Below are 72,089 nucleotides of genomic sequence, written 5' to 3' on the forward strand. Positions count from 1 at the left end.
AGGTACAAGAACATAGAATCAAGGTTTATAAGTGTCGTAGAACACTTAAACGATGATTGGATGTTATGTACAAGTCATCAGCATGTAGGACTGACCTCGTGCTGACGTCAGCACGAGGGAGATCGATTGGTTGCTTAATCGGGCCTAATACATAATTAAGGCCGAAGCCCACACAACCCAATAATCTTTTAGTATAATTACAAGACCTAATCTACGGAATTAGGTTAATCTTTTGAAATCTTAGTAAATCGTGAGTATTGTTTGGTAAAACTAAGAATTAAGGTTAATTGTTCCTTCGTGTGATATCCTACACGAACCACAAGCCTTGTGCATCTCCTTGGGTTGGTTAATTGCTCATTAATCGACAAAAGGCAATAGCAATCTAGTTATCTCAAGAGGATTCCGCACTCTTGACATAACGAATCACGTCTTATTACGATCCACGCAACAATAGGGCACCTTATAAGTGGTATCAGAGCCCTAAGGTTGATTACCAGAAGGTTTAAGATCATTTGATTTGCTATTGATTGCAAATTCGTTCGAAATTCGTGTTTTTCCTTTAGTTCGTGTGTAACTTCGCGCGACCTCGTGCTTACGTCAGCACGAGGTGATCCTTGCTTAGTGCCTACGTCAGCACTAACCTGACTTCATGTCAACTTCGCGACACGTCTGCACGAACTAATCTTCGTGCTCATGAGCATGACCTCATGTCTCTTCGTGTCACGTGCTTCTCGCGTGACTTCGTGTTCTTCGTGTCACGTACTCCTCGTGTGACTTCGTGCCACACGATTTACGTTGTTATTTCATTTGATTTGTCACCAAAAGATTCGAAATGACTACCATACCAGCTGCTGCAAATTCACCAAATGCCCTACTCATCAGCCAGATGATCATGCACGATCATGAGGTTGGTCGGGGTAATACACCTCCAAAGCTTTTTCGTATGGAAAATTATTCGATGTGGAAGAGACGTTTTGAAGACTATATTCGTCTCACTGACATTGAAATGTGGCTTGTGATAACTCAAGGTTTTGATTGGCCTTCGTATGAGAAGAATGGAGTGATCGGTAGGTATACTTATGCTGATATGCCGATTGAAGAACGTAAAAGATACGCAATTGAGGGAAAGGCCTTGTCCGTTCTTACTATGGCCTTGCCTCAAGATAGTGTACATTTGTTCAAAAAGTACACTACTTCAAAGGACTTATGGGACGCTCTTGAAAGATATTGTGAAGACATTGGGTGTTAGGCGTGATTAACATGAAGACAAGTACATACTATTATCTTGATTCCCTAAAGACTAGCGACGTCAATCTTTAGTTGAAGCAAATAGTGGATGCATAAGTATTACAAATTATAGAATTGTTAGTGTAAGTATGATGTAATACTAACTGGGTTAATTCTTTTTAGGGCAATTGCATTGTATGATGTGGAATCTGGAAGAAATAAGAGGACTAAACTTAACTGGGTTAAATCTAAGGTAATTAGTTATTTGTTGAATATTATCTTGTGCTGCTGTTGTTTGTTATGTAGTTAGTTGTATGTTAAGTTAGTTAGTTAGTTACTTGGTTAGTACACCTGAAACTGATCGAGATCCAACTAGTTGTATGTTGCTGATTGTTAAACATAGAGGAAGCTAGTTATTGTATGTTGCTGAATTTATGCTGCAAAATATGCTGCTGATTGGATATATGATGTTGTATATTTCTTGTGTAGTGTCCACGTCAGCCGGGAAGCACTGAATGTGGGTACTTCATGTTGAATTTTATGAAGGAAATAGTTAAACATGGAGTTGGGGTTCTCGAAAATCACACTGTAAGTAGTTAATTGATTGTTGGCTAATCTTGAAATATTTCAAATAGTTATGTGGTTTGTTTAATTAGTATCTGTCCTTTGCATTATAATTAAGTCATGTTACAACTTATGTCTAGGAGTTAAATTAAGGTAGCTACTAGTTTATTAAGGCATGATGGCACTTTGGAGTGGAGAAATGTTAGTAAAATGTCATGAGATAAGAATCTCAGTTTTCGCTATATATATTGGCCATTGTCTTTAATGAAATGAAATGCAATGTAACTTTCTTTGAGTCTCTAATTTCTCACAGCAAATTCAGTTTACATATTTTTTGCATAGGTGAGATTGTGAGTGTGTAATTGAGGGGCCTGAAACTGTTTAAAGTAGTTCAATTGTGAGTGTGTAATTGTGACTTGAAACTATTTTAAGCTAGGGCTGGACTTGTGCCATTAGATTGGGAGAAATGGAGCTCTGTTTTAAGCTAGGGCTGGACTTGTGTTATTAGTTATTAGCTAGACCTGAAACTGTTTTAAGCTAATTGTTTAAAGTATTGATTTGTTTGGTGGTTATCATTGTTTGGTGGTTAACATTTGCTGTTAAGTAGCTTGTACAGTTTCTAAATTGCTATTTTATTTTTTACTAGATTGGTGGTGATGGCAATGAGTACATGAATGTTGATTTGGACGAGATTCGAGAAGAATGGGCGATTTATGTGTTGAATTTTATTTTTAAGTAGAAACTTGTAAACCGTTTAACTATTTCGACTTGAATCTTTATGTAATGGATTGGTGACGCATGGTTTTGATATATATATGAAATGTGTTAATTTTGTACTATTATCAGGTTTATTATTTATATAATCAGGTTTTATTACCAGGTTTATTATTTATATAAGCAGGTTTTAAAAAACAGAAAAAATAAAAAAAATTGATTTTATAAGTTATGACACGCAAAAACATTTGTCAAAGAAATGGGTCATAAACTATATGACACCCCTCCTAGGAAGTCAAAAAGGAGAGTCATAAACGCGTGTCATACGTGCGCGTCATAAATGGATGACGCCCAAATGCGGGTCATTAAGCTTTATGACTGGTCCTTCCTTGACGGGCATTTGCGCGTCATCAGACCTCTTCTTGACGGGCATTGCGCGTCAAGGATAGCCCTATTTCTAGTAGTGACCTTTAGCGTTTTATGTACCCGGACCTTCAAGTCCTTCAACAGATACACATTACCTGTAAGCAACTTGTCAATGAAAGAATCGAGTATGGTTCTTCACTACACATTCCAAAAAATCAATCTGACATGAATATCTAAATTATAAGAAAAAAAGAAGAAGAATTTTAAAACCTAAAAATATTAATAAAAAAGTATCTTTGAATCATTGTCATCCTTGTTAGTCAAATATAAACCATAATCCCCATTTATTGTTTTTCTTTAGCATTGACAATCTAATCAAAATTTTGCAAAACAGATCAATACAAAATATTGTTGAAAAATATCCCTTCCATGAGATGCTTAATATCTCTTTTTGTAGGGTACCTTAATATAGAAGAATAAAATCATCTTGAGGCAGACAAAAAAAAAAAAAAAGATCAAATTGAACAAACTTAAATATAAAATGGTACCTTTCTTTGCTTCCATAGATCTAGAGATTGAAATCAAAGATGCAAAAAATATCAATATAAGTAAAAAAAAAAAAAAACCAAAGATGCAAAGGTTACCTGCTATTGAAACCCAAAGATGGAGATAAAGAAAGAAACCCATTATCAGACATTTCATACATCAAAGTAAAAAGTTGTATTAATCAATTTTTGAAGAAAAAAGTCAGGTGAAAAGATAGATTAAAACCTATTTATGAAAAAGAAAGAAAACTCACTTGGATGGAATAATCCCGAAGATTAAGATAAACGAAAACATGTTTGATCTGCAAAAGAAGATGAATCACCTCCATGGAAATTTTGAGAGAAATTGAAAATAAAGAGATTACACACTCACAATGAATGTCACAAGTTGCTTCTTCGTCTACCTAGCTTCTTTAATAACCGAGCCTCCATTTAATATCTTTTATCATTGAACTCGTTTAATAGTAAAATATTTTGCATGCATTCGGTATAGATACATCATTTTAAACATGACATCAAATACATATTCATTATTCTAAAGAAAACTAATTAACCCCATTAAGTACCCATCAATGAAAACTAAAAATCGACAAAATTTTCCACCTCTTGATCCAACTTTTATATATAATATAGATATAGATGTATGAGAAAATATACCTAAGAATAGAAGTTAATTATTAGTATATATTTGTATCTATATATGGGCTATAACTTGTGAAGGAGTACGGTCATAACCCTATGGATGTTTTGTTAAGGTTTAATCGGCGAGAGCTACAAGGGAAGAGAAGAGAGAGAAACGAGAGTGAAAAGGAGGATAGAGAAAGCCGAGGGTGAGAAGAGAAGAGAGAGAATCGAAAGCAACAAAGGGAAGGAAGAGAGGAAAGGTTCAAGAGGAGATAGATGCCGAGAGTAAATAGAAGAGGATGTGGGACCCACCTGGCGAGAGTGTGTAACAAAGAGAGGTCCCAGCCGAGAGCTCCTTGAAGAGGAGAGATATACTTGTGATGGGACCACTCTTGACCAAAGCTCCCTGGGGAATTTCTCTTGACGAGAGTGAATACTTAATATTCCAAATACCCTTTGTTTATGGTGACTTATAAAAACATAAGGAAGAGATAAATAGACCCGAGGCCCATTGGTGGACAAGGTGATTCTCCTTAAGCCCAACGTGGCAAGAGGTGGCGGAGATGTGATCTAATCTATAACACTAAATCTAGAAGGGAAGGAATTGCATTCGATAACATGTCAAGAACTTATCACGAAGATGCGTCGAGATTAACCCCTTCTAGTATGTCATGCCATACATGTATCTCATATATACGTATATATGTAAAATGGCAAAAGGAATTAAGATCAACCCTTTTTGACAATAATACTAATGAGTATACGTAAAAAATCTATAGCAATGAGGAAGATTATGATCACCTAGAAGGTTCTATTTCTCGTACTTAGATGCAGGCCCAGGCCCATATCTGAGAGGCCCAATAAACGATGTAACCCTAAATGGTTGCCTATAAATGTACATAATCATTGGATGTCAGGTCATTCAGAATTCACACATTCAATACGACATTCAACATTCATTCATCATATTTACACACACATACTCTCTCTCTAAATCTATCAATTAATCATCATCGAAATAGCTAGAATCATCAACATTTAATATCCTTCAGAGATCGATACATCTCTCTGGGAAAACCATTATTCACCTTAGATCCGCAAAGGATTTAGTAGGTTTGCACTACGAGGTAGGAGATTATAATGGTTTTCGTGGTTAAATCTCTTTTGTGATTGAGTTTGATATTTCATGCTCAAAAATTGGCGCCATCTGTGATTTACTGATTATTGGACGGTTTATTGTTATTTCAAAGCAAAAATCATCATTTTTGTTCTTGTTTGTTCTTTAGTTTCATATAGCGGAAGAATTTACTCCAATTTCTCAAATAATTCCCTCTGGGTTGGGGATAAATGTTGAAAAAGAGACATCTCTAGTGATAAATCTGGAAATATCAGATGATGACCAAAGAAATTCAAATGAAAAATTTCCATAATTTGATTCTAGATCTGGTGAGTTCTTAACAAGTTCAACAAAAGTTGTTTCGGGTGATGGATCTAGATTACCACCCAAGGTGAGCTTTGGATCTGGCCTTAGCTCTGGTAGTGTGGGCTCACTTTTTTTCCACACCTTCCTCTTCTACAACACCTTTTATCTCCTTGTTATCAACACCCCCAACCCACTCATCTCCTATCAATACACTCTCTTCATTCTCCTCTAGTCAAGGTATGATAGACTCTCTCAAGGGCATAATGACTTCCACCATGGCTAGTTCTTCCTTGGTAGGAGGTCAGCAAGTTCATCTCAGTCTATAACCATACAGGAAAGCCATCTATTGGAATTGATAAAGTTGGCTGCCAAGGGAACACAACAAGCACAAACCCCACCCACTCCTCCAACCGATTGGTTGTCTCAACTCTCTGCTGCGTTAAGGCCAAATCCACCTCAACCGTCCCCACAATCTCTCCCACAACCTACAGGCATGGAATCTATAATGAAGTTGTTGGTAGATGAAATGAAAAGGCAAAAGCTAGTCGAGTCTGTTCCTGAGCCAGTCCACCCGGCAAAAGAATTATTAAAAATGCTAAAGATTGCTGTAGGAGAGGAGGCGGATGAGCATGCAAGGGCAGCCACAACACTAAAATCTGCAAACAAGTCAAGGTTTTGTGATGGGGTGGCAATATATGCTTTCCCAGATGGGCAGAAGGTTCCCACAATTGTCGGTACTTATGATGGTACTAGAGACCTAGAAGATCACCTTGCCATTTATGATCAAGCTGTATTAACGGAAAAATGGGTGGATCCTAGCATGTCACTTATTCCTAGGCACCTTACTAGGTTATGCCTTAGAGTGGTTCACTTAGCTTCCATAAAAAAGCATCCAAGACTATGCAGACCTAAAGAAAAAATTCATAGCTCAATTTTCTCAGCAGAAGAAGCGTCAAAGAAGCCACCTGGAAGCTCACTTGATTAGGTAAAGAGGTGGTGAATCCTTGAGAGATTTCATCGCAAGGTACACTTAGGAGTGCCAAAAAATACCAAGCCTTCCCGAAAGCCATCAAGTCTCAGGTTTTACTTTGGCATTGCTCCCTGGCGACCTCCAAGACGATTTAAGTAAGAGAATCCCATTGACCTTTGGAGAAGCTACCGATAGGGCTTTCGATTTCATTCGCTCCAGGGAAACTGCCCTCCTCGTAAAATGGGCAGTTGGGAAGGATAGGCCTGGAGGAAGTCTTAGGATGTCGAGAGGTTCGGGTCGAAGATATGATGCTAGAAGAAACGATAGAAGGTTTGATCATAGAGATACTAAAAGAAGGGAAGACAGAAGAGATGATAGAAGAGATGATAGAAGGGAAAGAAGAAATATTTCTTATGACAGAGTGATCAACTTAGTAAAGTCTCCAAGAGAAATTTTTAAGACGGAGAGAGTTGCTGAAGATTTTAAACCTCCCCGACCAATGATACACAGATTTGGAAAGAAAGACATGTCAAAATACTACGAATTCCATGAAGACCATGGTCATGAAACAAATGCCTGTAGAGAGTTTAAGATCGAGATAAAGAGAGCCTTAGATGAAGGAAAGTTGGAGCACTTAGTACCTGGCGCAAAGCAAGGAAAAAGAGCTTCTCAAGTTAAGACAACTTACACTTGGCAAAAGAAGGATGGGAGAAATGATAGACCACCACCACCTGATGGCCATGTATACATGATAAGAGAAAAATCTAAATATGAAAAAAGAAAAGCAGAGGTTCTTGAGCCATGGAGGATAATTTCAATCTCTTTCCCTCCAGTAAAAGTTGTTTCCTCTGACCCGGTGGTAATACAGGCCAGGGTAGCAAACTTTGAGGTAGGAAGGGTATACTTGGACAATGGAAGCTCATCAGATATTATATATGAACATTGTTTCCAAAAGTTGCCCCAAAGAATCAAGGATCCCAGGCGTCCATCAAGGATGGAACTTGTTAGTTTCATGGGAGAATTTAACTGGCTAGTAGGGGAAGTTACTATGGAAGTCATGGTGGGAGAATACCCTTTTCATAGAATTGAACTTGTTGATTTCGTGATTATAAAGGCCCCATCCTTCTATAACGTTATACTGGGCAGACCTTCAATTCAAAAGTTTGGAGCAATTCCTTCGACCATCCATGGAATGGTAAAATTCCCAACCCCCTCGGTAGTAGCCACCATTCGAGGACGCATGACTTGGCCCGAGGAGTGTAAGCAGGTGGAACAAGTTTTACCAAAGAAGATTGAGCAGTCGCAAGACCAAAAGCAAGATGGTCCCGAAGAAAAAGTGATTATCAATAAGAAATTTCCCGATCAACCCGTGATCATTGGGTCGCAACTCCCAAGAAAAACCAAGGAAGAATTGATAAACTTATTGAAAAGCAATTTAGACATTTTTGCTTGGCAAACATCCGACATGACTGAAGTCCCAAGAGAGTTAGCAGAGCATGCATTAAATGCCAACCCTAACATACTACCGATAAGACAGAAAAAGAGGGGAATGTCCCAAGACAGAAGCAAGTCTGCAATTGAACAAGTTAACCAAATGGTTGAAGCTGGGATATTAAGAGAAGTAAAATACCAGACTTGGGTAGCCAACCCAGTCATGGTGAAGAAGCCAGATGGTTCTTGGAGGCTTTGTGTAGATTTCAAATATATAAACAAAGCTTGCCCAAAAGATAACTATCCTTTTCCAGAGATTGATTGGAAGGTAGAATCACTTGATGGGTTCAGACTAAAATGCTTTTTAGATGCTTACAACGGATATCATCAAATCTCAATGAAGAGGATGGATGAAGACAAGACAGCTTTTCACACTGATCAAGCAATCTATTGCTTCAAGAAAATGCCTTTCGGTTTAAAAAATGCTGAAGCTACTTACCAGCGTTTGATAGACAAAGCTTTCAAGGATCAGGTGGGGAGAAATATAGAAGCATATGTGGATGACATCGTCATACAAAGTCATGCAGAGGAAATGATGTTAGATGATATACAAGAAACTTTTGACACTTTAAGAGACATTAACATGAAGCTAAACCCATCTAAGTGTAGCTTTGGGATGGAGGAAGTAAAGTTCCTTGGACATATAGTCACTCCAAAGGGAATCAAGGCAAATCCCAAGAAAATTCAAGCAGACATAGACATGCCATCCCCTAGAACCAAGAAACAAGTACAAAGTCTCAATGGCAAGTTGGCAGCCTTAGCAAGATTTCTTTCCAAGTCTGCTGAAAGGTCTTTACCTTTCTTCAGAACCTTAAAGGGATGCTTGAGAAAACAAGACTTCTCATGGTCAGAAGAGGCAGAAGGAGCATTCCAAGACATGAAGAAATTTTTGGCCGATCTTCCAACTCTCACAGCTCCAATAGCAGGTGAAACACTTAGTCTCTATCTTGCTGCTTCTAAAGAATGTGTTTCTGCAGTGTTACTTGCAGAAAGAAGCAATGGCCAAATGCCAATATACTTTGTGAGCAGACCTTAAAAGGCCTAGAAATGAACTATCCATGCTTGGAAAAGTTGGCCCTTGCCTTGGTCCATGCGGCCAGACGCCTAAGGTCACCTGATTCGGGTTCTGACCGACAAACCAATAAGTCAAGTATTGGCCAAACCCGAAGTATCTGGTAGATTAGCCAAGTGGACTATTGAGCTTGGGGAACATGAAATAAGTTTTCACCCAAGAACATCCACAAAGGGCCAAATATTGGCCGATTTCTTGGCAGAAATTGACTCCTCAGATGTTTCAGGAAGGGAAGTGGAAGCATCTCAACAAGAGGAAAACCCCAAGTAGACCCTCTTCACTGATGGAGCATCGAATCAAGAAGGTTCGGGAGCAGGTCTCATATTAATTGATCCTGAAGAAAGAGAATACACTTATGCTCTACGATTCAACTTCCCAACATCAAATAATGAAGCAGAATATGAAGCTCTCCTTGCAGGACTAAGGATGGCAAGAAAAATGGATGTAAAAAAGATACAAGTGTTTGTAGATTCCCAGTTGGTGGAAAATCAGATCAATGGAACGTTCGAGGCAAATCAAGCTTCAAAGCAACTTTATTTAGAAGAAACAAGAAAACTCATCGGAGAGTTTAAATCATTTGATATCGAGCAAGTTCCAAGAAGCCAGAATAAGAAAGCAGACGCCTTAAGCAAGTTAGCTTCTTTAACTTTCGCTCATCTCACCAAAGAGGTCTTGGTTGAAGTTTTACAAGAAAAATCAATAGTAAGAGGAAATGAAGTTTCACAAGTAGAAGAAGAAGAAGAAGAAAATAGTTGGATGACTCCAATCTACAACTTCATCAAGAATGAATACTCCCGGAAGACAATCACGAAGCTCAAAAGGTGAGAATGAAGGCACCCATGTATCTTATCATGGAAGAAAAATTATTCAGGAAATCTTTCCTAGGTCCATATCTTCGATGTGTAGGCCCCTCCCAAGCACAAAGGGTCATTCAAGAAGTTCATGGGGACACATGTGGAATTCATGCCGGACCAAGGTCTGTCGCCACCAAAATAATGAGACTTGGTTAATACTGGCCTTCAATGAATAAAGATGCCAAGGAAGAGATAGAAAAATGTGAATCATGCCAGATACATGCTCCAATCTCAAGGATGCCAAAACAAGATCTCATCCCAGTTAACACTGCTTGGCCATTTTATAAGTGGGGAATTGATATTGTGGCCCATTCCCAACTGGGGTTGGAAACATAAAATTCGTAATAGTCGCAGTTGATTACTTCTTAAAGTGGGTTGAGGCCAAGCCACTCGCAACCATCACTGGCTAAAGAGTAATAAACTTCGTTTGGGAATACATAGTTTGCCGTTTCGGTGTGCCTCATGCCCTGGTAAGTGAAAATGGAAAGCAGTTTGCTGAAAACCCCTTCAAAACTTGGTGTGAAGATATGGACATCCGACAAGTGTTTACTTCCGTCGCCCATCCTCGGGCAAATGGCTAAGTAGAAGTTATGAATAAAGCAATAGTAGGGGGAATTAAGGCAAGATTGGGGAGATGTAGGTCTAGGTGGGTAGATGAGCTTTCTGGAGTACTTTGGGCTCACCGAACCACCCCAAGAGGAAGTACAATGGAAACACCCTTTAGTCTCGTATATGGAACCGAAGCAGTCATCCCACCTGAGTTAAGTATTCCAAGCCACCGTGTCATAAACTTCAACCCAATACAAAACGAGGAAGCCTTGAGAGAAAACTTGAATCTCATTGAGGAGAGGAGAGAAGTCTCTCACATCAAATTGGCTGAAAATAAACAAAAAAATGGCTAAATATTACAACAAAAGAGTCCAACCTATGTCTTTCAAGCCGAGGAACTATGTTTGGAGGAACAATGAAGCAAGTAGAATAAAAGACTTGGGAAAGCTTGGACTCAACTGGGAAGGACCATACTTGGTTAAAGAAGCAAATGGAGATGGCTCATATGTTTTGGCTGAACTTGATGGTTACCCCGTGCCCAGAACATGGAACGGGATGAATTTGAAAAAATGTTAGGTTTGATCAACAATATCATGGATCTATGTATCCCATTTATCTTTATTTGATCAATGAATCATGTTTGTATTTATCTTTCAAAGAAAAGAATATTTCCTTCATATCCATGAAATTATCAATGAAAAATTCCTCTTTATGGTCTGATCTATGTATCCCATATATATATATATATTATTTCATTTTATACCATGAATATATTACTGATCTTCTTCAAAAAAGTTTAAAGCTATTTGGATTTTTTGCAATTTGCATTCACAAGTTGAGAACAAAGTCTTGAACATGGGGTCAAGCATAGAAAATTAAAAATGCTAGCTAAAAACATTCCAAAATCCCAAGGTACATCTTTGGATGAATTATCTTGTAAGATATAAAAAGCCAAAACAATTGGCTGAATACATAGATAATTTTCTCGTCTTTTTATCTATTGGAGAAAAGGCAAGCATTTTCTATTGGGAAATGATACTCGGGTAATAAACAAAACAATAAGGTTAACCTAAATAGTCTTCATTCATGCCAAGTTATAAAAGACAAGTCATCAACCAATACATCATCACTTGTCAATTAGCAAATCACGAAAATATAAGCTTAAGAGTTACACCAAATATAAAGTCATAATGGCACAAGCCTTACAATAACAATCAAGTCCCAAAAAACATATAGAAGCTAGTGAGAACTAGTGGGGAACACCATGAGGTGACAAAGGTATAGAAGTAGAAACCAATGCGGGAGTAGATCCTGAGGTAGAGGCAAGTGCTGAAGATGAACTAAATGAAGAAATATGCTCCAAAAGCTGAGAAGCACACATGGAACGAGCTAAAGAAGGAACCTCGTCCACGATGGGAAACCTCTTAGCTTTATATGTCTCATTTGCATCCACCAATGCCTTCTAACTATCTTTATGAAGAAAAGGAAAATCAGAAAGAAAAGGAGAGTCTGGATAATTTTCCTCTATCCACCTAAAAACCTTAATGCTACCCACACACTCCCCAGCTAATAAAGTAGTCCCATTAAACGTCTTAAAGGGATAAAGAACATCGGGATGACTAAGAAGTCTCCTAAACAAGTCGGGAAAGGCATCAAGAAAATCCTTTCCTCTCTGAGAAAAATCAGACAACTCCACTCTCATAAGCCTTTCCAAGGCTAGCTCCCCCCTAAGTCTCTCCATCTCAGTCCGAGACTCAGTGAGCTTCCCCTCCCTATCTTCTAGCTCAGAAGAAAGCCTTACATTTTCCTTATCTTTTTCTTCAATGAGCACCCTGAGTTTATCCACAAAAACACGATCCTCTTCAAGATGAGCCTCCCTCTCATTCTTAAGCATGGAAATAATACCAGAAAGCTACTGGATCTTAGCATCTGCAAGTCTATGATGTGAAAGACCTAGGACAGCAGCATGGTAAGCATGGTAATGAAGCCTATCACTAAGCTCCTCTAACGTCCTTTGCCCATGCTCAAGGGGCAAAAGGGGAGGAGTCATGGCATCAATAATAGCTCTAGCCTGAGTAGGATTGTTAACGTCATCCTTAAGGCAAAGAGCCGAAGGAAAAGCAAGCACATGAGTACCCAGGCCTCGATTAAACTCTGAAGAAAGGCTAGAGCGTTGAGTAGAGCCATGCCTTGGAGGCATAAAAGGGGCTAAAGGGTAAGGAACTTCTTCTGCAATCTTCTCACACACAACTTGGCATTTTAGAGTAATAGGAAGAAAAGGAACCGTGCGGTGACCATCAGGGGTAATAACACTCCTAGGAACCGTGCGTTGAGTACACAGCCATCAAGTCATCATGAGTAATAGGAACCGTGCGGTGACCATCAGGGGTAATAACACTCCTAGGAAGAAAAGGAAGAACCAGAACACTGGGGGAAGGTCACTCGCACAAGAGAAAGGAAAAGAAGAAGGACCTAACTCGAGTGAACAAATAGCTCCAGATGAAGGAGAAATGGTAGAAGTCCTTTGATGCTTAGAGGAAGAACCAGTAAGCATCTCCCCTGGACTTTTCTCGCCTATGGAAGAAACAGGGCGATCATCTTCTTCCACAGCATCTTCAACCGTAAGCAGATCATCTTAATCACAGGGAGTGTCTCTACGAAGATCTACATAAAGCAAATATGAATTAGTCCATATGAACTACTGCTAGTACTTCACTCCATATATATTGTAAAATAAAAAGACTTAAATATAAATTTTACCTTCATTGTAAGGAAGAGAAGTAGCAGGAGTAGCATTATCATCTTGGTTGGCAGAAGTAAGCGATACAAAGTCAGGTTGGGAAATACTCACAGGCTGTGTGTCATCCATATGAGAATCCTAAGTAGCCTGGGTGTCATCAAAGATAGTCCCACAATCATAACCATCTTGCCAAGCATTCGGTCTTAGAGGAACAACCTCCACAACTTGCTCACGTACAACTAGTTCCTTCTTCGGTTGAAAACTAGGAATCTCCAAATCAGCTAGGTCAATATCCAGTGCTTCCATTAAGGTCAAGTCTGAAAAATAAGGTTAAAAAAGTTAAAAGGAAAGGCAAAATATAGCAAACATGCATATAATAAAAGCTAAGGATAAAGATTCTACATTCTCCAGATGATTTCTTCCTAAGAATGGGGATCCTAGTCCAATCCCAGTCCGAGCTAATCCCAACCATGGCCAACATACCCTCGGGGTAAGAGGAGCAATGTGGAATAGTAGAAAGGGAGCAAAGTGTGGCATAACAATCCTTGTTCAGCATTCTCTTGGGAACTTTAGCATTCACTGTTTTATTCATGGCCTTGTCATCTACCTTCCTACCCAAACAAAATGCAACCCTCGAGTCTTCGGGAATAAAGGTATCATCCACAAAGAAAAATTCAAACCGCCACATAGGAACCTTATTAGGGGTTTCTATAATCTTTATGTTCTTATCCCTAAGGCCAAAAGTAAACCAATCACCCCTTTTCAACAAAAGGAACATCTCCCTAAACATATATACTGACAAAGGCCCCGGTGGTGCTTGGGATGATCATTTACCTTTAATCGAGTTTTCTTATAATAACAGTTATCATTCGAGCATTGGGATGCCGCCATTTGAGATGTTGTATGGGCGTAAGTGTAGGACTCCTAGTTGTTGGTTAGAACCTGGTGAAAAGCAGTTTGCGGGGCCGAAAATTGTTCAGATAACGGCGGATAAAGTGAATATTGCAAAAGAAGCACTTAAAGTTGCTAGAGATCGTCAAAAGACTTTTGCTGATCAGAAGAGACGACCTATGGAGTTTAAGGTGGGTGACATGGTTATGTTGAAAGTCTCACCATGGAAGGGTATTATTCGATTTGGTAAACGGGGTAAGTTGAGTCCTCGTTTTATTGGGCCATTTAAAGTCTTGGAGCGGGTGAATCAGCAAGCCTATAGATTGGATCTTCCTCCTGAGTTAGATGGTATTCATAACACTTTCCATGTCTGTTATTTGAGAAAGTGTTTGGTGGAGGAGATGAGTGTAATTCCTTTAGAAAATATTAGAATTGATCCAAAGAAGAAGATGGTAGATGCATTAGTTGCGATTCTTGGCCGGAAACAAAAGAAGCTTCGTAGGAAGGTAATCGATCTTGTGCTTATTAAATGGAGGCATAATAAAGGTGAGAGTTTAGCATGGGAGACTGAAGCAGTAATGAGGGATCGTTACCCGCATTTATTTGACGCTGAGTTGATTCTGAGGACAGAATCCTTTTAAGGAGGAGGTAATTGTAACATCCCGAATTTTTTTTTACTTATTTCGTTGACTTTGACTGTTAGTTGATGTTGACCTAGCGTTAGGTGACCTTATAGCTTATGTGGTAATTAAGCAGAAAAATGTGTGTCATTATTATGTGTTCCCTTTAGTGTGAAATTGTCGATAAATGTTTACCATTAATTCTTGTTAAGTGGTATGTATTCCCTATAATGTCGAATTAATATTAGATATCGTTAAATGAAATTATTTGATATTACCGTTTGCTTTATAAAATTAAGAGGGCGTTAAGTGTTGATAAAGGAAATCCTAAAAGTCACCCTAGTTACTTCTTGTGCCTTAGTATCAATATATATATATATATGTTCTGTTCTTTTAGCCTTGAGTAGCCGCAAGAAATAAAGTACGAGATAGTCAAGTTTTTTTTCTTCTCTGGTCTTGGGCGGCGATTTACATAAAAATTAGAGTAAGAAGAAATCTGCATATTGTTTTGTCTCTTCCTTATTTGCTATTTTAGATCAATACATAGACATATACATATAATAATAATAAAATGCATCTTATGTGTCTTGTTCCTTGCTAGCCGCCAATGTCTTCTTGGTACTCTGAATTATAGATGTCTATATGGAGTAATGATAATAGTAATAATATTATTATAAATAAAATAGTTGTTTTTGTTGAGGTTGTCAAACATCAAAAGTATATATATAAATTTAGTGTTTTCTGATTTTGAGATTCTGGCATGAGGTCAGAAATTTAGCCATATATTATATATATATATATTTTAAAATATTAACAGTATATCATCATTTGTGTAACTGTAATTACAATGGGATATTATGGCTAGTTTTATGTTAAGTTGGGCTAGTTGAATGGTGGTGTACTAGTTTGCAGAAATGAATCATGAAGAAGAGAAATTTAATATGTTGTTTTCATAAAGTTGTGGTCCACCAAAATGTAAGAAAATAGTTTGTTTTCTGGTGTTATTTCTTGAAGCATCAATCGATATATATAATATATTTGTACATGTTTTTCATTTAACTAGTGGACCACATTTGGAAAGTAAGGGGCAAATAGTATTTTGATATGGGACCACATAAATCATAAGACCATTTGATAAGTTGTAGTCTTTTATTTATGTTCAATCAAGTAAAGAAATGCAATGTTTGTGTTTCTTTCTATGTGTCGTACGACTATAAACCAAATTTAAACTTGTTTTGATGTTTTCTGGTTTCTAAGTAGCATCAGTATATATATAAATATATATACTATATATTTATATTTATAGTATCTTGGCTTTCAGTGAATTAATATTTAAAGGTGTTTGGTGTTTAGTCTTTTATTGACTTATTGTAATCATCGTCATTTATATAGGTTATTGGGAATACATAGTAAGCTTGGTAAACTTTTATTATTTGTGGTTTATGCAGCTGCAAAAGGTAAGATAACTTACTTTTGACACACGAGGGACACAACAAAACATAGATTTGATAATTACTTCCCCTTTTACGATGTTTAACTATCTCATGCGTATGTTGGGTATGGGATTTATGTGGGGGGTTGCTTTTGGACATTTTATGCATGATTATCTATTTATGCTTGTGATAAATGGTTTGAAGTGTGATAATTGTTTGTTGTTGGCTTGTACGCATAGTACACTAGACTTATGTAAGTTGCCATGTCACAAAGCACGTTAAGAGCCCTAACAATGTAACGAGGAATTTACGTGTGATTTAACGTGGAATTTATAGTGTTTAAGTCTCGAGCACAACGTGAAAAAGTGTTAAGCTTAACCCACATTTGTCCAATGGACTCTTGTGTACGTGGATCACTCGGGGGCAATGTACATGCTTCTCGTGTGACTCAATCATCGTGGAAAGAGTATACCGGGTGAAATGATTGACCACCATATGTGCGGAAACGGTTTGCTCATGGATTTGGTTATGCCTATCCATAACGACGCCGATGGACCCTGAAAGGTTACCCATCATGTCGGGTGTGAGGTTCCTGAAGGTCTTATGACCGCCTACACACATATATTGTTAGAAATATAAATAGTGCTTAGTTGTAGTTAAAACAATGTATGTTTATGTACTTATTGTAAGGTTGAGGGGGAGCTTTTGTATGTTTCCTTAGAGTATAAATACCCTTCAAACCTTCCTTCCTTGAATAGGTTAACTCATTTCCCATACATTTTACATATTGAATGTAATCAGATCATTCCACACACACACTTTTCTCTCTCAAGAACACATACTAACACACACTAACCACCATTGTTGAACATCTATCTTCCGCATCAAAACACGAATCAATTACAGTTAAATTTGGTATCAGAGCAAAACAACAATCTGTTGAAGATCCAGTCAAATTCTACACAGATTCGTGTTGATTTTGTTAAAAAATTGAATTTTGTGTATAAACATTACCCTTTCTGTTTTCCATCATTTCTACATCAATTTTCACTCAATTTTCCTGTTTTTGTTCACAAATCCATTCTAAATCACCTCAGAAAACATCGTGTTAAATTTCAGAATCCAATTCACTTTATTCATCAAAATCCGAAATTGTGGGAAAACCGCCAAAATTTTGGGTTTGAATTTGCGTTGATTTGAGCTATAATTTTGTTGCTAGGGTTGTGCGCGATCGAATTTTGAGCATTTCTGTTTTTGAATGAAGTTCTAACACTCAAATTAAGTGAGAAAAGAGCAAATCAGTGTTCTTCACGACTATTTTGTCGTTTCTGGTGTTCTTGAAGAAATTCCCTTGAAACAATCTTCAGATAGACCATTTTACTTAAGTGGTTCTAAGACGATCTCCCAAGATCGTCCTAGTGGTTTTTTCTGGTATTTGTTGTTAAGACGATCTTGCCAAGATCGTCCTAACATTCTTGGTTCTGTGTGAACTGTGTGTGGTGATTTGATCATTTGAAGTTGTTGTGATTGAGAATCACGCACTTCCTGGGTAACTAATCTCTTTGAGATTGGTTTTGCTCAAAAATCCTGAAATCCTAAGCAAAATTCTGTCCAAATTTCCAAAGTTTTCATACTTAGAATATTTTTTACTCAAAGTAGTCTAAGACGATCTTCCCAAGACCGTCTTACTTTATAACTTAAGACGATCTCTTTCAAGACCGTCTTACCTTCCTGTCTTTCATACTTAGAATATTTCTGTCATTCGTTCTAAGACGATCTTATCCAAGATCGTCCTAGCTTACTTTCTTTAATACGATCTTTTCAAGAACGTCTTGTCTAAATAAATTCCAAATCATTGTTCATTCATTTCAATGACAACAACCAACATTGATCCAATGATGTCAATCATCAGACCCCCAATTCTTCACAAAAATTCTTTTGTCCAATGGCAAAATGAATTCATGGATTTTCTTGATATCAAACGAAATGGTGTTTTCATTAAAGAATCAATTCTTGAAGGTCCAATTCATTTCAAAGATTCTAATGGAGTTCTTATTACCAATGACCAACTGACTGAAGCTCAAAGAGCAAGAATTCAAGCTAACAAACAAGCCAAATCCTATATCTATCAATCTCTTTCAGATGAGATTTTCTCTACTATCAATCATGATCATAATGCCAAAGAGATATGGGATGATTTACAAAAATTTGCTGTTTCTGAAGACTTCAATTGCTTGATGACCTCAGCAACCAATTCTTCACAAACTACCTCATAAGAAACAACAAGTGTGGTAGATTTCATTTCCAAAGATGATTTTTTGTCTGTCCAAATAACTGCTGACACTCTGACAAAGCAAAACATTACTTTGAAAAACAATTTGAAAATGGCTAAACAAGATTTTGATAAAATCAATGAAAATTTTTCAGAACTCTCAATAGCTCATGAAGCTCTCAAAGTGAATTATGATTCTTTGAAAGAAATGCATTTGTCAAGTGCCAGTTCTCAAGTTGTTTCTCCCAATGCTCATTTAACTAACAAATGTCCAGACCTTGAAGAGACTGTCCATTCACTCAAGCAGACCATTGGGACCCTAAAGCTTGAGAAAACAAATGAATGGATAAGAGCAAATGCAAGACAAGCTGATGTTGAGTTTCTCACCAATAAAATGAAAGATTTTAGACCCAACTGTGAAAAACATGAACGACAAATTTCTGATCTAAACAGTACTTGTTTTCTCAAAGGAGTTGAAATTGACACTCTTAAAAAGCAAATTGAGGATTTGAAAGCAAATGTCTTGTTTTACCAAGAGAAAATCTATAAAATTGAACAAAACCCTCTTCTGAATTTCACTGCATTTTACAACAAGTCAAAGATAGATTGATCAGAACTTCTTCTTGGGTTGGGATATGAGAATCCAGCACACTTGGCAAAAGATCAAACAGAAGACCTTGGTCCTTTGTATGATGAAAACCTTCTGAGACTTGGCATGATTCAAACTTTTGTTAGACCATCTGAGAATGATTTTGAGTCAGATGATGTTAAAAGACCACAAACAAATCAAATTGGTATTGATTATGATGCTCTAAATGATACATATAAGAAAACTCATAAAAGAACCATCTATGAGTTAGAAGAAATTGACAGCATTTCAACAAGAACTTGTATTCCAACTACCATATTGGAAAAAGAAATTGAAGGTTTAAAACAAAAAATTGAGTCTCAACAAAAGGTCATTGAACATTTGAAAACTCAAGATTATACTCCATAGGTAAGTGAGACCACCCCTGTTCAAATGTTGCATGTTTTTAATTCTCCTGATTGCTCCACTCAGTCCAAAGAGTGTGAGATTTCTAACAAAGCTGTGCAGGGTGAAAGAATCTCTCCTCAAGAGATTCATGATATGTCTACTTCAATGTTCTCATCTTTTCTCCAGATTGAAGACAAGGTTAAAGCTTTGAAAACTAAGAATCTTTATTCTGTGAAAAAGATACTTTCTTTTGATACTCCAATGACCATCCCTGTTGACCAAAATAAAGTGAACTTAGAGCAAAAGATTGAGACTCCTAAAGATCTTAAGGCTAAAGCAAAAGCATTAATTGAAAAGATTAAAAACAAAACTGTTTCCAAACCCAAAGTTCAACAAAAAGTTTTACCATTTTTTTTTCCAGATTTTTCTGTTAAAGAACTTGATAAGTTTTTGGAAACTGAACATGTTTTTTTGCACCTGAAGTTGAGAAAGAACTTGCAAAACTTTCACCTAAAAAGCCAAAAATTGAAACAAAGAAGGAATCTAGGTCTAAGGTTGCTCCAACTTCATTTTATTCACGCAAAGGTCAGTATGCACCAGCTGTCAAAGGTAAGAAGCCCATTCCAAATACCTCAAAGAACAAGGTTGATACTTCATCTGTATCTAGAACCACTTTTCCTAAAGTTGACTCACAATCTAGTTCTTTACCTAAGATGTCAAAGTCTAACAAAGATTTTCTAATCACAGATACATCTAATGGTAAAACCAGATATACAGATTAGTATGGTTGGTTCACTGTTGGAACCCCAAAGAAACAGAACATCAAATCTTCCAAGAAAACCAACAATCAAAATGTGATTTCTAAAACTTCTAATGTGATTTCTAAACCTTTGATTGTTGATTTTAAGGGGATTGTGATGAATTTTAAGAATAAACCTCTTGTTCGAAAACCCCATTTGTGTACCTTGAATGTTTCCTGTAACCCAAAAGGACCAATTCAAAAGTGGGTACCTAAGAATACTTAATTCTGTTTTGTAGGTAATAAAGGTATGTGTTTAGCATTTCAATTCTGGATGCTTCTCAACACATGATCCTGGAATAAGTTTCTTTTCAAAGAAACAATCTCGAATAAAGTGCTCATTACCAATGCACTTACTTGACTCTGAATGTTCTGTACAAATCCTTTATCTCTTTCCCCTTCATTCATTATCTGTCAAACATTGATGCTATGCTTATGTGCAATGTGCTTAAATATCATGCAATGTTTGAGGGGGAGAAAAAGAATAATTCATGAATCTAGGGGGAGTTTGTGTATTTGCACTATTTGAAGAGAAACTTATTGTTAATTTTTTTAGAAAAACAAATAAAAAATTAAAAAATGAAAAATCCATAAAAATGATAAAGTCAAAAACCAAAAAATTTGTTTTGATTAGTTGTTTCATTATTTGTTTTGCTATATATTTTTTTTAGTTGTTTATCATTTGTCTTGATAAATTCTGTGAGCCCAAACTTTTTCCTAAAAACATCAAGCCCAGTTCTAAAGCCCAATTGTTACATTTGAGCCCAAAACCTTGATTGACCCGGTCCATACCCAGTCAACTCAACCCGACTTGTTTTCTTCTAAAACAAGTTGGAGGGAATATAATCATTTTCTTTTATCCTCTTTTACATTTTCCCATAAACTCACTCGATAACTCTCTCTCACTCACAAATTCTTCAAAAATCATTTCGTTTTGATCATCAAAACAAGAATAGGGTTTTGTTACCGTTTTCACGTTGATCATTTCATTCCATAACAACATTGTCATCTAATCACATCAACAGAGAAGAATTCGAGTTTAAATGTAAAATTTATTGTTTATCTTTGTCTCGAATATTATGCTTCTGTTGATGATTATGTGATTTTGGAATGTTTTAGAAGCATGTTTAGGTTATGTGTGTATGATTTTTACATGTTTAAATGCTCAAAGTTGTGATTTAGGAAATTCAAAAATGGCAAACCCCTGTTTTATTAAAGAAGACGACCTAGGACGGTTTTCAAAAGTTTCTAGGTCATTTTTGTTCATTTTTGTGATTAGAGTTGTTATATCCTGCTTACATTGCTTCAATTTAGAGTTTGTATTATGCCTAGATGATCAGTTTGATAATGTTTGTGGTGTATGTTAACTGCTTGGAATTCGAACGATCTAGGCAAAGTCATCGCATTTTCTTGTTTGGATTGGTTCTAGGACGATCTTGACCAAGATCGTCTTGGTTCCAAAACGACTTGGAAATGAGACGATCTTGCCAAGACCGTCTTAGTTTCACTTATGTGTTTTTCCTTTGTAAACCCCTGAGACCAAGACCAAGACGATCTTGACAGGATCGTCTTAGGGTCTGTACGCTGTGTGGTTGATGGAAAATTTTCAAAATTCAATTGAATGGGTAACTGAACTCGTAAGAGATCGGTTTTGCTCAAAACTAATACTTTCAAATATAAAGGGAAATTATGCTCAATTTTTTTTTCAGAAATTGACATAATTTCAACTTACATTTCTAAGTATTAGAATTTTTCAAAAATGAAGTGAAGTGTTTTATGACTTGGTTTCCAAGACGATCTTGTCAAGATCGTCTCAATATTCCTTCACTTCAAAAGGTTTTCAAAGAACAAATCTTAAGACGATCTTCACCAAGATCGTCCCATTTTTCCTTTCAATACTTAAACTTTTTCAACAAAAATTCAAGACGATCTTCACCAAGATCGTCCCATTTCTTTTTCCATACTTAAATCTTTTTCATCAATAAACTTTGAGACGATCTTAACTAGATCGTCCCACTGCTTTTTCAATACTTAACATTTTTTCAAATCTTAAAACGATCTTCACCAAGATCGTATCTCCTATACTTAATTTTTTTTTTCCACCTATTCAAATGTTAAGACGATCTTTCCAAAGTCATCTTGTTTTTAAAAACCTGAGTTGAACCTCAGAACGATCTTATGAAGATCGTCCTGGTTCCCATACTTAGGAAAATTTTTCCATACTTAAATTTTTTTTCAAAAACCCTAATTTTTGTGTGGTGTGACTAAGTGCTTTGTATAGTCATATAATTGCAATATTATTGAGATACGAGGAATTGAATGCCTTTGTGTACTTTCTTGCTATTCTCATGTATTTTGTACTTATATGATTATATTCTATTTTCAAAGTTATATATATATTTCTATATTTGAAAATGTAAGGAATTGAACGCCTTTGTGTACTTCCTTGCTATAGTTATATATGGAAATATGTATCTAACTATTCTGTTTTTATTTTCTCATATCAAGTTATTTGTATAAAATACACTGAGTAGATCGCCTTTGTAAACCTCTTTGTATTTTATATAAATAATCTGTATGAAATTTATTATTTACTATTCAAACATTGTTTTATATGTGCGTTAAACTGTTTTCTTTCAAAATCAGAAAAACAAAAATAATGGATCATCAAGAAGAAATCCAACATGATGAAGAGATTGCCCTGAATGAATCAATAGAAGAAATTCTTATTATTGGCAACTCAAATAACAAGAGAAACAATCGAGCTTTATTAGATCCATTTATTGCTCCGGGATTCCCAATTGTCCCGAGAATTCTTCACAACCATCCACTCTCATATGTACTCACAGTCGAAAGAGACTTACAAGAAGTTTATTTGTTTGAGATGTGGAGAACCATTAGTTTTGTTCAGCCTCAAGATCCTTCTACTTCAAGATCAAAACCAAAACATAAATCTCCCGAACTTCGCCGTCAAGGTTTCTTTCAATACCAACTAAGCTCTGAAGATAGAGTTTATGACTTTGAGTTCAACCTTGATGACTTCAGAAGAACTCTGATGCTTCCTGAAGCTAATTCTAATGCACATGCTAATTTTGATGAGTTTGAGTCCAATGATATAATGTTTGCTGCATTAATCTCACTTGGGTATGAAGGTTCTTTGACCAAGACTAGAGATTTCAAGCTAAAGAATCTACCCTAGATCTGGTACTATGTATACTCTATCCTCAGCAACTGCTTGACTCCATATACAAGAGGGATGGATAATCTGACTCAGCCTATGCTGCATATCTTTTATGGTCTTGTCTTTGATAGACATTACGACATTGCTCAACTTCTGTGGGACCAATTGATAGTATTGGTTAATGGAAAAATCTCAGCTCCCAAGAAGTATATTCCATTTATCAGATTTCTGACAGTAATTGTCTATGCTGCAGTCAGACATGAGAAAAGCATTCTGAGACTTCATGATGATATAAAAGTTACACTCCAACAGTACAAGTATGTTAGAGACTCTGATGTTAGAGAAATGCAAGATATACATACTTAATTCCATCACATTTGCTGGATTTGGTTTATGAGTCTAATGATGATTTGAAAGCTTACCTGGACTGGATTAGAACAACTCTGGGACCGGAAAGCCTCCCGGTTCCTGCCCAAGTTGTGCATAGGACACCAAGTGAGGGGTTAAAAAGAAAAAGAAAAGAGCGTGAGGGTGTATCCAGTTCCAGTGAGCCTAAGAGAAGAAAGATTGTGAAAGGTCAAAAGTTTGAGTTGAAATTAAGTAAGCAAGTTTTTCAGAAAAAGAAGAAGGGGAGTTCGTCAAAGAAATTGAAGAGAAAAACTCCAGCTGAACCTTCTTCACCTGCATCTTCTGAGGACACAGTTTCTGTTACTGGGTCTCCAAAACCAATCAGATCTCCACCTCCTAAAATAACTACTTTGAGATCATCTTCATCATCCAAAACACCGTCACCTCAAAGATCATCATCTCCATCTTCTCCCAAATCACCTCAAATACCTATTCATCGATCTTCACCACTTCCCGAAATCATTTCACCAATACCACCAACAATGGAACAAAACCAACCTCAAATCGTTGCTTCACAAATTCATTCATCATCATCATTTCCTCGATCACCTCCACCTACATATTTTCAAGGCCGAAAGAAATCGATCCCTGTCAATATTCGAAAAGAAATCATTTCTGCACGATTGTCTAGGACCCCACTTAGGACACTTTTTGCACCTATTGTGATCCCATATGCACATTTAGGTGATGTTGCCGGAACAAACATAAAGAGATCGGCTATTGTGCCCTCTCGAGGATTATTTGGAAGTCCTTCCATTGCTAACGTCACGCCAGCTTTGAACGAAGGCGCCTTAGTAGCTAGATTAGTTGTGCGACAGTCTGAGTTCCTTCGAGCTCAGTCAGTTGCGTCAGCTCTTCGTGCTTTAGGCTTAACGGTAAGTCTAAGTGACTCCGGAGTTATTCACCTTCATTTCCCAAAAGATTCTGGTTGTGAAGCCAAATCATCAACTGTTGTTCATACTTTTGAACCAACAGAAAATCCGGAGACAGTAATGATATCTTCGGGTCACTAAGTAGAATCAATTGAGACTACTGATGTGCCAGATTCTGCTATTCCATTACCGATTGAAGCACAAAGGTTGATATCTCAGTTTATTGAAGGAATTGAAGAAGGTCAAAGAAGTGAATTGCTTGTTTCTAGAAATATCTTAACCGAAAAACTTCCTGCCACCGAATCAAGTTCACCATCACCAAGATTGCTTACTGGAGGTGCTTTATGTATTGGTACTCCAGTAGCATTTTCATTACCACCCCGTGTAACACCAACAACAACAATCCAAACAACAACAATTCCATCATTACCAATTCAAACAACACCGATAATTCTACCTATTCCACCAACAACAACACCAACACCAATTACTCAATCATTTCCTGATCCTAGTTCACCGCATCACTCTTTGATATGTCGTATTTTATACCCATTTCCCACAACGAATATAGTTGTTTTAGCATGTTTAATGAGTCGTTTTTGTATAAAATTGGTGCGTTTATGGTATTTGTTAGTGTTTCAGGTTAATAACAGGTACTTGAGCGTATTTATGAAGAAAACGACATTCTTGAAGTGAAATAAGTGCTTACGGATGCTTATCGGGTCGTTTGGATGTAGTTTGGTGAAAGTCAACAAAAGTCAAACCTGGAATCAAGTATAGCTGAGCAGCAGCTTATAAGCTGCGCCGCAGCTGTGAAACAGAAAGCCTAAGCTGCGCAGCAGCTCCTCCAGTTTTGTCCCATGCGAAGTCAAGGAAAGTCAAAAAGTCAACAGCGGTCAAAGGTAGTTGCGCCGCAGCGACTAAGCTGCCACGCAGCTTAAGGTCGAATCTGTGCAAAATTTAGGAAACATATAAATAGCTTGTTTATTCATTCCAGAATCCTAACTTAGTTACTCCAGCCGATTTTTGCATCATTCAAGGAGGTTTTTCATCAGTTTATTTATCCTTGAAGATCAAGATTACGATTGGATTATTCTCATCATTCCTCATTAGATTTTTAGTCACTCCTGGAAGGATTTTTACATTCGGTACATTATGTCTTCATATACTATTGTTTGTTTTCATCTTTTCATTATGAGAGGCTAAATCTCTTTACACCCGCTTGGGTAGTGAATATGTCATAGGGTCGTTTTGAATGTTACTTGCAATCGTTGGACAAGATTTTCATGTTTAATCGAAGATCCTTATTTATTTGAGTTTAAATATTGTTTTTATCTTTTATATTTATTGATTGATAATCGTAATTAAAAGTTTGGAAGAAATCTATGTCATTGTCAATTAGTTTATGAAAAGGTTAATCGGTCTATAATTAACCTAAAATTGTTGGAGTTCGGAAGAAACCAACGGTAAAGATTTTAAACAATTAAATTCATTTTGAATGTGTAAACACTTATGATAGAGGAATCTGATTAGGTGAATAAGCAGTTCGGAAGAAAGCTTTTATAGGTTAAATCGTGAAAATCAACTCAGGAACTTAATGCTTCATTGTTTTGGATAGAGATTAAACGCGGAAGCGATAACTATATTTAGAGCAATTAAAGTGTCCAGTATAACGGAAGTTCGTCTTGTTTATCTTTTGAGTCGTTCAACAAATGCAAGAAATGTTTAGACCCGATGATTGGCATGTGAGCTGATCCAAGTGGGTGTCCTTATAAATTATTGTTTGAAATTCAACAACAAATATTCTCTTGCGATTAATCCTACGGGATTACTGACTTTTCAACTAACTCTTGCAAAGTGGCAATTCGGCCACAAAACCCCCTTTTAATCTGAATTACTTTATTGTAATAATTACTTAATAAGTCCTTGTGTTCGACCTCGTACTTACCAAGTCACTATATTGCATACGAACGGGTACACTGCCCGCAAGTGTGTAGTAGTCAGTAGCTAGGTATTTCGTGTTTATAAATTTAAGACTAGAAAATACACATCAAGTTTTTGGCGCCGCTGCCGGGGACTTACTTTAAGTAGTTGTTCAGTTTTGTGATTCGATCCTTCCTTGCATTCATTTGTGAGGAAGTTATTTGTTTTTAATAGATAGATATTATTTTTGTTTTTGTTTTAGTTTTATTTTGTTAGTTTCTGGTGCGGTTAACGGTATTTCTTGTGGTGAGTGTGCAGGTGCTTTGTAGTTGATGAACACAAGAGCCTCTGGTAGACCTTTGCTTAGTCCTCAATCTAATCCAGGGAAAGCCAGAAGACGCTTACTTAGATCAAACAACATAGAGCCCTCAAACACCGACAAAATAGATTCAGGTACCGAAAACCGTGATCACCCGGACGTAGACTTGGATCAACATTACTTAAAGAAAGGTTCAACGTCCGAGGTTCACTTAAGTTCTAAATTCTCCGAAGGTAGTGGTTTGTTCAAAACTGGTGACAGCTCAGAGGAAGAAGATAATCGGGATAAAACTCATCAACCGGATTTAACCGAGATCCCTAGAGAAAATCTTCAGGCAACTCAACCAGTTAGAGCTAGGAGAATGGGTGATCAAGAACCGGTAAACCCCAATAACCGTCTTTACGGTGACCGTAGGAGAAATGTACCCAACAATAGGGGCACTCCTATTCGCCTTCCAACCACCAGAGTAAACTTTTCTCTTAAAGGAAGTCATTTGAAAAGTGTGGAGGAAGAGAAGTTTGATGGGGTAACTAATAATGATCCGTATGGGCATTTAGAGAGGTTCGAGAAGATTTGCAGGATTTACCACTATGGCGCGAATCAGGATGATAATGTGAAGCTTGAGCTCTTTCCACTCACTTTATGTGGAGAAGCTAAGGCATGGCTCAATTAACAGCCAGACGATTTGTATACCACTTGGGATGAGCTTCGTGTTGGTTTTATTGATGAGTTCTATTCTATAAGGACTCAAAGACAGTTGGAAAACAAGATCAGGTCATTCACTCAAGAACCAGGGGAAGATGTAGTAGACGCTTGGAAACGGTATAAGGAGATGATCAGGAACTGTCCAGGAAACAATCTGAACACGGAAGCAGTAGTTGAAATCTTCTATGATGGTTTGCTCAAGAGAACTCGAAAGGAATTAGCCGGAGCATTTGGGGGTAGTTTGAACAATGTGACACCAGCTGAAGGGTACAAAATGCTAGATGATATGGCTAAGGAGTTTTCGGATCGTGGAGAACTTGTAGGTAAGAGAACTGGAGGCAAGGCTGTTGCAAAAGTGGAAAGTGGTGAGGAGTCTAGTTTGGTTGCTGAAGTCAAAGCACTCTCGAAGCAGATGAATGAGAGATTTGACAACCAAGAAGTGAGGTTCAAAAACATTGAAAGAGATGTAAAGGTGATTGCTGATGGATGCGACTACTGTGGAGACATGCACTATTCAGAAGATTGTCCGGATAAGCCAGCTCAGGAAGTCAATTATGTGCAAAATCAGCAAGGGAACTTCAACCAGAACACCGGTTATCAGAACCGGCCATCAGGTACTTCTTTTTCCTCTTCCTCATTTAATAATGCTAATAATTCTGGTTTTAGTGGAAACAGGTTCAGCAGGTTCAACAGTCAGCAGAATGCGAATGCTGAATTAAGGGAGATCATGAAGGATTTGGTTGGCGCTCAGAAAGCCACCAATGAGAAGGTCGAAGAACAGAACAAGAAGATGGCTTCCAAATGGGATGCTATGACTACTAGGTTGGACGGGTTGGCTAGTAAGCTGGAGCAGAGTACGAAGAGTACTCAAGCAACATTTCAGGATATCGAGGCTAAGCTTGAAAGGCTAGGAACATCAAATAGGCAGCCTGGTACATTACCGAGCAATACTCAGCAGAATCCTAAGCCTCAGCAAAATAGCCAAGGATCAGGAGCCAAGTATAGCCACCCGAACGCTAGAAACAAGCAAGTCAACGCGATCACAACAAGAGCAGGTAACACTTATAATTCTGCAAACCCGTTGCCTAATGATGTTACTCCTCTTGTACAGGTTGAAGCCGATGAAACCGTTGATGATGAGATTGAGATGGAACCGGAACCAGCCGTGAAGACACCGGCCATTCCATCCAAGACGGTTGAGAAGACTCCTGTTGAGAAACCACTGGTTAAACCATATCAGCCAAACATACCTTTTCCTCAACGATTGAGGAAAGCGAAGATCAAGGAAAATTTTAAAAAGTTTGTTGATTTGATTCAAAATGTTAACATTACTGTTCCTTTAGTTGATCTTCTTGCAGGTATGCCAAATTATGCAAAGTTTCTCAAAGATCTTATTTCGGATAGGAAGAAGTTAGAAGAGGCAAAGACAACTGTAATGAGTGCTGAGGTGTCAGCTATCATCAAGAATGAGATTCCTCTTAAGTTGGAAGATCCAGGGAGTTTTCTCATCTCTTGTGCTTTTGGTGCTATATTGTATAAGGCATTAGCCGATCTAGGGGCTATCATAAATTTAATGCCTTATTCTGTTTACAAAAGATTGTCTTTAGGTGATTTGACCCCTACCCGCATGAGCATTAGGCTAGCGGATCGTTCATTCCAATATCCCATGGGGATAGCGGAAAATTTGCAAATTAGGGTAGGTCACATGATATTACCGGTAGATTTTGTTGTTCTTGAAATGGAGGCGGATATTAATGTCCCTCTAATTCTTGGCCGACCGTTCCTCATGATCGCGGCTGCTATCATCCGTGTTAAAGCTAAGGAGATTTCCTTAGGGGTTGGCGACGACCGGGTTGTTTTTAATATTGATAGAGCTCTTAAGCATCCTTACTCATGTGATGAATCTTGTTCCAGGATTGATGTAGTCGATGAAGAAGATGCCTTGCAAAAGGAGCTTATGGATTTTTTGGACATGGAGGGAGATGAAACATTTTTAGCTTGTAGTGAAGAACAAGAAATGGTTGGTGAAATGGTGCAGGAGATCATGGCGTCAAGTGTTGATGAAACGCCACCGGAAGATGAAACATTTGAAGAAATCACCGTTGATGATAGAAGACGAGTGCTAACTTTGGTAGAGAATCCTCCTACCAATTTAGAACTCAAGCCACTTCCGGACCATCTAGAGTATGCTTATCTTGAAGGTACATCTTTCTTGCCCGTTGTCATTTCCTCCTCACTTTTGAAGGATGAAAAATCTAGACTTATGAGCGTCCTTAAGGCCCATAAAAAGGCCTTTGCATGGAAAATTTCCGATATTCCGGGTATAAGTCCAGAATTTTGTAAGCACACCATAAATTTTATTGATGATTTTAAACCGGTTGTGCAAAGACAACGTAGATTGAACCCGAACATGAAAGATGTGGTAAAAAAAGAGATAAGAAAATTACTTGATGCGGAAATCATATTCCCCATTTTGGATAGTTCATGGGTAAGTCCGGTGCATTGTGTACCGAAAAAGGGTGGGATGACCGTAGTTTTGAATGAAAAGAACGAATTGATTCCTACTAGAACTGTCACGGGGTGGAGGGTATGTATTGATTATTGGAAATTGAATGATGCAACCCGCAAAGATCACTTTCCCTTACCCTTTATTGATCAAATGCTCGAACGGTTAGCCGGAAACGAGTATTTTTGCTTTTTGGATGGGTTCTCCGGGTACTTCCAAATACCCATTGACTCCAAAGACCAAGAAAAGACCACGTTTACTTGTCCCTATGGCACTTATGCTTATAGGAGGATGCCATTTGGTCTTTGCAATGCTCCCGGAACTTTTCAAAGATGTATGATTGCCATTTTTCAAGACATGATCGAAACTTCAATGGAAGTTTTCATGGATGATTTTTCTGTTTTTGGTAGTTCGTTTGAGAGTTGTTTAGAAAGCCTTGATAAAATGCTTGAAAGATGTGAAAAGGCACACTTGGTTTTGAATTGGGAGAAATGTCACTTTATGGTAAAAGAGGGGATTATGTTGGGACATAAAGTTTCTAAAGTAGGCCTAGAGGTTGATAAAGCAAAAATTGATGTTATCGCTAAATTACCTCCACCTACTAATGTCAAGTCGATTAGAAGCTTTTTGGGTCATGCCGGTTTTTATCGTAGGTTCATAAAGTTGTTAGAAAAAGATGTCCCGTTTGTGTTTGATGATGATTGTCTTAACGCATTTAACTTGCTAAAGAAAGAATTGATTAATGCACCAATTATGATTTCACCCGATTGGTCATTCCCTTTTGAGTTAATGTGTGATGCTAGTGATTATGCCTTAGGGGCCGTTTTAGGCCAAAGGGAGGATAAACATTTCCTTCCCATTTCTTATGCTAGCAAGACTTTGAATCCGGCCCAACAAAATTACACTGTGACTGAGAAAGAGTTGTTGGCCGTTGTGTATGCCTTTGACAAATTTCGTCCCTACTTGGTTTTGAATAAGACTATTGTTTACACCGACCATTCCGCATTGAGGTACTTATTTTCCAAACAAGATGCCAAACCCCGTCTCATTCGTTGGGTTTTGCTTTTGCAAGAATTCGACATAGAGATCAAGGATAAAAAGGGGGCGGAGAATGTGGCGGCCGACCACTTGAGTAGGCTCGAAAACCCTCGCCTTGAGGAGTTGCAAGAGCATGATGAAGATTTGATGTAGGTACAAGGAGAAGAAGAACCATGGTTTGCAGAAATTGCAAATTATCTTTGTGCTAACGTCCTTCCTGAAGAAATGACATCTCAACAAAAGAAGAAATTCTTTTCTGAGATTAACCATTATTTTTGGGAGGAACCGTATTTGTTTAGAATGTGTGCAGATGGAATTATCAGGAGATGTGTTTCCGGTGTTGAAACTCGTGAGATTTTGGATGCATGCCACCATGGTCCTACCGGTGGTCATTTTGGACCATCTGTGACAGGTAAGAAGGTATATGATGCAGGGTCCTATTGGCCCACCATTTTCAGGGAAGCAAAGACTTTGGTAGAAGTTTGTGATGCATGTCAACGTCAAGGTAATATCACTAAGAGAGACGAAATGCCTTAACAAATGATATAGGTATGTGAGGTTTTTGATGTATGGGGGATTGATTTTATGGGTCCTTTTCCTCCGTCACATAAGTTTCTTTAGATTTTGGTAGCCGTTGATTATATGTCCAAGTGGGCCGAGGCTAAAGCTCTTCCGACTAATGATGCTAAAGTTGTAATTGAATTCTTGAAAAAGTTGTTTAGTCAATTTCGTGTACCAAAGGCCTTAATTAGTGATCGCGGGTCCCATTTCGCGAATCACCAGCTTGCTAAGGTTTTAAAGAGGTATGGGGTCAACCATAGGTTCTCTACCTCTTATCACCCTCAAACAAGCGGCCAAGTGGAAAACATAAATTGGGCTTTGAAAAGGATCCTTGAAAAGACCGTGCAAGATAACCCCAAAATTTGGGCTAAGAAGCTTGATGATGCCTTGTAGGCGTTTCGAACCGCCTACAAGACTCCAATTGGTACTACCCCTTATAAGCTTCTTTATGGTAAAACGTATCATCTCCCGGTTGAGATTGAACACAAAGCCTATTGGGCTTTATAAAATTGTAATATGGATCTAATCTTGGCTGGTGAGAAAAGGTTTTTGCAGTTGCACGAGTTAGATGAAATGAGGTTGCAAGCTTATGACAACTCCATGCTATACAAGGAGCGCACGAAAGCTTGGCATGACAGTAAGATCAAAAGGAAGAGATTCAAAACTGGTGACAAGGTGTTTTTGTTCCAATCTAAGTACAAGCTTAAGGCACCAAAGCTCAAATCAAAATGGACAGGTCCTTATGAGGTTAGGAAGAGTTTCTCATCCGGTTATGTGGAGTTGATTGGTCCAACAAACAATTTTACTGTAAATGGACACCATTTGAAGCATTACCATGAAGAAGATGAAGAGAATGCGGAGGTGTTCGAGATTGGCTTCTATGCCATCAACAAATGAACTTAAAGGACCTAGAGTCAAGCTAAAGACTCGTAAATAAATTAAGCGCTTCGCGGGAGGCAACCCGTGTATTCTCGTTTATCTTATCGTTGAACATTTTATTTATTGGTCGTTAGTGTTGTGTTTTAATAAGAAATTGTGTAACAACCGCCTTAGAAATAATTTAAATAAATCCATAATATGTTCTAGTTTCGAACATGTGCTCACGTGAAGGTCTATTCACTCTTAAATCTTAAATTATAAGACGCGTCTATGGTCTATTGTGATAAGAATGTTAGGTTTCAAGACGTAAGCGATTGTGTTCAAGAAATTCTAGTCTGAAAATGTTTCATTTAGGCCCTACAATTATTAGAATCATTAATTAAGGGAAAAACTATATAAGGGTTAGAAAACCCAATTTTTTTCCACTTCTTCTCCATTTTCATCCCATCTCACCTCTCTCTCTCTAAAAACACACACATACCTTCACCATCTTCACCCACAAAAATTCATCATTTGATTTTGAGTTGTTAAACCAAGATTTCTTGCATTTTTAGCTTCCTTGTGATAATCAAAACATATTTCTAGTATCGATTTTCAGGTAATGACAACAAGTTTTGAGATTTTCATCAAAATAAAAGCTTACTTTTCAAGTGTATGTTCTTGATGATTTGGTCCATTTTTGGTGTAAAAATCGTGTTAAAAGTTAGTGGGTTTGTGTCTAAAAGTGTTTAGTAACCTTTTCGTGATCAAATTTGGGTCGTAAACATGTTTTAATCTTCAAAACCCTCGTTTTTGTTTGAACAGTCCCAAATTCGTCCTAAAAACACTTAAAACGAATTTAGTATCCCAGAAACGAATTTAAGTCTTCCAAAACGAAGTTAAGCTTCAAAACGAACTTAGCAAACAAACTTAAGTCCTCAAACGAATTTAATCTTCGTTCAGATACACCTTACGAATTTAATCTTCGTTCAGATACACCTTACGAATTTAATCTTCGTTCAGATACACCTTACGAATTTAATCTTCGTTCAGATACACCTTACGAATTTAATCTTCGTTCAGATACACCTTACGAATTTAATCTTCGTTCAGATACACCTTACGAATTTAATCTTCGTTCAGCTACACCTTACGAATTTAAACCCTATTTTCGTTAGTTGTAGAAATCAGGTTTTATACTTAGTTGTAATCCAAGTCTATCATGTACAAGGAAACCCTAATTAAGGTATAATCAAGACATATTCGATCTTGTTTATCAAAGTGCGAGTTCAAAGACGTTCATTACGAGTCTAGTGTATGAAAACACTGTTGAGTCAAACGCTTAAAGATCATTAGTGATCCAAATCATCAGTACATCAAGGACACTTAGTAAATAAATAATCACGAGAACTAATACATGTATCCATCTATGCTCAATGGTTTGTGATTAGGTTGACATCAAGACATACTTGGATTCGAGTAGATATATTTTACTATATCTGTGCTTATACCCTGTGCTTGTAGAACTACGCTCGTAGCAGATCACTGTGAGTCTTCGTAGCCCCTTTTTCTTTACTTATTTCGGGGTGAAAGGAATACTACTCATGCTTTTATACATGCCGTAACTACTTTTACTACTCTTTGGCTATTTGACTACTTGTTACATATTAGCCGGTCCTGTTGAGGATTGTGTGTGCCCTATTGATACTATTAGCCGGTCCTGTTGAGGATTGTGTGTGCTCTATTGATACTATTAGCCGGTCCTGTTGAGGATTGTGTGTGCTCTATTGATACTATTAGCCGGTCCTGTTGAGGATTGTGTGTGCTCTATTGATACTATTAGCCGGTCCTATTGAGGATTGTGTGTGCTCTATTGATACTATTAGCCGGTCCTATCGAGGATTGTGTGTGCTCGCTTACTTATGTGCAAGTTGGTCACTAGCCACTACATACTACTTAATACTTGAGATCTACTGGCGGTACAAAATGCTTTTATGCTACATGTTTATACTCAAACCTACGAACTCACCAACCTTTGTGTTGACTCTTTTAAGTATTCCTTTCAGGTAAACCGGCTAATCGTGGCTAGGAGTGGTAGCATGGGACTATTAGTAGACTTCAGGATTTAGGGTTGGAGTTTGCATGCTTGTACTTTGTGTTTGGTGGCAATATGCCCAATCGTATCCCCTGCGTGGGAACCTTTCGTACTTGATTTGATCATCTTTGTTGAACTTGTGTGTGTAATAACTACTACTATGCTTGTTTGGTTATGAAATTGACTATTTATGTTTATCCTAAGCACTCATTTAGTATTCCAATGTAACATCCATGTGCGCGTGTGCTTTATCTTACATCCCGAGTTTTCCGCCGCTGTCGGGGTGTTACAAATTGCAGGTAGAAACCGCTCACGTGCCTTCCGGTAGGTCGTTTCAGAAGTAAACGAAGGTAAGTGTGGGGGGATGTTGCTGTCCCGCAGATTACTCAGCTCCGCAGCAGCTACTTTTTCCTGTTTTTAAGTTGCTCTGCAGGTATGTTGTTGCTACGCAACTTGTGTTGTTTTGAGAAAATTAGAAAAACCAAAAAAAAAGGGGGGGGGGGGGGGGGGGGCTGCGCCGCAGCTAGCTTGGATGTGCCGCAGCGATCCAGCTCTGTTTTGAAGCTGTGCCGCAGTTGCTGAGGTGCGCCGCAACTCTCCATGTCTGTTTTCTACCTGCGCTGCAGGTAAGTAGATGAGCCACACCTCGGTCAAACTTAGTCAAACAGCTGCAATTGAATAAAAAGGGGATCGTGGGGTCAAGTTTTTTTTTCACACACATACACTCATTAACTTTTTACTTTCCCTTTCTTTATCTCCCCTCCCCAACCGATCGACCCACCACCTCCCTTTCTAATTTCCTTCAGTTTTTTTTATTATTTTCTCCTATTTCTCTTCATTCATCGGTTACAATGACAAGAACCGGGAAGGTATGTGATTCTTGAACCGCTTTTATTTATTTTAAAGCTTTAACTTCATCATGTTCTTGGAAGAATTCGATTGTATGTGCTGAGGCTTGTATTGCTTAATTAAAATTCGAATTTATGATGGTTATTAGAGGAATAAGAACACTATGGGTTGGAGTTAATTGATTAAAAATCTTAATGTTGTTTCGTAAAGGAGTATTGGTTTTCATTAGGGTTTATTAAAAGGTGTAAAAACAAAAAGAAAAAAAAACACTTTTTTGGTTGTTTAACCCTAGTATGTTTTAAGAGTTAAATTAATTTGAATATTGGAGGGTTTTATTCCTTGTTCCTGCTGCTGCTCGATACCTGCACACAAACAACCTAGTTGCGCCGCAGTTAGCCAGCTGTGCCGCAGCCCTGAAACAGAGAGGCCAAGCTGCGACGCAGCTTAGCTAGCTGCGCCGCAGTTACTCTTCTTCGTCTCCTGCCTTCCTTTTACTTTCGTATATGTGTGAATGTTAGTTCGGGTTTGAATGATTTGATGTTTTCTTGTTGTGTAGGACCCTGCCACTTCCAGCCGTGCAGGATGAGGGGGTTCCCGGGCCTCGTCTGCTACTGCACCTCCCGCTGCACCTACTGTTGACCTAACTCCCGAGGCTGTTGCTATGGGTGTTCCAACCCATCCGTGGCTTCGTTTTCCACATTTAACTCTAGTGAACAAGAATAAATGTACCAATCGTTTGGCTACTTTATATAATAAAGACATAACTGAGCCAAAGTTCATGGAAAGCAGTATGCTGAGGAGTTTAGGTGTGAGGACTGATATTAGTGATTTCTTTAGTCTTAAGCATGGGGGAACCAATCCTGATGGGAATCGAATTGATCGAAACTTTAGTATGTGGTTTGATATTTTTAGTAATAGGGAAATTGATCGAAACTTTAGTATGTGGTTTGATATTTTTAGTAATAGGGAGAAGGTATATAAGGAATGGTGTTTGGAATTTTACTCTACTATCTCTGTTGATGATATTGATTCAGTTAATAGTGTGTTTGAGGGAGAGGTGATTCATTTTAGATGTGGAGGGTTGAACAGGCATATGACTATTGCAGAATTTGGGGTGTGCACGGGAATGTATACTAGGGAAATGCTAGATGATCCATTTTACTGTAACCTTTTGAAGCATGCTGCTAGGACTACTACAGGGTTTCCTCAGGGTTTAGGGGATGCGCGAGATTATTATACTCGCATCTCTGGTGGTAAGACTTGGAAGGCGGTTTGTGGGGCGAACACAATTAAGTCGCCCCTTTTGAGATTGCTCCATAAGATGCTCGTTCATTTCTTTGTCCAGCGGACTAATCACCCGGAAAAATTGTATGTTGAAGATTTATGGCTGATAAGGATTTTGCATGAAGGAAATCATGTTTTAACAGCTTGTCCTCCGTATGTGCTTGCTAAGCACATGGTAACAAAGGGGGTAAAAGACTCGGGGTTGGTTTGTGGCCACTTTGTCACAAAAATTGTTCAACATTTTCAGCTGGAAGATGATACGGAAAATATAGGTTTTAATTTGAACTGGAAAATTATGAAAGCATTTACTTTTACAGAATTGACTCGTTTTGTTTTGCTTCGCCCGAGGAAGAGCAGGAATGATAGTTACCAATTGATTGCTTATGATGAAGGTGACCAGGACGCAGATGATGGGGATGATCAGGAGGCAAGTGATGATGATGAGGAGATGGCTGATGCACCTGAGCAGCAGCCCGAGCCTGCACGACGCCCTAAGCGTCGTGCCACCACTTCTACCGCAGGAGCATCTTCTTCCTTCACAGCTCCTGCAGGCTCGTTCGATCTTTCTCCTTTACAGGGTTTAGTTAATCAGATGTTGACATCCCAGCAGCAGTTCCAGAATGATATGGCTGGATTTCAGACGAGGATGGATGATTTTCGACATCAGGTGGGCGATGATTTGACTTATATTGGTTCTAGTTTGGGGAGAGTGGTTTATGACTCTCGACGTTATCAGCCTATGTTAGAGGCTCAGTTTACTGGCCAGGAGTATCATCCACCCACAGTCATTCCAGCGTATGATCCACCGAGTATTTTTATTCCTCAGTAGAGGGTTGGTGGTGGATTCTATTTTCCACCAGAGTGCCAGTTCGAGGTGCCACCTTGCCACGATCCTGGTGCATTAGGGCCGGATATGCCGGTCCGTTTTGGTAATTATGCAGGTACCTATGCAGGGACGGATGCTGGAGAGACAGGTGCTGCGGAACCTACTTTTGTTGAGCAAGTTGTAGGATCCTTGTTTGATGTTGGTAACATTCCTGGCTACCGTCCTTACCCACCTCCTCCACCTCAGTGATCCACTTTTGGATGATGATAGCTTGTATCAATTGTGTGAACAATTCCATTTCCCGTACTTTATTTTATTTTCTTGTTTGGTTTGTATCCACCCTGCGGGGTGATGGACATCGTATTTTATTTCCATTTCCATTGAATAATTGGGTAGGATGATAGCATTCTTAACGATATTATGATTATTATGTTGCTTTTGTTGTGTGTTCATGTGTGACAACAAGGTTGTCATATGCATATGCTGGCAGTAAGTTCAGCGCCATAGTTGTTGATTGGTATGTTTGATGCACACATAACTCTCGCACCTTCCGTTTTGGTACTAGTTGTTTACCCCACCAACCAAAGTGTCCTTCCTATTTTGGAAGTGCCATTTGTGACACGGGGTCGATAACTTGTTTCAAAACGGAATGTGTCCTTATTCCGGTATGTCGCTTACCCCTATTTACTTTTGTTTGACCAATATGGATATTGAGGGCATTGTCCATCTTAAGTGTGGGGGGGGTGGCAAATAGGTTTAAGCTATCGGGTATATCACTTTTGTTGTTTTGTCATTGCGATTTCTATCGGTTTTGTTGATATGTCCCTCTCGTAGGCCTTTGGATTTTATCTAGGGGTATGAGTTTCTATTTCGAACTCTTAACTATGATGTGCATGTTTGAAACTGGTGCTATCAATTTGGCGGGATAATAGAAATTGATATGATTTTTAAACTTGAGTTGAACTTGTCCTTGTGGTAAATTTCTTTTGACACTTAATTCATTATTTATTAAGCAATTTTACTACCAAATTTTTCCTTGACAAAAATTTTAATTGGCGAAGTGTGTCCTGAACGGTTATTTGGCTAGTCCTTCGGGATTGATAACATTACCTGCATGCTTATATATATCCAAAACACCAAATTGTGAGATTTCATCCGTTCATATATAGTTGTTCAGGTGACGGTTTTGGTTTGTTTGCCTCGTAAAATACGTCCCTCTCGTCCCTCTCTTAGGCTCTTGGATTTATTCTGGAGTAAGGGTATTCATTTTTTGATGCCTTGTACTAGGATGTGCGTGTTTGAGGCATTTCTAAGCCATTTTCGGGTTCTTTTCTCGATAAGAGTGTACCGGTGATGTGTTGATTCTAGAACTTAGCCTGGTGATCATGACGAGTACATTGGATGATGAATTGGCATTTAGGTTTGACCATACTTTTTCTTTCTTTCGTTTCTTTTTCTTTTTCTTTTGTATCTCTATAATCACCTATACAACCTTATACACATACCTATACTTGTATATATACACATTTTCCCTTTTCTTTGTAAACCTCAGACAACCTTATACACATATACATTCCTTGTAATTTTCACCCTGGTATAAATCCACCTCTCCATGTAAACTTAACCTAATTATACTTAACTATACCGTTAGTCTAATCTGGGGGCCATCGATTGTCATGGTTGTTTGAATGGTTTGGGAGATTTTTAGTGGGTTGATGTGTGGAATATTCTTGTCTATGAGAATACGTAAAAAGGTTAAGTTATTGAAGATTGTCTTAGATTGTTCGAACAAAGAGAGTGAAGAGTTATAGACATTTTCATCATTATAAGAGGGTATTTACTAGTAGAGTAAAAATGGTTCAAAAGAATAAAGAACATGAAGAACAAAAAATATATAAAAAAAAAAAGGAACTTGGGCTACTAGTAGGTATTTCTCATTTTCAAATGTCTAGAAAGTTGTTGTATCATTATTTATGGAAGATTTGGTTGATAATAAGTTGTTGAGGTTGATACACCACAATGGTGTCGGGTTTTGCTTGATACTTAACGGTGTGGTCACGGGATAGCATCTTATAGGTTGGTGGTTTGTTGGCAATCAATGGTTTGGGATTGGTTAGACTATTTTGTACATTTCTCACATATACCTTATACTTTTGATTCTTATCCTTCACTTGTAACCTATAACTTCCCATTTTCCGTTGTAAATACCCATAAATACATAGCCTTAGTTTAAATATACAACTACCCTATATGCCTATTTTGACGATGTACTTGATCCTTGCGCCTTAACGGTGGAGTGACGATCCTAGCTCAAGCCTATGGTAAAAAAGTATACATCACAACTGAGCTATGAGTGATTCTTCATATATTCAACCCCGAAAATAAGTTGTTGGAGTAGAATGATATTGGTAGGATCGTCTGTTTCATTTATGCTTAGTTGATCATCTTGGCTGACGGATTGTTCAGGTATTGTCAAACATTTCGAGTCTTCATTTAAGATTAAAACTGCTTCACCCGCCTTTTGTCATTTGACATGCTTGGTGTTGCTGCTTTTTGATACTTGTCACTTGTTTGATAGTGTGATTGTCAAGGAATGTTTTATTTTAAGTTTGAATTTGCTCGAGGACAAGCAAAGCTTAAGTGTGGGGGGATTTGATATGTCGTATTTTATACCCATTTCCCACAACGAATATAGTTGTTTTAGCATGTTTAATGAGTCGTTTTTGTATACAATTGGTGCGTTTATGGTATTTGTTAGTGTTTCAGGTTAATAACAGGTACTTGAGCGTATTTCTGAAGAAAACGACATTCTTGAAGTGAAATAAGTGCTTACGGATGCTTACCGGGTCGTTTGGATGTAGTTTGGTGAAAGTCAACAAAAGTCAAACCTGGAATCAAGTATAGCTGAGCAGCAGCTTATAAGCTGCGCCGCAGCTGTGAAACAGAAAGCCTAAGCTGCGGAACAGCTCCTCCAGTTTTGTCCCATGCGAAGTCAAGGAAAGTCAAAAAGTCAACAACGGTCAAAGGTAGCTGCGCCGTAGCTACTAAGCTGCCACGAAGCTTAAGGTCGAATCTGTGCAAAATTTAGGAAACATATAAATAGCTTGTTTATTCATTCCAGAACCCTAACTTAGTTACTCCAGCCGATTTTTGCATCATTCAAGGAGGTTTTTCATCAGTTTATTCATCCTTGAAGATCAAGATTACGATTGGATTATTCTCATCATTCCTCATTACATTTTTAGTCACTCCTGGAAGGATTTTTACATTCGGTACATTATGTCTTCATATACTATTGTTTGTTTTCATCTTTTCATTATGAGAGGCTAAATCTCTTTACACCCGCTTGGGTAGTGAACATGTCATAGGGTCGTTTTGAATGTTACTTGCAATCGTTGGACAAGATTTTCATGTTTAATCGAAGATCCTTATTTATTTGAGTTTAAATATTGTTTTTATCTTTTATATTTATTGATTGATAATCGTAAAAGTTTGGAAGATATCTATGTCATTGTCAATTAGTTTATGAAAAGGTTAATCGGTCTATAATTAACCTAAAATTGTTGGAGTTCGGAAGAAACCAACGGTAAAGATTTTAAACAATTAAATTTATTTTGAATGTGTAAACACTTATGATAGAGGAATCTGATTAGGCGAATAAGCAGTTCGGAAGAAAGCTTTTATAGGTTAAAACACTTATGATAAATTGTTTTGGATAGAGATTAAACGCGGAAGCGATAACTATATTTAGAGCAATTAAAGTGTCAAGTATAACAGAAGTTCGTCTTGTTTATCTTTTGAGTCGTTCAACAAATGCAAGAAATGTTTAGACCCGATGATTGGCATGTGAGCTGATCCAAGTGGGTGTCCTTATAAATTATTGTTTGAAATTCAACAACAAATATTCTCTTGCGATTAATCCTACGGGATTACTGACTTTTCAACTAACTCTTGCAAAGTGGCAATTCGGCCACAAAACCCCCTTTTAATCTGAATTACTTTATTGTAATAATTACTTAATAAGTCCTTGTGTTCGACCTCGTACCTACCAAGACTAGAAAATACACATCACTCTTCCAGTTCTTCTTCCGACTCATCTAATTTTGCCGAATATTTAAGTGATTGCTCACCGGGATGAATTGCCACCAGTGGTCTATCAACCGATACTCTCATTGTTGCACTCATGAATCGGTTGAGATCCGAAGAACCACATCTCACTTCACATAAACGATCAATCTTTCAATCACTCCTTGCATACATGTCATTTCAAGCTACACAACAAGAGAATAGAGCTGAAGTTGAAGCTCTTCAGAAGAGAATCCGTGAACTTGACCAACAATGTCGACTGGCCGATATCTCCAGAAGTCGGGATGATCAAGATCCTGATGATCAACCGGAGGGGGAGAATATAAGAGATATCGGAGAGGGTCATGAGACTTAAGAACAAAGTGGTCAAGAACAAACTGTTCAAGATGTGATTCAAGATCAAACAAATCAAAATCAAGAACAAATACAAGCTCAAGCTTCTTCAACTCATGTTGCTTCTTCAACTCATGTTCATGAATCGGATTCAGATGATTTACCCCCACTTGTCAGACATATTTCACACTATTATTCCACAACTTCAAGTTCTGACGAGTCAAGTGATCGTGATCCATTTCAACCTGAAGATGATGAGTCTGATTCATCTTATTCTGATAATCATGATAATGCTCAAACAAGTGAACAATCTCAGCAAGAAACATATGGAAAAGACATCTTTGAAGAGATTGTCTATCATCTGAAAAAACCCAGAAAATCTTGAGACTCCTAGTGAGCTTGCACAAGGAGTCAGACATCCAAGAATTTCAAGAAGTAGAATTTGGCAGATTAATGAGGGTTATTTCACTAAGAACTATGAGAAGATCTTGGATTTAAGTACCAAGCCTGAAGAGATTGTGTGCAAAGCAAGATATCTTGAAGAAAGAGCTTTCCAAATTTACTGGTCACCAGATGAAAGACTAAACATGACATTGAATCGTTTGAGAGCATTCTTTTTGTTCAGACATAAAGATCGAAAAGATACGTACATGGAGTTGATGAATGCTGTAAGTTCTGTGAGAGAAGAATGGTGGTATAGGCAGTTTGAAAGACCAATCACAAGAGTGCTAGAGTTGTTTGTTCCCTTAGTAACTCACAACATGAGACTTGTTCGATTCAATGTTAGCAGAGCAGATGGTTGTATGTATGTTGTTCAAGAAGAATCTTTCCAACACTTGAAGATCTCAGATATCCTGTTCCTCTACAATCAATATGCATATTTGATTATCAAGACTCCTGATCAACTTCAAGCCTATAAAGCATTGAAAAGCCACATTCAAGCCTTAACCAGATTTTATGAATTCAATGACTTTCAAATCGGCTTAGAAAGAAGAACTAGCAGGATTAACCTCACAAAACCAAATCAAAGAGCTGGAGGTTATGAGCTAGATTCATTTCAAATTGGAGATGTGATTGAAGACTTGGATGGGTTTGTCTTCATTAACCGTTTAAAGAGAAAGATCTTCATTCGTGCTTCAGATTTTCCCAAGTACTCTGATGGTACTTTGAACTATTGTTTGTCCATTCTAAGTGCATTGAATAAAGATTCTGATGATGAAGAAGATGATCACATCAAGTCTCAGAGAGGAAATCATATAAGACGTATCAAAGCTGTTCTTCAGATGCGTCAAAGAATAAGAGATCTTATTGTTGAAAGGACTCCCAAGGCTCAAGAAGGAGTAAGACATACTGAGACAGGCTCATGGGTTCTTTGGAATCCTAGTCACAAACATGGTCCTCATAACATTCCACCAGTGAATTTCCAAGACAACATTCGATTGCCAGATGAACGTCCTGAAGGTGATAACTGGCATTTCATTCCAAAGAAGTATTGGAAAGACACTTGGAATAGTTATAAGAAAAGACCCTTCTGGAATTCAAAGATTGACAAGCCTACATCATCAACTGCTGCTCAAAGTTATAAGAAGAGAAAGAACCAAGCACTAAGGGGGAAAATGTTAGAAATATAAATAGTGCTTAGTTGTAGTTAAAAACAATGTATGTTTATGTACTTATTGTAAGGTTGAGGGGGAGCTTTTGTAAGTTTCCTTAGAGTATAAATACCCCTCAAACCTTCCTTTCTTGAATAGGTTAACTCATTTCCCACACATTTTACATATTGAATGTAATCAGATCATTTCACACACACACTTTTCTCTCTCAAGAACACATACTAACACACACTAACCACCATCGTTGAACATCTATCTTCCGCATCAAAACACGAATCAATTACAGTTTTACAAATATTATATTGTTGACTTTAATGGCATAACTATACGTGGGTAACATGGAACGTGGAAATTATGTTGTAATGTGGAATAATAAGGATTGCTAGGCACTTTATAGGATTTAATATCCTTATGATGTTGTTAACGTGGAATTGTGTGATTGTGCCTATACATATGTGTGAGATATATTTCTTTATAAAAATATTTTAATTGGCAATCCTTGTTTTGTACTAACTTGTTATCTTACTCAGCTTTGAAGCTGACACTTGTGTTTTGAGGAAAAAAATTTGTGCCCTCAGGTTAGGACTTGAAGTTGATCGATAGATGGTGAGATGGGTAGCTACTTGTGGAGCTTAAGGATTATGACTTGAGTTACCCATAGTTGCATTTACTTACGTAGACATTTATTCAGCCGTTTGGCCATTATTTTGTCGGTTGACTTTTACGTTGATTGTGGACTTCATTTGTGCTATTGTGATGATATTGTTGGTAACACCTTTTAAGACATTCATTATGTTTTATTGATTCCGTTAGGGATCAGATGAGATTTTTTAAACGGCGCTTTCGCATTTTACTTAACGGAGTTATGTTCTATTTTGAAAATTTTTTAAAATCCACATTTTTAAAAGCAGGGTGTTACAAGTTGGTATCAGAGACATAGTTTAAGTGAACCATTGGCCATAGGTGTAGGTCTTGGACTTAAACTAGTGATATATTGCGCATTTGAGCTTTAGTATGATGGCCTTAGGACGGGTTTGGGTTGAAAGTGAGAGTAGGATTAAGGCTTATATGTATTTGTGGTGTATATGCATATTTTTGTAGCTTAGCCTTATTTTCCTGACTTCTCTGTATATCCGTCACTAAATTATTCGTTGTGACTTTATAGAATTATGGTGAACACAAGGAGCATGAATGGTGTTAATGGAGCGGGTATCAGTAACCCGAATAACAATGTGAATCCTCGTCCTACTGAAGCTGAAATGGCTGAATTGCTTCGTAGTGTCACCAATGAATTAACCAAGACGAGAGCTGAGTTGACTGAAATAAGAAATGAGAGGGATTATCTGTTGAATCTGCCTGAAAGGTCAGGAGAAAGTTACCCTCGCCGGAACCGCCAGAATGAGGAACCATCTCCCACCCGTTCTTTCACGGGTAATACTTCTTCAATTCACTCTATTCATCGACAGGAGGACAGGACCCTTGATGGTCGGGATGGTGATACTAATAGGAGGCGTAGGGATGATGGTGATAGGATTATTGATAGAAATAATCGTGATCGTGGGGGTAACCGTGATACAGTTCATGAGTATAATAATTTTATGAAATGCAAGCCAAAGTTTTTCAAGGATGGTCACAATCCAGTGGCCAATAGACGTTGGATTATGGAAATGGAAGTGGTATTTGAATCTTGTGATTCTCCGGAGAATAAGAAAGTGTTGTTTGCCTCAAGAATGTTTGAGGATAGTGCTTTAGATTGGTGGAATACTCATCGCACTGTTTTGGCCACTGGATTGTGGGTTATTTGAAAGGGAGTATTGTACTGATAGGGACTTAGAGGTATTGGAGCAATCGTTCTTGACTCTCAAAAAGGGGGATAAATCTGTGGAAGAATATGCTAAGTTGTTTACTGAGAAGATGACATTCTACCCTCACTTGTGTGTTACTGAAGCAGCTACCGTTACCCGTTTTGTGAATGGGCTTCCAGCTGAGTATCGTGGGTTCTGTAGGAGTAAGACTACCTTGAGTTTGGCTGTTGATGAGGCTAAGTGTGTGGAGTATGATTTGGGGTCCAGGGCTAGGAAAGACGACAATTCTGGTTTTAAAAGGAGCAATGACAGGTCTTCAGGGTCGAATAAAAGGTTTAAGGGTAATTCTTCGAATAGCAGTAATGATAAGAGGATTGGGACTTGGTGCGATAGATGTAGGTCTAAGCATACTGGGCAGTGTACTATTAGCACTCTTCATTGTAATAGGTGCACCGCTACAGGTCATTTGGCTAAAGATTGTACTGGGGAGGCTCGTTGTTATAGGTGCAAAAAGACTGGACATCAAATTGCTGATTGCCCGCAAGCAAAAGAGGGTGAGAAAAAGAATGAGCGAACGAGGACTACAGCCCGTGCCTTCAACATGAAAGCTGAACATGTGATATGTCGTATTTTAGACCCATTTCCCACAATGAATATAGTTATTTTAGCATGGTTTATAAGTCGTTTTTGTATACATTTGGTGCGTTTATGGTATTTGTTAGTGTTTCAGGCTACTGACAGGTGTTTAAGCGTAAATCGGGAGAAAACGACATTATTTAGGTGAAATAAGTGCCAACGGATGATTCCTGGAGTGTTTGGATGAAGATAGCAGAAAGTCAACGAAAGTCAAAGTTGAAAAGTGGGGAGTTGCCCCGCAACTTGTAGTTGCCCCGCAACTGGAAAACAGAGGAGAATCGTTGCCCCGCAACTTATGAAGTTGCCCCGCCACACCTTCAGCTTTAAATCATTGGACGTCAACAAGTCAACGTGAAGCTGGACCTCGTTGCCCCGCAACTAGGTCCGAATCTGGGCAAATTTTTGGAAACTTATAAATAGCTTGCTTAATCATTCCAAAACCCTATCTCATACTTTCTAGTCGTTTTTAAGACCTTTTGAGGAGACTTTTGATCAGATTTATCATCCTTGAAGATCGATATTACGATTGGATTATTCTCGTTATTTCCGTTCAATTCTCTGTATTCGGTAACGATGAATTCTCTCTATTTGATTTGTTATTTCATATTTAATATGAGTGGCTAATCGCCTTTTCATCCGTCTTGATGGAGTGAGACATTATGTAGGGATTGCACAATAATTATTAATTCAAGTGATTTGATTTAACGTTTTGTCGCGAACTTAATTTATTAGTTCTTTGTTATTCAATTATTGATTGCGGATAATTTGTATTCATTGCTTAGTGACGACTAGGATTTGGGTATAAGTTATTTTGATTGCTTGATTAGAAGCAATTGGTTCTATGATGGGTACGGTAGAGGGTAATCAATATTTGATAAGAATTAACGGGTTGACGGTTGGGTACAATCGATAGGCAAAATTGTTATCTGAAATGATCAAAACCATTGTTAAACTAGGGAAGTTATAAAAAGGCGTCTCGGGGTACCGGTCTTAATAATGAAACTAGTTTATACAAGAGAGTCGAATAAGTTGTTAACTTGATGGGTACGGGGTTGGCGATTAATTTGAGTCTCGGTCGTTTAATCACTAAATTGAATTTGAACTTCATCAAACGTGCAATCTTAACATTTTGTCGAGCGAAATCAAGATGGGTGACCTTTAAACTATTGTTTAAAACAACAAACTCTTCTTTCGATTAATCCTAAGGGATTACTAACAAATTTAACTGACTTTGCAAAGTGACAATTCGGTCACAAAACCCCCCTTTCTCTTGAATCACATTTCATAAAACAATTGCTTACAAAAAGTCCTTGTGAACGATCTCGGATTTGCCGGTTACTATACTGCATACGAACGGGTACACTACCCGTGAGTGTGTTGTAGTCAATTTTCCAGTGATTCGTGTTTTATAAATTTTAAAGCTAGATTTCACACATCAAGTTTTTGGCTGAACATGCTCGATCAGATGACGAGGTAGTTAGCGGTACCTTTATTATTAATTCTTCTCTTGCTAATGTGTTATTTGATTCTGGTGCAAATAAATCTTTTGTGTCTACTTTATTTGCTCCTAAGCTTGGTACAGTAACTCGCTCATTAGATACACCAATTGAGTTTGATGGTCGTACTTCTATGGTTTGCAATGGCTTCTTTGATTGTTCTTTTGAGATAGAGGGTCGTTCTTTTTCTATTGACTTGTTGCCCACTATTGTTTCTAGCTTTGATATTGTCGTGGGTATGGATTGGATGTTTAAAAATGGTGTTGTTATTCTCGTAGTTTCTATCTATGGTGATAAACAAAAGGGTAGTGTGAAGATTGTTTCTCTTGTCAAAGCTCTTAGGTGTATTCGACAGACTAAGGAGCATTCTAATCATTTTATGGCTTATGTAATTGATTTGCGGACGGCTAATCCTTCTGCGACTGATGTTGATGTTGTAGCTGAGTTTCCTGATGACTTTCCAGATGATCTTCCTGGTTTTCCTCCGGATAGGGAAGTAGAGTTTCATATTGATCTTATTCCTGGTGCTACTCCTGTTGCTAAAGCACCTTATCGTCTCGCTCCTACTGAGATGAAGGAGTTGATGTCTCAGCTCCAGGAGTTGCTTGATAAGGGGTTTATTCGTCCGAGTTCCTCGCCTTGGGGTGCTCCTATTCTGTTTGTAAAGAAGAAAGATGGTTCTATGATGATGTGTATCGATTATCGTGAGCTTAACAAGCAAACAGTGAAGAATAAATATCCTTTTCCTTGTATTGATGACTTATTTGATCAGTTACAGGGTGGTTCTTATTTTTCTAAGATTAATTTGCGGTCGGGTTATCATCAGTTGAAGGTGGATGGAGAAACTGTTGCTAAAACAGCTTTTTGTACTCGTTATGGGCATTATGAGTTTTTGGTCATGCCTTTTGGTTTGACTAATGCTCCAGCTGCTTTCATGGATCTCATAAAAAGTGTTTGTTGGCCTTATCTTGATCATTTTGTCATTGTTTTCATTGATGACATTCTTATTTACTCTAAATCTGTTGAAGAGCATCGTGAGCACTTGAGGACTATTCTTGAGGTTCTTAGGGAGAAGAAGTTATATGCAAAATTCTCCAAGTGTGAATTCTAGCTTAAGGAAGTTCATTTCCTTGGGCATGTCATTTCTAGTGAAGGTTTGAAAGTTGATCCATCAAAAATTGAAGCTGTGATGTAATATAATGGAAATTGTTCGTGTTCGAGTGCGGAAGTAAGGTGAGTAACAATGGTGGATGTGTGTGTGTTAGTGTGTGTATTGAGAGAGACAGAGGTATATGTGTGGAAAGCTTGGAAATATATTTAGCAATATGTGACTAAAGGGTTACAAAAGGTTAAGGCTTGAGGGGTATTTATACTCTAAGTAAATACATAAGCTCCCTCTCAACCTTATATTACATATACAAATTAACAAAGATAATGAAATACAACTACGCACTATTTTGAATTTCTAACATTCTCCCCCTTAGTGCTTGGTTGTCTTGTTCTCCTTTCTAGACCAATCTGGAAATCATTGAACTCATAATATCTGATTAAAGCCTGAATGTGACTCTTTAGAGCTTCATAAGCAAGGAGTTGATCTGGAGTCTTTGTGATCAAATGAGCATACTGGTTGTAGAGAAAGAGGATGTCAGAGATTGGTAAGTATTGGAAAGATTCTTCATGAATAGCGTAAATGTGACCATCAGCTCTTTGAACTCTAAATCGGACAAGTCTTTGATTCTGATACTTGATAGGAGCAATCAATGTCAACACTCTTGTGATTGGACTCTGGAACTGATTATACCACTCTTCACTTCTTACTGTGCTTTCAGCATTCATCATTTCTAAGTATGCATCCCTTTGATTTTGATGTCTGAAAAGAAAGAATGCTCTCAACCTATTTAAGGTCATGTTGAGTCTTTCCTCAGATGAGCAGTAAATCGGGAAGGCTCTTTCTTCAATGTATCTTGCCCTGCATACTAATTCTTCAGGTCTGACATTCAGATCTAGCATTTGAGCATAATTCTCATATAAATATCCTTCATTGATTTGCCAAATTTTGTCTCGAGTGATTCTTGGATGTCTAATACCCATGCTAAGCTCTCTTGGAGTGTCAAGATTATTTGTATCTCTTAGATCATAGACAATCTCTTCAAAGATATCTTTCTCAAATTGTTCTTGAGACATAGCAGATCTTGGTGGAACATCATTAGAATCATCCGAATCAGAATCACCGAATCAGAATCACTGTCATCATCAGTCCTCTTCCCTGGTTGAAACGGATCAAGATCACTAGATTGATCAGAACTTGATGTAGTTGAGTAGTAGTGAGAGATATATTTAACAAGTGGAGGCAGATCATCTGAATCAGAATTATGAACTTGATGAGCTTGAGATGCTGAAGGAATATGCACACTTTGACTTTGATCTTGATTTCCTTCTGTTACTTTTTGAACACTTGCTTCTTGTGTTGTATTATGACCTTCTCCACTATCTTGAGCATTATTCTCCCCCTCGGGTTGATCATCCGGATTTTGATCATCCCGACTCCTTAAGATAGTGGTCGATCGACATTGTTGTTCAAGCTTAGTTAATCTCTTTCGAATTACTTCAGTTTCAGCCTTATGAGCAGCATCAGTATCCAGGAAATCTTGATAAGAAAGAATTGATTGACAGATGGCTTGCTTTGGTGGATTCAGATTAGGCTCTTCAGATCTTAATCTACGAAGTTTTGCCATTATGAGAGTATCAGTGGATATACCACTTTCATGAAGCCTATTAGCAGTATAGTCATTCAGATAAGTATCACTGAGATCAGAGTCTGATGAAGATGAAGAACTTGAAGAAGAATCAGGAAATGATTGTTGAGTTGATGAAGTTGGAATTTCTGGGGGGTTGATGATGAAATTGGAGATGATTGAGTAATTGGTGGTGTTGATATGATTGGTTGAGATGACAAAGGAATAACAGTTGGAACAGTTGAAATATGAGTAGTAGGTGTTGAGATTGGAGTAACAACAGATGAGCCAATTCTAAGTGCATCACCAGTAAGCAATCTGCGTGGTGAAGAACTGCTTTGAGTCATTGGAAGTTTTCCTGTAATAGAATATCGGGAAGCACGTAAAACACTTTCTTGTTCTTGTTCAATCCCTTCAACCAGATGAGTCACAAGAGTACGAACAATTGGAGATAATGTTACAACAGCTGGAGATTCAGAAATTGAAGTATCAGAAGTAATAGAAGCTGACACATCAGTAGTTCCAAGTGGTTCTACTGAGTGACCTGACGACATCATGACTGTCACAGGATTTCCTGTTGGTTCAAGTGTTTGAGCAACAGTTGATGATTCGGCTTCACAACCAGAATCCTTTGGAAAGTGGACAAACATAACACCGGTGTCACTTAGATCAACCATTAAACCCAAAGCACGAATAGCCGCAGCAACTGCTCGAGCTCGAGAGAGTTCAAACTGTCGCTGAGCCAATTCAGCTACACAGGTGCCTTCGTTCAAAGCTGGCATAACGTTAGCAATGGAAGGACTTCCAAACAATCTTTGAGAGGGCACTAAAGCCGAGCTCTCTATGTTTGTTCCGGCAGCATCACCTAGATGTGCAGATGGTATAACAATCGGTGTAAGTGTCCTATGGGTACTAGACAGACGTGCAGAATCGAAAGTCAAGAGAGGGGCAGATGTCTCTTTATCTTCAACATCCACAGACTCTGAAGGAGACTGGGATGGAGTACGTGGATTTTGCCCATGCAGAAATGAGACGTCAGTCTGTAGAGAGACTTCCGAATGGCTAGTGGAGGTTTGACCGTGCAAGAGTTGGGAGCTCTTGTCTTCTATCCTAGGTCGAACCCGGCGAGTATATGTTGTTTGGACTAATGGAAGGCCAACGTTTTCTTTATGCCTTATACCTAGCCCGGACCTCTCAACCTCTCTAAAATTTTCAACTCCACCCTCAATTCCACCTTGTTCCTCCGGGATGTCCATTACATCATCAGCAAATTGATTGGCTTCATTATCAGATGAATCAATATCAGAATCAGCCATATCTTCTTGTTCAGCTCGGGAGAAACGATCATACTCAAAGCGAGATCTTTTGAATGTTTTCTTTTTGATATTAACAGGAATGGACTTCCTGCGGCCTTGAAAGTATGTTGGTGGAGGTGATAGGAAAACAGGTGTAGAAATTGTTGATGAAGGAATTTGAGTTAGAATTGGTTGTGATTGAGGCATTGTTGGGGGTTCTGGTGTTAGAATTTCTGGAAGTGGAGATGTTTGAATTGGTGAAGAATGTCTTTTAGGTGAAGGTGTTCTTGGTGATGGTGATCTTCTGATATTTGAGGTTTTAGGAGGTGGTGATCGAATTGTTCTTGGAGTCCCAGACTCAGAGATTGTATCCTCAAAAGATGTTGGAGAAGAAGGTTCAACTGGTGTTTTTCTTTTCAACTTATTTTTCTTTGAACTTCCCTTCTTCTTTTGTTGATGTACTTTCTTACTCAACTTTAGCACAAACATTTCACCTCTTTGTTTCTTACTCTTTGGCCTACCTGAACTGGATTCACCCTCACTCTCTTTTCTTTTCCTCTTAGACCCCTCACTTGGTGACCTATGTACAACTTGGGTAGGAACCGGGAGGCTTTCCGGTCCCATTGTTGTCCTAATCCAGTCCAGATATGCCTTCTTGGCATCATCAGCATCAGAAACCATATCAAATAAAAATGATGGAATCAAATAAGAATAGTTAGGGATACCAGAGTCTCTAACAAACTTGAATGGATGAGTAAAAACTTTCCCTGTCTCAAGAAGTCTTGGAATGTGCTTCTTGTTCCTGATTATACTTCGGACAATTGCTGAGAGAAATCTTATAAAAGGAATATACTTCTTGGGAGCAGATATTTTTCCATTTACTGCTACTATCAGCTGATCCCAAAGAAGTTGAGCAATGTCGTAGTGCTGATTGAAAACAAACCCATAGAATATGTACAGCATTGTCTGGGTCAAGTTATCCATTCCTCTTGTATATGGATGTAAACAGTTGCTGAGAACAGAAAACACATAGTACCAAATTCTTGGTAACTTCTTCAGCTTAAAATCAGTTGTTTTTGTTAGAGGACCATCATAACCAAGTGATATCAAGGCAGCAAACATCACATCATTTGATTCAAATTCATCATAATCATTTCTCCCATTTGAGTTTGCTTCTGGTAACCTTAAATATCTTCTGAAATCATCTAAATTGAACTCGAAGTCATATGTATTCTCTCCAGACTGAAGTTCAAATTGAAAATAGCCTTGTCTAAGAAGTTCTGGAGATTTGACTTTTGATTTAGTCCTTGATGAAGATGGATCATGTGGTTGCACATAGATAATGGATCTCCACATGTCAAATAAATATGATTCAGCCAGATCAACATCTACTGTTAGAGCATGAGTAAGAGGATGATTGTGGAAGATTGCTGAAATTATTGGAAAGCCGGGGGCATTGAAAGGATCATTCAGATATCGATTATTTCTCATATTGATGGAATTTCCGGATGTAAGAATTTCTTCTATTGATTCATTAATGGCAATCTCTTCATCATGTCTAACCTCCTCTTGATGATCCATTATTTTTATAATTTTCTATTTTAAGACATAAAAACTTTTAACACACACAGAAAAATAATATTTGAATAGCAAGTAACAAGGTTCACACAGACAATTTATATAAGATACAAGGAGGTTCACAAAGGCGATCAACTCAGTGTATCCTTTATAAATCATTTGTTATGAGAAAATAAACACAGAATAGTTAAATACATATTTTCCATATATAAGTTTACAAAGAAGTTCACAAAGGCGATCAATTCTTTGTGCTCTTATATACTTTGATATGTATATAACTTTGAAAATAATATATAATCATATAAGTATGATATATTTGAGAATAATAAGAAAGTACACAAAGGCGTTCGATTCCTCATATTCCAAAATATATGACAATTATATGATCATACAAAACAGTTTGTCACACCACACAAGAATAAAAGTAAAATAAAATTTTAAAAGAAAGAAAAAAATTTCTAAGTATAAAATTCTGAACGATCCAAATTTAGATCGTTCTGAGTAAAACTTAGTTAGAAAGAAATGAAACGATCTAAATTTAGATCGTTTTGAAAAATTTAAAGAAAGAATAATGAAGTATGGAAAACTGAAGTAAAAACGATCTGAAAGAGATCGTTTTAAACCTTTATTTGAGAAAAAGTTTTAATTATGGAAAAAGAAAGTAAAACGATCTAAAAGAGATCGTTTTAAGTTTCTCATGTGAGAAAGAAAAAAAATGTTAAGTATGGGAAAGAAAAGGTAAAACGATCTAAAAGAGATCGTTTTAGGTTTTGTTAAAAACTTTTGAAGTGAAGGAAAAATGAAACGATCTAAATTAGATCGTTTTGGAAAAATTTTGAGAAACACTTCACTTCTCTTTTCAAGATTTTCCAACACTTAAAAATATAAAGTGAAATCAAATTCATGATTTCTCCTTACATTTAAAAAGTATCAGATTTGAGCGAACCGAATTCATTAGAATTCAGTTACCCATCAATCGAATTTCCAAACTCATTAACAAACCACACAGCGTACAGACCCAAGAACGATCCAAATTAGATCGTTTTGGTCTCAATCTCAAGGGTTTTATCAAAGAAATATCATGAAAAGCACATAAAAGGTGAATGGTAAACTTATTTTACTTCAAGTCGTTTAGAAATCAAAACGATCTAAATTTAGATCGTTTTAGAATCAAACAACTCTAAAATAGAATATTTTTGCCAAACACTTTTCAGTTAACCAAACATACATCAATATTCACATTCAATGGATCAAACTGCAACTTGAGCATGGCATAACATTCATCCCTAGCCAAACTAACAATATCATTACGCAACATATCTGAACAGAAACGCATCAATCCATTTAAACATACTCTGATCAACTTTATTTTCAAGAACAGGGGGGAAGGGTTTTTGAATTTTCAAAAACATCAAACAAAGCATTTAAACATGTAATAATTATTTACACCTATCCTGAACATGCTTCTAATTCACACAGTTAACACAGAAGTACTAACAGAATCGAGAAATTCAAGAAAAATAAAAACAATGAATCTACATTCAAATCGAGATAGTACCTGTGGATGTGATTGAAAGTTGATGATGTTATAGAAAGAAATGATCACAGAACGATTTGGAACAAGACCCTTAACTTCTTTTGATGATCAGCAACAAAAATTTTTATGAACATTTTTAGTGAGAGAGTTAGTGATTTTACTGGTATACGTGAACAGATAAGAAAAGAAAAAAAAATTGTTTTTCCCTCCTTAAGAAGAAAGAAAGAAAAAAATGGGTCGGGTCAGGCTGGGTCGGTTATGGACTTGATTGATATTGGGCTTGACTTGTTTTTGGGCTTTTTCATTTATCAGATTTCTAAAGACTAGAATAAACAAACAAAACAAAACAAACAAAAATATTTTTGTGAATTTTTTTTTTTTAAATTTTCTATTTTTCTATTTTGTTTTTCTAAAATAACAATGAGTTTCTAACCAAATAGTGCAAATACACAAACTCCCCTTTGCTTCATGAATTATCCTTTCTCTCCCCCTCAAACATTGCATGATATAAAACATATTGCACGTAAGCATAGCATCAATGTTTGACAGATAATGAATGAAATTAGAGAGATGGAGGATTTTTACATAACATGCAGAGGTAAGTTAGTATATTGGTAATTAGCACTCATTCCAGGATCATGTGTTGAATGTCTTCCAAAGTGGAAATACGTAGCACAGACCTTTATTACCTACAAAAATAATTATGTTGTTTTTGGTACCCACTTTTGAATGGGTCCTTTTGGGTTAGAAAAATTGATCATGGTATTGTTTGAAGATTTGGGATTCTGTTTCTTTGGAGTTTTGACAGTGAACCATCCATACTGATCCCTATAAATAGTTATACCCTTAGATGTTTCTTTTGTGAGGAAAACTTGACTAGTTTTTGACATCTTGGATATTGAACTATTTTTAGAGATAGTTTTAAAAGCAGAGGTTCTAGAAACAGATGAAACATGAACCTTAATGGTATCTTTTCCTTTGACAGTTGGTGCAAACTGACTTTTGGGTGAGTAAAATGAAGTTGGAGCAATCTTAGATTTAGATTCCTTCTTTGATTCAACTTTAGGCTTTTTGAAAGAAAGTTGTTTAACTCCTTTTTTAATTTTTGATTGACTTTTTGGTTGAGAACCAGTTTTGGTAATCATCTTTTCAATCAATGCTTTTGCTTTAGCCTTAAAATTTTCAGAAATCTCAATTTTATGCTCTAAAGTCACTTTACTTTTGTCATTAGGTGTGATCATAGGGGTTCCAAAAGAAAGTACCTTTTTGACAGAAGCAAGACGTTTAGTCTTCAAAGCTTGAATTTTTTCTTCAATCTTGGAAAATGATGATAACATTGTTGCGGACATTTCTTGAATTTCTTTAGAAGAGATGCTATCATCCTGCAGTACTTTTGTAGAATTCTCACTCCCATTGGATGGAGTGGAGCAATCATCAGAATTATGATTAATCATCATATGGGTAGGGGTGGTCTCAGTTACCTTTGGGGAATAATCTTGAGTTTTCAGATGTTCAATAACCTTTTGTTGAGACTCAACTTTTTGTTTTAGGTTTTCAATTTCTTTTTCCAATATGGTAGTTGGAATATAAGCTCTGTGAGAAATTGATTTGTAAGACTCATTTTGTATCACTGAAATGTTGTCTATTTCTTCTAACTCATAAATTGATCTGTTATGAGTTTTCTTGTAAGAATCATTAAGAGCAACATAATCAATGTTTATTTGAGTTTGTTTTGGTCTTTCAACATCATCTGACTCAAAATCATCCTCAGATGGTCTGATGAATTCTTGAATCATGCCAAGACGAAGAAATTTTTCATCATATAAAGCACCAAGATCTTCTTTTTGAATTTTTTCTAAATGCGCTGGATTCTCACAACCTAAACCAAAAAGAAGTTCTGATTTATCAATCTTTGATTTATTGTAATAAGCAGTGAAATCTAAGAAAGGATTTTGTTCTATTTTGTAAATTTTCTCTTGGTAGAACAAAATGTTTGCTTTTAAATCCTCAACTTGTTTTTGAAGAGTTTCAATTTCAACTCCTTTGAGAAAACAAGAACTGTTTAAGTCAGAAATCTGTCTTTCATGTTTTTCACAATTTGGTCTCATATCTTTCATTTTGTTTGTGAGAAACTCAACATCTGCTTTTCTTGCATTTGCTCTTATCCATTCATTGGTTTTCTCAAGCTGTAAGGTCTCAATAGTTTGCTTGAGTAAATAGACAGTCTTTTCAAGGTCTTGACATTTATTGGTTAGATGTGCATTGGGTGAAACAACTTGAGAATTGTTACTTGACAAATGCATTTCTTTCAAAGAGTCATAGTTAACTTTGAGAGCATCATGAGCAATTGAGAGTTGAGAAAAAGCTTCATTAAGTTTATCAAACTCTTGTTTAGCTATGTTCAAATTTTTCTTCAAAGTAAGATTTTGCATTGTCAAAGTATCAGTAGTTGTTTGAAGAGACAAGTAGTCAGTTTGAGTAAAAACTTGTACCTCTCTTGATGAAATGTCTGAATTGATGTTGATTGTTGTCATTTGAAATGATTGAATTACAATTAAAAAAACTTTTTTTAGAAAATGAAATTAGAAATTTAGATCGTTTTAGATTTTTGAAAAAAATTTCTAAGTATTGAAAAGGAAACTGGGACGATCTAAATTAGATCGTTTTAGAAATTTAAAAAAAATTTCCTAAGTGATGAAGAAGAAAGACGAAAGAAGAAAGAAGATGGAAAATAAATGAAATGTTTTAAAAGAGATCGTTTTAAGGAATTGTAAAGAAGAGTTAGAACGATCTAAATTTAGATCGTTTTAACAATTTTGACTGAAAATTTTCTAAGTATGAAAACTTTGAAAATTTGGGCAGAGTAACACAATGATTTGGAAGTTTTTGAGCAAAACCAATCTCAAGGAGATCAGTTACCCAAGGAAGTGTGTGATTCCCAATAACTACAACTTCAGAATCACGATCCACACACCACACAATTCACACAGAATTATACAAGCTAGAACGATCTAAATTAGATCGTTTTAACTTCAAAATGGTCCAAAAACTAGAACGATCTAAAAGAGATCGTTTTAGTTCCTACAACAGAGATCATTTTGAGATACCTGCACATATAAACAGAACAGATAAAACAAACGGTTTTTAATACAAAATTGATCAATTCTCACTCAGTTTTGAGAATTAGGATGTGATCCAAACATCAAAATGCTCAGAAAATGATCGCGCACAATCCTAAAAACAATTCCATATCTCAAATCAACTTAATTGTGAAAATCAAATTTAGATCAAATTTTCGAAAATTTTGATTTTTACTCAAAACTTTGAATTTGATTCTGAAACTTAACAGAATATTTTGAAATATGATTTGGAAAGTATTAGTGAATAGAAACTTGAAAATTGAACAGAAATGGCGGTAAAAGGTTCTTTGAACACGTAGAAGAAGAATTTGAACAAAATTCAATGAATCTGTATTGAATCTGTTCTGGATCGTCAACTGATTGTTGTTTTTCTCTGATACCACATGTAATATAATGGAAATCGTTCGTGTTCGAGTGCGGAAGTAAGGTGAGTAACAATGGTGGATGTGTGTGTGTTAGTGTGTGTATTGAGAGAGACAGGGGTATATGTGTGGAAAGCTTGGAAATATATTTAGCAAAATGTGACTAAAGGTTAAGGCTTGAGGGGTATTTATACTCTAAGTAAATACATAAGCTCCCCCTCAACCTTATATTACATATACAAATTAACAAAGATAATGAAATACAACTAAGCACTATTTTGAATTTCTAACATGTGATGAAATGGGAGCAGCCGAAATAGCCGACAGAAATAAAGTCTTTTCTGGGTTTAGCTGGCTATTACAAGAGGTTCATTCAAGATTTTTCTCGTATTGCTTAGCCGATGACTGAGTTGACAAAGGAAGGGGTGAAGTTCTTGTGGACTGATTCACAAGAAAGATCTTTTCAGATTTTGAAGAAGAAATTGTGTGAAGCTCCTATTCTTGCTTTACCTGAAGGTACAGAGGATATGGTGGTTTATAGTGATGCTTCGGGTACTGGTTTGGGTTGTGTCTTGATGCAGCATGGGAAGGTTATTGCATATGATTCACGCTAGTTGAAGCCACATGAGAAGAATTATCCGACTCATGATTTGGAGCTTGTAGCAGTTGTTTTTGCTTTGAAATTATGGAGGCATTATCTATATGGCACAAAATGTACTTTATTTACTGATCATAAGAGTTTGCAATATGTCTTTAACCAGCAAGACTTGAATGCAAAACAGAGGCGCTGGATGGAGTTGTTGAAAGACTATGATTGTGAAATTAATTATCATCCAGGGAAAGCTAATGTGGTTGCTGATGCTTTGAGTAGGAAAGGACAGGGTCCAATATGTCGACTTCATTCCATGATTACCGAGGTGAAATCTGGGTTGCTTGAGCGTATCAAGTCAGCCCAAGTTGAGGCTTTGTTACCGGCTAACGTTGATGATGAAGGAATAGGTAAAAAGAATAGAATTGAAATGGAGGTGAATGGTCGTGGTTTTCAGACCTTGAATGGTAGGATTTGGGTGCCCAAACTCGGGGCTGTTCGAGAATTGATTCTTGAGGAGGCTCACAGGTTGAGATACTTAGTTCATCCGGGTGCAACTAAGATGTATCGTGATCTTAAGGCGTTGTATTTGTGGCCAGTTATGAAGTTAGATGTAGCTGAGTTCGTTCAGAGGTGTGTGACTTGTGCCCAAGTCAAAGCTGAGCACCAAAAGCCTTATGGTAAGTTACAGCAGTTAGAGATTCCAGAGTGGAAGTGGGATCACATTACCATGGATTTCATTACAAAATTACCCAGGACGCCAAAGGGTAATGATATGATATGGGTCATAGTGGATAGATTGACCAAGAGTGCTCATTTCTTAGTTACACGTGAGACAGCTTCGCTGAATAAGTTGGCCGAGTTATATGTAGATGAGATTGTGTCGAGGCATGGGGTTCCATTATCTATTGTTTCAGATCGTGACAGTTGATTTAATTCTAACTTTTGGAGGGGTTTACATCGAGAGTTGGGTACTAGAATTCATTTGAGTACCGCTTATCATCCTCAGACTGATGGACAGAGTGAGAGGACCATTCAGACTTTAGAGGATTTGTTGAGATCTTGTGTGATTGAGTTCGGTGGTGCTTGGGATGATCATTTACCTTTAATCGAGTTTTCTTATAATAACAGTTATCATTTGAGCATTGGGATGCCGCCATTTGAGATGTTGTATGGGCGTAAGTGTAGGACTCCTAGTTGTTAGTTAGAACCTGGTGAAAAGCAGTTTGCGGGGCTGAAAATTGTTCAGATAACGGCGGATAAAGTGAATATTGCAAAAGAAGCACTTAAAGTTGCTAGAGATCGTCAAAAGACTTATGCTGATCAGAAGAGACGACCTATGGAGTTTAAGGTGGCTGACATGGTTATGTTGAAAGTCTCAACATGGAAGGGTATTATTCGATTTGGTAAACGGGGTAAGTTGAGTCCTCGTTTTATTGGGCCTTTTAAAGTCTTGGAGCGGGTGAATCAGCAAGCCTATAGATTGGATCTTCCTCCTGAGTTAGATGGTATTCATAACACTTTCCATGTCTATTATTTGAGAAAGTGTTTGGCGGAGGAGATGAGTGTAATTCCTTTAGAAGATATTAACATTGATCCAAAGAAGAAGATGGTAGATGAACCGGTTGCGATTCTTGGCCGGAAACAAAAGAAGCTTCGTAGGAAGGTAATCGATCTTGTGCTTATTAAATGGAGGCATAATAAAGGTGAGAGTTTAACATGGGAGATAGAAGCAGTAATGAGGGATCGTTACCCACATTTATTTGACGCTGAGTAGATTCTGAGGACAAAATCCTTTTAAGGAGGAGGTAATTGTAACATCCCGAATTTTTTTTTTTACTTATTTCGTTGACTTTGACCGTTAGTTGATGTTGACCTAGCGTTAGGTGAGTAGGTGACCTTTTAGCTTATGTGGTAATTAAGCAGAAAAATGTGTGTCATTATTATGTGTTCCCATTAGTGTGAAATTGTCGATAAATGTTTACCATTAATTCTTGTTAAGTGGTATGTATTCCCTATAATGTCGAATTAATATTAGATATCGTTAAATGAAATTATTTGATATTACCGTTTGGTTTATAAAATTAAGAGGGCGTTAAGTGTTGATAAAGGAAAACCTAAAAGTCACCCTAGTTACTTCTTGTGCCTTAGTTATCAAAAAATATATATATATGTTCTGTTCTTTTAGCCTTGAGTAGCCGCAAGAAATAAAGTACGAGATAGTCAAGTTTTTTTTCTTCTCTGGTCTTGGGCGGTGATTTACATAAAAATTAGAGTAAGAAGAAATCTGCATATTGTTTTGTCTCGTCCTTATTTGCTATTTTAGATCAATACATAGACATATACATATAATAATAATAAAATGCATCTTATGTGTCTTGTTCCTTGCTAGCCGCCGATGTCTTCTTGGTACTCTAAATTATAGATGTCTATATGGAGTAATGATAATAGTAATAATATTATTATAAATAAAATAGATGTTGTAAAACAACGACTTAATAACAAGTATAACATAAAACAACAATAGAAAGAACAATAGAGATTAGAGCGAATAGATAATCATTTCATTGATATGATAATGTCAACATACATAAGCCACTTATATAGGCTCTTTACAATTAATACATACATAATGACAGAAATACAAAGGGTCATATGTTATGGATAGCCACATAATTGGTATATTTATAACACTCCCCCTTGGCTATCCATCAATCAAAGAATATGCCTCATTAAAACTTTACTAGAAAAAACCCATTGGGACAAAAATCTAGTGAAGGAAAAAGAGTACATAGTTCTTTCGATACGCTTGGGGATGTTGCCTCATTAAAAACCTTGCCAGGAAATCCCAATGGGACAAAACCATGGTCAAGAGAAAAAGAGTGCAACGCGTATCTTCTCCCCTGATGATCATATCACTTCAACTTCCTAAGTCATTAATATCATGTACAAGCTTCCTTTGGTATACGATTCCAATAGTTGAAAACTCCATGACGCATTATCTTCATGTTGATCTGCTGATTTTGTTCTCTTATGATATATCATAAACTTGATGTAAACACATATAAATACAGATTCGTTTGTAATCGTCCTGCATTATCAAAACAAACTAAATCTACTTCGATAAGTTAGTATAATGTAAGCTTATACCTTTATCGTCTTCAGCGTAAGAGAATATACATTCTAAAAAATTTTCATGAGATAAGATCTCTATCTTTAGTAGAAGAAGGCAACAAAATATATTGGAATATACGTAGTTAGTGAGCCGATGCTTCTCAAATATAGTATTTTAAATCAAGAATCTATCTCCACAAGGAATGGAAATGATCTTTATCGATACCATTTTTCTCAATACCAAGTGATCTTTATCAATACCAAATGATCATATATACAAATCAATAGATAGATATAACCCACAAAATATTGTCTTCATCATAAAAATTCCTTTTGAGTAACTATTCGTCACTAAAATGTTCTCAATCTGTTTATTCAAGATTTTCATCTCACATTTTCAAACATATAATTGCCATAGAGATCTTTTGCACTACTAACGTATTCAAGTTTATATTTCTTTAATATCCTTGGGCAAACATATCTCATAACTTCAAGTTAAATTTCAAAGAGATCGACTTTACCAAATGTCTATTATGGACTTATATTTGCTACATGTTGTTTTAAAGGATTTTTCAAACATGTTTGTAGTAGGTTTGGGTCTTTAGACATGCTCCATGCATTTTTTATACCTCAAGCAATATTGCAATTTAAAAAATAATGCATGCTTTATGCATTGTGTATATATATACATCCTTCGAGGATTAACCATATCCTTTGAGCTTAAAATCATCCATAAGACGCTATTTAATATTATTTTATATTGCCAGACTTATAAGATATCAATAGTTGCATCCACCACATGAGAATATGTCTCATCGTAATTAAATCTAAATCTGTGCGAAAATCCTTATTTCATAATGACCCAAATGTATTAAAGATGGACAACCACTATATCTTTATTCGTTTAATCTTGATGTCCATTACTTAAAAGATTATGCCTTGTAGATGTAATTTTCTCATTTACTTTTTCGCACTTATCAATTATATCATAAACCGTTACACTATCAATCGTACAGACTCGAGAAATTTTCTCATTTATTTTACGCACTCATCGATTATATCATAAAACATTACACTGTCAGTTGTACGGACTCGAGGTCCGACTTTTGCGTCTTTTCCTTTTGGCCAATCATATATATCTTAGAACCTTATTTTCATGCATGATCCCAAGATCCTCATATTTATTCATAGTACTTATCTCTATATCAAATTTAAAGTTATTATCGACGTCGATTTCACTTATTCGATCGATTCCATAATTCTCTAGACGTGATATTGTTTATTGAGATCTCAATATTTAATATTCACTTTTTCAGGTACCTGAGGTTTCTCTAAAACCATCATATCTAGTTTCATCAATTATCTTTAATGGGGTCTTGCATACCTCAAATTTGACCATCTTATTTTCTTGCTCCTTTAATTTTCTTTCGAGGTTTTCTATTTGGAATCGACTTATGTACTATGCTTCAAACATATATACACTCATTAGCGATCGGAGCATTAGCAGCTGTATATAATTTGATCACTCTCTTATTGGTCAGTCAACATATCTGGCAATTACTAAACGTAATATATGAATTATCCCATGAACATCATATTCATATTATTTGATGCGAGGATCTTGATAATTCATCTTTTGCTTTTTTTCCATTTTTAAACTGCTTTTCATACCTCCCTGATGTTGGAAACATCTCCCCCTAATGTTGGAAAAATTAAATAATGGAGGCATAAACCATAAACAAATATCTCAATGATGGCTTTATTGACTACGTCCGCCTCTATCATGTTATAACTCATTCCCAAAACAACTATACTACTGTCTCGTTCTTGAGACAATTTTGAACCGAATCAAAGCGTGAGCCGACACACTTTCAAGACACGTTTATTTTCCTGACATTATTTCCAACATTTTATGAGGTTTCATCTTTGTGCGTTGTGGTGGAGCAACTTTAACATATATTTCACAACCAAAAAGTCTTATATGAGACATACTTGGTTTCGAGACATACTCCAAATTCAATGGGGAGGAAATACGATAAACTATTGGCATGATGCGAATTTAACTTTTTTTTTTTTTTTTGCATGTTAAGTAATGTGGCCCTAAACTATAAGTTACTCATTTTGCTCTCAAATGATCATTATAAAACTAATCACTATTGCCAATACAAAATTGAACATGTTCTCAGTCTTATAACATGCGAAATTAGTTACGCAAACTTCAAGTTGCGACTTTGATGACCATTTAGACGATGCATCGATTTAAAATACTAAATGGTCTATATGGATGATGTATAGGCCTATATACATCTCCTCTGCATATGTTCCATTATTCTAAAGGATTCAACCCTTATTTTATTTGACATATACTTTCTTATAGAGTACATACTCACAATTTAAATAATCACTTTAAAGAATCTCTTGAATCTTCCACATATTTCGCATCATCATTCACCCGAGATGGTCTATCCGGTCATGCCAACTTATCAAATAATCTTGATTCATAAACCTCTAGTTTATGACAATATGTGCTTCACTTGATATCGAACGAAAAACGTAGTAAAATGACAACTTTTGCTAAACATGTACATGTCATTATCTATTAAATGAAGTTTCTTATAAGCATATAAAACCAATAACTTTTAGATATATGCAAAACTTAACATAATTTGAGTAAATTAAGATATATCTTTCTTATATTTTATATACCCTCCATGCTTAGCAACCTTTATAATATTTGATATACACACATATCTTTTCGTTTATTTATGATTGTACATATATACCAAAGTGATTTTAAATCCATGACCATTATGTATATTAATTTTAATAACACATGTCTTTTGCATAGTGTCATTATTACCAATGAGTATGACATTTCATCTTATCAATTTAACCATGTCACTAATTTTAATAACACATGTCTTTTCCATAACCATTATGTATATTAATTTTAATAACACGTGTCTTTTGCATAGGTACATATAATATAATATAAGGACTTTGTTTCGAAACAAGCCACAATACTAATTTTTTTAGTGTCTCAACACCTTTGTCTCAAAACAAATTTTAGATTTCTTTTAAAGCATTCAAAGGATAACTTAATATAATCAAATATAATTATTTGTATTAGGCTATAACAACATAAAGTGAGCATACAATTCAAGCTGCATATCATTATTAGAATATTTTAATGTAAACAAATAAACCATGTATAGGCCATTCGTATTACATTTATTGTTATACTATCATATTTTATTCAAATAAATGAGCATAAGCTAATTTAAGGGTGTATAAGTAGTAAATATAGCGTTTTATGTCACTAAATCGTAATCAAATATTATTTCAAACAATATGACAATTGTTGCTTTACTATATAACTCATTAAAAGTCAAAATAGAAATCAGGTACAAGTACATACTTGTTTTAACTTGTTTTTCACCATTATATAAAAAAAAGGAATAAATTCAACCTTAATTAGGTGAATATATGTAACTATGTAAGATAGGATTTAACGGTGTCACAATAGTGATCATGTCTTAAGCTTGATTTATCGCAAATAAATAACTAGTACTTGTTTCATTAATTCGAGCTACTATTTTCCATATAAATCACGTATATTCAGAATCTATTATATGATCTATTCACCAAGTCAAATATATATGTATCTCAATCACCATGTCAAATGATGTGGTACCATATTAGTAAAGTTACTACGAGGAAAAACGCAAACTATCGAGATTATATAAATTAAGTTAACAGTACCCATATGTCATGTCCATATCTGTTTACGATTAAAAGCCTTGGCCCTTGGGATACATATATTATGCCATCACACATAGTATCTATCTATAATAATAATAAAAAGTTAAAGGCCTGATTGTTTTTTGGCACTTCATGCTTATGATGTTATTTATGATTGTCATTAATTAAGGTTAGTGTTTTCCTTCCTACTCTTCTTGATTTCGTAGTTTTTATGCGTTGCATCAGTGAATGCATGGTTTCTTAGTTGGTTTAAATGAGATGTTAATTATTGTTGAGTATATATATCCGAGAATTTGTATAGCTTCAGTGAATTCATGTTTTCTTAGTTGGTTTAAATGAGATGTAAATTATTGTTGAGTAAATTTATCCAATAATTTGTATAGCATGAAGTTGTAAGGGTTGTATCTCATAGTATACATTAATTATATTGGATGTAACTAATATGAATTGTAGATGGATGGTCATCGTATGACAGTTTCTTATGTGTATATATATAATCCTCTCCCTCATAAGAAGACATATAATTTGGGTCTTTGTATCTATACATATATTTTCACATGGCTTTGCAATTGCAGGCTCGATCAAAAGAAATTTTTCAGGGTTTTTTACTAAATGAAATTAAACCGGGTTTTAATGGTACAATTGTTGGAATGGTTTCAAGAAAATAGGAGGTGCATAATGTCAGTGGGACGTACATGAGCACTGATTTTATTCTTTCTGATGAGAAGGTAAGGAAATTAAAATCAATTTTTTTAAAGTTAGTTGAGGTTTGATTGGTAATCTATATTGTTCTTTTGCAGGGAATGTAACAACCGCCTTACGAATATTCTAATTAAGTTCTTAGATCATACTTTCGCCATCTGAACGGCTAGACAGTCTAATCTACTTAAGTTCTTGACGCACTTTAGACTCAAAATATGTGCTTATTTGAAGGTCAATTAGATCTTAAATCTTGATTTATGTGACGGATTAAGAATTAATTCGATAAAATATGAAGGTTCGGTTCATAAATGTTCGTGTCCATAAGGGTTCTAGTGCAAAATGTTCACAAATAGCCCCTTGGAAATACCTAGTGCATTCATTTGGAAAGGGTATACATAGAATGTTGTAGTGTGAGGAAATTCACTATTCATTCATCACCTCCATTTCTCACTCTCTCTCTAAAAACACATAGTCAGGAACATCTCCACCACCATTTTCACACACTAAAATCACCATCTTGATTTTGGGTCGTTTAAGTGAAATCATTTGTACTTTCGGGTTCCTTGTGACGATCAAAACACGTTTCCAACAACAAATCACAGGTAATAACAACATCTTTTGAGAATTTGATCAAAACAAAAGTGTACTTTTTATGTTCTTGTTCTTGATGATTTGGTCCGATTTTTGTTAAGAAATCATGTTTATAAGCAATGGGTTTGTGTCTACAGGTGTTTAACATCATTTTGGTGAACGAATTTGGGTCATAACGTGATTAAATTGCAAAACCCATTTTTCAAATATGAGCATAACTTGTTCTTGAAACCACCAAGTGTTCATGTATTAATTTGATTCTGAAATCTGAAAATGTGATAAGAAAATGGTGGTAATAAGTTAACATGTACTAATATTACGTCTAACTCGTTCCATGATCGACTTAGACCTCTTTAAGACTTGATTTCTTGGTTATTTGGGCTCGTGTTTATGTTCTTGAGCTGCTACTGCTGCTACTCGTTGTTGTTATGGTTGGAGTGTGGTTCGGTCTTGATTCACATTCTGGGCAACTGATAATACGATCGGTTTCACTCAATCTAATGTTGAATCGACTTTAGTCACGATTATAGAATGATAGAACGAACAGAATGGTGAAACGATCTAAATGAAGCTTACACGAAACGATCCCTTTGAAGCTCACATGAAACGATCTAAATGAAGCTTACATGAAACGAACCCTTTGAGATCATATAAAAACGATCTATTTTGAGCAATTATAAAACGAACGAAACCTGTTTTACATCCTAATGTCGAGCCTTTTACTTATGCATCGAATTCCTGAAAGAACTTGATCAGAACCTTGCTCAAGAGAAACGATCTCTTTTTCTTGCAAACTAAAACGACCTATTTTCAAAGTGAGCTAAAACAATCTAAAATTCGGATGTTTAAAACGATCTCTTACGTCAAATATAAAGGAACGATCTCTTTTGGCTAGCAATGTAAAACGATCTAAATGCTAGGCTAGGACGATCAGAACATCACATCTACAAGAACATCACATCTACAAGAACATCTCCATTTCAAATATGAAACGATCTTCTGCAAGATATTAAAACGATGTAAATAATGGGAACTAGAACGATCTAAATATAGAATTTATAGATAATGATCTGAAACCTTGAACTCTGAAACGATTTCTTGAAACTGAACATCAAAACGACCTAATTCATCTTGACATAAGGAATGATCTAAATCGATCCAAGATAGAACGATCTCTTTTTTGCTATGAAACCAGAACGACCTAAGTTCTCCTAGGCTTCTAAAAACGATCTAAAGTCCCTAGTCAATTTTATACATCTAAATTAACTTGGGTACGAATGTTATGAACATCTTAAGCGAACTTGTAAACTAAAGTTCACAAGAAAGACATGTACAATCTGATAACATTGCAATTATATGTGTTCAAGAGACGTACGAGACAAGTTCAGTTCGGGTACTTAAAGTCCATTTTGTGTCAAAACGCTCTAAGTTCATCAAGGACCAAATCATCGGATCATCAAGAACATTTTCGTGATGAATTAATCACTAAGCCTAATATATGTACATATCATGTGTAAATCAACGTGTACTTAGGTTTTTGTCAAGGTGTGCCTGGATTTTGATAGATATAATCTATCTATCTCTGTGCTTGTTCTCTGTGCTCAATAACCGTACTGTACCAGATCACTGTGAGTTCACTTATCCCCTTTTTCGTACATTTTGTTCAAAGTTCTCTATATTCTGAGGTTCAATGAGCTTGCCAAGCTTGTACCGCACTTGGCTTTGACTGAAGAGAAGCAGATCGACCGTTTTATTTGGGGCTTGATCTCGGAAGTCCGCCGTGCTCTTACTAGCAAAGGCCCTAAGACTATGTCAAGAGCCGCTGTACTGGCTAAGACTTTGACTAAAGATATTATTAGATAAGGAGGATTGACCGAGAATGTTGAGAAAGAGAAAAGAAAGGATGAGGAAGTGGCGGAAAGGAGAGTAGAGCCTCCAAGTAAGAAGGGGAAGATCTTGAGGAACTATGCGGTGACCGCAGTACTTGAGCCTACTAGAATAATAATAATAATATGGCCAAGTGCACCCAAAGTGCACCCGCTGTAATCTTCATCACACTGGTGATTGCCCTGTTTGCTTTAAGTGCCAAGGAATTGGGCACATGGCCAAGTACTGTAGTGCTACTCCGACAAATCCGCCCAGGAACAACCCACCACCAGTCAACAGAAATCCTCCAACCAGGAACACTCGACTTCCACTACCACCAGCTGCTCCAGTTCAAAGGAACCAGAACCAGAACGCCCAAGTTCAGCTGCAGGAAGGATCGTTGTTTTCCTTTAAAGGATTCAAGGTCCATTGTAATCGTGATACGTTCCGTATTTTCAAGGATGCCCTGTATATGCTTGAATTTGAGGGTAACACAAAAGTTGCTAAGGCCACTGGATATATCAGTCATTATATTCGTTATCTATTTCAGTTTCTTGAATTGGAGGAAGTTGTGCCTACTGAAAATCTTTATGTTGTTGGTATGTATTTTCTGATTTTTGACCATACATATAGATATTTATTTATTATATATTTATTATATATATGTGTGTGTTTCTACAGTCTTTTTATACAACATGTTGTGTTTTAATGATGTATGCTTGGTATACATATACATATGTTTTTACTTCATTTAATAGATTCATTGTATGACTAAGTATCTGATAGGATAGATTTGTCAAAAGCTTATGAAAAATTGTTTGTATAAAAATGTTTTGCTACCCACTATAGCCCATTGCAGGGTTATCCTTGAATGATTAAAATATATGAAATATGCCTGCCTAGATGGTGTATTAAATTACAAGTTTGCCTGTAAATGATGATCATGGTTTGTAAGATTACATGTTACTGCCTCATAAGTAACTTAGGTTGTTATTATATGAGTTTTGAATGATGGTACCAGTCTTCAGCATTACATATTATGGAAGTAATATGAATAAATTCATAAAATCATGTTGGCTACCTTAATAATCAATATGTTGTGCTAAGTTCTGCGTATTTTACAAGTTGAATCGATTCTAATGTTGCAGACTTGATTGGTTATCTGACATCTGTTGGAGAAATCTTGACAAAATCTACTGGTGCAAAAACTTTGGAGTTTAATTTTACAAATCAGCGAGGATGGCAAGTCCGTGTTACTCTGTGGGGAAAACTGGGCAACAATATGATAAAAAAGAAGCTTCAGAACCCTGTTGTCTATGCCTTGATTCTCACTGCGATGAGTGCAAAGAAATACTTTGGTAAAATTGTTACGCTATTTATGTATGTATATAGTTGTGTTAAAAAATGTCTAATCATATCATCTTTGTAGGTCAACTCGGTGTTTCCAGCTCATCCTCAACCCAGTTGATTGATAATGTGATATACCTGCTTTGAAAAAATTCAAGGCTGCTTTGAGGTTGGCCCTACTGTCTTTTACGATATAAAATAATGATTTTTAATGTTTGGTTATTTGTTTTGATGGCATTAATCTTTACAGTGGTCGAGACTTGAGCCAAACAAGCGTGTCTAATATTCAGACTATTCCCCAAGTTAACACACTTGCAGAATTGTTAGACTGGGTCGTATGAAGAAGTCTGACCCAGGGAATAATGAAGATGAGGTTTGCCTCCTGTTCTACAACTATCAATACTTTTTGGTTTGTGTTTGTTGAAGTGTATATTGTTTACAAAAATATTTTTGTGCTGTAGACCGTTGTGTTCTCCAACATGGCAGAGATTGTCGGTGTTCGAACAAGTAGCAGGTGGTACTTGATTACTTGCAGCTCTGGTAGATGCTTGAAGGGTTTGACGAGGGATGATGGTGGTTTCAAGTGTGAGGGGTGTAACAAAATTGTGGCCTACCCCCGTTTCAGGTTACCTTATCATTGTTCATACGTTTGTAAAATAATAGCAGGATGTTTGGGTTTTCTTGAAAGTTCCTTTCACTTTTGAGTAATAAATTGTGACGTTGAACTACCATATTCTAAATGGATGTTTCTCGGTGTCAAAATCAGGTTTAAACTGCAGTTAGATATCAGGGATGAAACAGCAACAGTTGTTGCAGTTTTGTTTGATAATGCTGCTGAGACACTGCTAAATCGGTCGGCAAAATCACTGATGGAAGAAGAAATGCGGGTACATACTTAAAGCCAAATCTTTTGGTTCGTTGGTGTTGTGTCATTATCTTGGGATTTGCAATTTTACACAAATTGCAAACTTTTCTATCCATTGTAGGATGACTTAGGAGATGATGTTCTCCCGCCTGCTTTGCAGCAGTTGCTTGGTACAAAACACAGATTTGAGATAAAGGGCCACTCATATTATTGTGCTGGAACTTATGAGGCATTTAATTGTAATCAAGTGATTTTGCCCGGGACAGACCCGCTGCTGTTGGGAGCAGATAGTAGCCAGCATACTGCTTCTAAAGCGACTATGGGGTCATCTTCTGTCAAGGTTAAGGACCCAATTCCTGTAGTCACGCCCTTGAAGACCCGTGAACCACGAAAATGCAAACTGTAAGTATTTTGTGCATTGTTGTTGTAGTGAAGTGCATATATCACTGCATATATATATTTCAAATGTTAACCCATTTCAGGCATACCAAAGAGTCTGACCGTGTGCTTCCAACTGTTGGGAAAAATAAAGCAGTGTTGAATCTTGGCACTGTTGGTGATAAAAACAGGTAAAGATCAAAATCTAACTTACATGATTAAGCCATTGAATCCAACTAACATTTTTTCACTACTATCTAATTTTAGTGTGGCTGATGCTAATGAAAAGAAGTCAATTGAAACAACTGCAGTAATGATTGATGATTTTTTGGAAGAACCCAAACGATCACCCCGTGTGTCAAAGAGAGGAAGGTACATACAGGATCAATCTTCATTTCTGTTCTTTTATTACATCCATTAGCTAATTAGTTGATTATGGTGTGTGCAGGGTTATTTATGAATCCGAGTCAGATGGGGATAACAAAACTGAAAACAATGCAGAAGAAAATGATGAAGAGGCTGAAGATAATGATGATGAGGCTCCCGAGTCCGATGGGGATAACAAAACTGAAAACAATGTAGAAGAAAATGATGAAGAAACTCAAGATAACGATGAGGAGGCTGCAGATAACGATGAGGAGGCTTGAGTATCTACGTATTGCAACCGCTCTTGATCTTAAAAGTGACAAGCTGATGGTTTCCAC

General features: G+C 36.7%; 2 protein-coding genes across 2 annotated transcripts; both read left to right on the forward strand.

Moving 5' to 3' along the window:
- Positions 1–32,159: 32,159 nt before the first annotated feature.
- LOC122591497 lies at positions 32,160–32,540 on the forward strand. The gene has a single exon (XM_043763763.1). The coding sequence runs from the start codon at positions 32,160–32,162 to the stop codon at positions 32,538–32,540; it is 381 nt and encodes a 126-aa protein (XP_043619698.1).
- Positions 32,541–69,030: 36,490 nt separating this feature from the next.
- LOC122591498 lies at positions 69,031–71,580 on the forward strand. Its single transcript, XM_043763764.1, has 7 exons — positions 69,031–69,394; positions 69,944–70,175; positions 70,461–70,515; positions 70,604–70,767; positions 70,909–71,029; positions 71,129–71,409; positions 71,490–71,580. The coding sequence occupies exons 1-7, from the start codon at positions 69,031–69,033 to the stop codon at positions 71,578–71,580; spliced, it is 1,308 nt and encodes a 435-aa protein (XP_043619699.1).
- The last annotated feature ends 509 nt before the right edge of the window (positions 71,581–72,089 follow it).

This window comes from Erigeron canadensis, chromosome 3, assembly GCF_010389155.1.
Source record: "Erigeron canadensis isolate Cc75 chromosome 3, C_canadensis_v1, whole genome shotgun sequence".
In the NCBI taxonomy this organism is placed as follows: domain Eukaryota; kingdom Viridiplantae; phylum Streptophyta; class Magnoliopsida; order Asterales; family Asteraceae; genus Erigeron; species Erigeron canadensis.

Bases quoted from the DNA above. Each gene is read 5' to 3' on its own strand.
- LOC122591498 (XM_043763764.1), top strand. From the start codon at position 69,031: ATGGCCAAGTACTGTAGTGCTACTCCGACAAATCCGCCCAGGAACAAC. The intron at 69,395-69,943 runs GTATGTATTTTC...CTAATGTTGCAG, and splicing joins TGAAAATCTTTATGTTGTTG to ACTTGATTGGTTATCTGACA. The intron at 70,768-70,908 runs GTTACCTTATCA...TGTCAAAATCAG, and splicing joins GTGGCCTACCCCCGTTTCAG to GTTTAAACTGCAGTTAGATA.
- LOC122591497 (XM_043763763.1), top strand. From the start codon at position 32,160: ATGGATCTAATCTTGGCTGGTGAGAAAAGGTTTTTGCAGTTGCACGAG.